This window comes from Oncorhynchus tshawytscha, linkage group LG11 (genome assembly GCF_018296145.1).
Source record: "Oncorhynchus tshawytscha isolate Ot180627B linkage group LG11, Otsh_v2.0, whole genome shotgun sequence".
NCBI lineage: Eukaryota > Metazoa > Chordata > Actinopteri > Salmoniformes > Salmonidae > Oncorhynchus > Oncorhynchus tshawytscha.
The window spans coordinates 41,615,441-41,687,529 of NC_056439.1; positions in this window are offsets into that span (position 1 = coordinate 41,615,441).

Consider the following 72,089-nt stretch of genomic DNA (forward strand, 5'->3'; position numbering starts at 1 on the left):
AAAAGCAATCAAATTAATCGTTTACCTTTGATTATCTTCGGATGTTTTCACTCACGAGACTCCCAGTTAGACAAAAAAATGTTCCTTTTGTTCCATAAAGATATTTTTATATCCAAATACCTCCGATAGTTTGGTGCGTTATGCCCAGGAATCCACCGGAAAGAGCGGTCACGACAACGCAGACAAAAATTCCAAATTATATCCATAATGTCCACAGAAAAATGTCAAACGGTTTTTATAATCAACCCTCAGGGTATTTTTCAAATATCTATTCGATAATATATCAACTGGGGCAGTTGGCTTTTCACTAGGACCGGGAGTAACAATGGCTGCCTTTCTCTTTTGCGCACAATTCACTCTGAGAGCCCCCACCTATCCACTTACGCAATGTGGTCGTTCACACTCATTCTTCAAAATAAAAGCCTGAAACTATGTCTAAAGGCTGTTGACACCTTAGGGAAGCCATGGAAAAAAGAATCTGGTTGATATCCCTTTAAATGGGCAATAGGGATGCTTAAAGAACAGAGAGGTTTAAAAAACAGGGGCACTTCCTGATTGGAATTTCATCAGGTTTTAGCCTGCAATATCAGTTCTGTTTAACTCAGATAACATTTTGACCGTTTTGGAAACTTTAGAGTGTTTTCTATCCTAATTTGTCAGTTATATGCATATTCTAGCATCTGGTCCTGAGAAATAGGCCATTTACTTTGGGAACGTTATTTTTCCAAACATAAAAATAGTGCCACCTAGCTTCAAGAGGTTTATCTACCCATCTTGTCCGATTTCAAAAATGCTTTACAGCTAAAGCACAGCATATGATTATTTTAGATCACCACCACCAACACAGCCATTTTCCAGGCAAAGATAGGAGCCACAAAAAGCAGAAATATAGATCAAATTAATCACAAACCTTTGATGATCTTCATCAGATGACACTCATAGGACATCATGTTACACAGTAGTGGTTAGAGCGGTGGACTATTAACTGGAAGGTTGCAAGTTCAAACCCCCGAGCTGACAAGGTACAAATCTGTCGTTCTGCCCCTGAACAGGCAGTTAACCCACTGTTCCTAGGCCGTCATTGAAAATAAGAATTTGTTCTTAACTGACTTGCCTAGTTAAAAATAAAGGTAAAAAATAAAAATATTGATATCCAAAAATCTCAGTTTACATTGGCGCCTTATGTGCAGTAATGTTTTGATTCGAAAACATCCGGTGATTTTAGCAGAAATACTCATAATAAACATTGATAAAATACGCTAGTGTTATTCACAGAATTAAAGATAGACTCCTCCTTAATGCAACCGCTGTGTCAGATTTCAAAAGAACTTTACGGAAAAAGCATAATCTGAGAACGGCGCTCAGAACCCAAAACAGCCAGAGGAATAGCTGTCATTTTGGAATCAACAAAGTTAGAAACAACTCCATAAATATACACTTATGATCTTCATCACTCCCAAGCATCCCAGTTCGACAATAAATGACCGATTTTTCCATAACGTTCCATCATTTATGTCCAAATATCCACTTGTTGTTAGCTTGTTCAACCTAGTAATCCATCTTCATGATGTGCAAGCATATCATCCAGACGAAAACTCAAAAAGTTCCGTTACAGTCCTTTAGAAACATGTCAAACGATGTACGGAATCAATCGTTAGGATGTTTTTAACATAAAACATCAATAATGTTCCAACCGGAGAATTCATTTGTCTTCAGAAAAGCACTGGAACGAGAGGTAACTCTGTCGGGAGCGCGCGTCATGAGACCGAGGCACTATGCCAGACCACTGACTCAAACAGGTCTCATGAGCCCCTCCTTTATAGTAGAATCCTCATTCAACTTTCAAACGACAGTTGACATCTAGTGGAAGCCGTAGGAAGTTTCTCCACGCATCGCGCCGACAGAAACAAACATCTCTCTGGTAAGAAGACGGGCGGGGGCGTATGCCTTATGGCCAACGTGACATGGTGTGATGAAGGAAACATACAGGAACTCAAATCCTTCTGTTCACCTGATTTAGAATTCCTCACAATCAAATGTAGACCGCATTATCTACCAAGAGAATTCTCTTCGATTATAATCACAGCTGTATATATCCCCCCCCAAGCAGACACATCGATGGCTCTGAACGAACTTTATTTAACTCTCTGCAAACTGGAAACGATTTATCCGGAGGCTGCATTCATTGTAGCTGGGGATTTTAACAAGGCTAATCTGAAAACAAGACTCCCTAAATTTTATCAGCATATTGATTGCGCAACCAGGGGTGGAAAGACCCTGGATCATTGTTACTCTAACTTCCGCGACGCATATAAGGCCCTGCCCCGCCCCCTTTCGGAAAAGCTGACCACGACTCCATTTTGTTGATCCCTGCCTACAGACAGAAACTAAAACAAGAAGCTCCCACGCTGAGGTCTGTCCAACGCTGGTCCGACCAAGCTGACTCCACACTCCAAGACTGCTTCCATCACGTGGACTGGGAGATGTTTCGTATTGCGTCAGACAACAACATTGACGAATACGCTGATTCGGTGTGCGAGTTCATTAGAACGTGCGTTGAAGATGTCGTTCCCATAGCAACGATTAAAACATTCCCTAACCAGAAACCATGGATTGATGGCAGCATTCGTGTGAAACTGAAGGCACGAACCACTGCTTTTAATCAGGGCAAGGTGTCTGGTAACATGACTGAATACAAACAGTGCAGCTATTCCCTCCGCAAGGCTATCAAACAAGCTAAGCGCCAGTACAGAGACAAAGTAGAATCTCAATTCAACGGCTCAGACACAAGAGGTATGTGGCAGGGTCTACAGTCAATCACGGACTACAGGAAGAAACCCAGCCCAGTCACGGACCAGGATGTCTTGCTCCCAGGCAGACTAAATAACTTTTTTGCCCGCTTTGAGGACAATACAGTGCCACTGACACGGCCTGCAACGGAATCATGCGGTCTCTCCTTCACTGCAGCCGAAGTGAGTAAGACATTTAAACGTGTTAACCCTCGCAAGGCTGCAGGCCCAGACGGCATCCCCAGCCGCGCCCTCAGAGCATGCGCAGACCAGCTGGCCGGTGTGTTTACGGACATATTCAACCAATCCCTATACCAGTCTGCTGTTCCCACATGCTTCAAGAGGGCCACCATTGTTCCTGTTCCCAAGAAAGCTAAGGTAACTGAGCTAAACGACTACCGCCCCGTAGCACTCACATCCGTCATCATGAAGTGCTTTGAGAGACTAGTCAAGGACCATATCACCTCCACCCTACCTGACACCCTTGACCCACTCCAATTTGCTTACCGCCCAAATAGGTCCACAGACGATGCAATCTCAACCACACTGCACACTGCCCTAACCCATCTGGACAAGAGGAATACCTATGTGAGAATGCTGTTCATCGACTACAGCTCGGCATTCAACACCATAGTACCCTCCAAGCTCGTCATCAAGCTCGAGACCCTGGGTCTCGACCCCGCCCTGTGCAACTGGGTACTGGACTTCCTGACGGGCCGCCCCCAGGTGGTGAGGGTAGGCAACAACATCTCCTCCCCGCTGATCCTCAACACTGGGGCCCCACAAGGGTGCGTTCTGAGCCCCCTCCTGTACTCCCTGTTCACCCACGACTGCGTGGCCATGCACGCCTCCAACTCAATCATCAAGTTTGCGGACGACACAACAGTGGTAGGCTTGATTACCAACAACGACGAGACGGCCTACAGGGAGGAGGTGAGGGCCCTCGGAGTGTGGTGTCAGGAAAATAACCTCACACTCAACGTCAACAAAACTAAGGAGATGATTGTGGACTTCAGGAAACAGCAGAGGGAACACCCCCATCCACATCGATGGAACAGTAGTGGAGAGGGTAGCAAGTTTTAAGTTCCTCGGCATACACATCACAGACAAACTGAATTGGTCCACTCACACAGACAGCATCGTGAGGAAGGCGCAGCAGCGCCTCTTCAACCTCAGGAGGCTGAAGAAATTCGGCTTGTCACCAAAAGCACTCACAAACTTCTACAGATGCACAATCGAGAGCATCCTGGCGGGCTGTATCACCGCCTGGTATGGCAACTGCACCGCCCTCAACCGTAAGGCTCTCCAGAGGGTAGTGAGGTCTGCACAACGCATCACCGGGGGCAAACTACCTGCCCTCCAGGACACCTACACCACCCGATGCTACAGGAAGGCCATAAAGATCATCAAGGACATCAACCACCCGAGCCACTGCCTGTTCACCCCGCTGTCATCCAGAAGGCGAGGTCAGTACAGGTGCATCAAAGCTGGGACCGAGAGACTGAAAAACAGCTTCTATCTCAAGGCCATCAGACTGTTAAACAGCCACCACTAACATTGAGTGGCTACTGCCAACACACTGTCAATGACACTGACTCTACTCCAGCCACTTTAATCATGGGAATTGATGGGAAATTATGTAAATATATCACTAGCCACTTTAAACAATGCTACCTTATATAATGTTACTTACCCTACATTGTTCATCTCATATGCATACGTTGATACTGTACTCTATATCATCGACTGCATCCTTATGTAATACATGTATCACTAGCCACTTTAACTATGCCACTTGGTTTACATACTTATCTCATATGTATATACTGTACTCGATATCATCTACTGTATCTTGCCTATGCTGCTCTGTACCATCACTCATTCATATATCCTTATGTACATATTCTTTATCCCCTTACACTGTGTATAAGACAGTAGTTTTTTTTTTGGAATTGTTAGTTAGATTACTTGCTCGTTATTACTGCATTGTCGGAACTAGAAGCACAAGCATTTCGCTACACTCGCATTAACATCTGCTAACCATGTGTATGTGACAAATAAAATTTGATTTGATTTGATTTGATTTGATTTGAAGTGCAACGTCATCCATATCTGAATGTGTACTCGGTAGGAAAAGCTTTGAAAAACTGTCCCACATCCTGGTTGGATTTTTCTCAGGTTTTTGCCTGCCATATGAGTTCTGTTATACTCACAGACATCATTCAAACAGTTTTAGAAAGTTTTTCTATCCAATACTAATAATAATATGCATATATTAGTATCTGGGACAGAGTAGAAGGCAGTTCACTCTGGCCATGCTATTCATCCAAAAGTGAAAATGCTAACTAGGCATGTCAGTTAAGAACAAACTTTTATTTTCAATGATGGCCTAGGAACAGTGGGTTAACTGCCTTGTTCAGTGGCAGAATGACAGATTTTTACCTTGTCAGCTCGGGGATTTGATTTTGCAACCTTTCGGTTACTAGGCCAACACGCTAACCACTAGGCTACCTGCAACTCCCAGGTAGCTGGGTTAACTTAGTTTATTTTTTATACTTTTTATTATACTTTTTTTTAATACTTTTTTTTTAATACTTTTTATACTAGTTTATTTTTTATACTTATTTTTTATTTTTAACTTTTTATGTTTTATACGTAGGACAAAGAAAGGTAAGCAAAGTTACGCCATTTGAGATACACATTACACAACGGTACTAGTACATATCCTGAATACATGATATATGTTGTTTTTTCATCTTTTTAATGAGTTTGTTTTTTTGGTCTTTAAAAAAGGTATGTACAGTATTCACTGGGGCATTTTTTAGGAATTAATTAGTTATGTCAAGTTAAAGGTCAGACTGAACATTGACACTCCCCCCACAGTGCTGAACTTGAAGAGTAGTGGTCAGCCAGCCAGCCAGTCAATCAGTCAGTTAGTCAGTCAGCCAGCCAGCCAGTCAATCAGTCAGTCAGTCAGTCAGCCAGCCAGTCAATCAGTCAGTTAGTCAGTCAGCCAGTCAGTCATCAGCCAGTCAGTCAGTCAGCCAGTCAGTCAGACAATCAGCCAGCCAGTCAATCAGTCAGTCATCAGCCAGTTAGTCAGTCAGCCAGTCAGTCATCAGCCAGTCAGTCAGTCAGCCAGTCAGTCAGACAATCAGCCAGCCAGTCAATCAGTCAGTTAGTCAGCCAGTCAGTCAGTCAGCCAGTCAGCCAGTCAGTCATCAGCCAGTCAGTCAGACAATCAGCCAGCCAGTCAATCAGTCAGTTAGTCAGTCAGCCAGTCAGTCATTCAGCCAGTCAGCCAGCCAGCCAGCCAACCAGCTAGCCAGCCAGCCAGCCAGTCAGTCAGTCAGAGGATGTAAGAGGAAGGGAAATCCACACGGAAAGTACTGTTCACCCATGGTCACAAACAGGCGCACACACACACAGACATATACACACCTATGCGCACACACACACACCTACACACACACACACACACACACACGCATTCACGCACACACACACTCACACACGCGCACACGCACACGCACACACACACACACGCACGCATGCACGCACACACACACACATACCTGCGCACCTACATGCACACACACACACACAAATACACACACACACACAAGCAAACATGCAATAGTCACATTTACTCTTTCTTTATGTGTCTAACAAAATGTTTTGTACTTATTATTTTTCTTCAAATAATTTTGTAATATGCTGCAAAATAGTGATTATTTAAAATAAATACTATTTTTATGACAATAACATTGTAACATATTTGATTGAATGCACTGAACAAAACATATTTATTGATTTGAAAGATAATTGCAAACTGATAATAAACATTAAGTGGAAATACATCTATATTTTCATAAATATAAATTAAAATGGACAGAGTAAATGTGTGTACCACAACATTAGAGTACAAAAGGATCAGTAGCTAGGTAATACATGGAGATACAGAGACAGAGAGAGAGAGAGAGAGAGAGAGAGAGAGAGAGAGACAGACAGACAGACAGACAGACAGACAGACAGACAGACAGACAGACAGACAGACAGACAGACAGACAGACAGACAGACAGACAGACAGACAGACAGACAGACAGACAGACAGACAGACAGACAGATCCTGCCTGCCTACCAACCTGGACCTTTACCCCCCGCTGGAGTTTACCCTGAGCCTGCCTACCATCCGGTACCGTTGCCTCACCTCTGGTTTACTGACCCCTGCCTGCCTTGACCTGTCTATTGCCTGCTCCTATCGGATCTTTAAAAATAATGTTATTTCTACGTGGTCTGCAGCTGGGTCTTACCTTCCTTCCTGGTTGTGTTGCAGCTGTGCTGCAACAGATTTGATGTAGTCTGTTTTTAAAGGTTTTCAACAAGTGAGGTATATTGTGTTTTACTGTGCCTCTTCTGTGTGGATTCATTTTGTTTAATAATACCTGATGTTTATCTTTCTGTGTGGATTCATTTTGTTTTATAATACCTGATATTTATCTTTCTGTGTGGATTCATTTTGTTTTATAATACCTGATATTTATCTTTCTGTGAGGATTTGTTTTGTTCTCATACCTGATGCTTATCTTTCTGTGTGGATTCATTTTGTTTAATAATACCTGATGTTTATCTTTCTGTGTGGATTCATTTTGTTTTATAATACCTGCTATTTATCTTTCTGTGTTTATTCATTTTGCTTTATAATACCTGATGTGTATCTTTCTGTGTGGATTAATTTTGTTTTATAATACCTGATATTTATCTTTCTGTGTTTATTCATTTTGTTTTATAATACCTGATGTTTATCTTTCTGTGTGGATTCGTTTTGTTTTATAATACCTGATGTTTATCTTTCTGTGTGGATTCGTTTTGTTTTATAATACCTGATATTTATCTTTCTGTGTGGATTCATTTTGTTTTATAATACCTGATATTTATCTTTCTGTGTGGATTTGTTTTGTTGTCATACATGATGTTTATATTTCTGTGTGGATTTGTTTTGTTGTCATACCTGATGTTTATCTTTCTCTTTCTGTGTGGATTCGTTTTGCTGTCATACCTGATGTTTATCTCTCTGTGTGGATTCATTTTGTTTTATAATACCTGATGTTTATATTTCTGTGTGGATTCGTTTTGCTGTCATACCTGATGTTTATCTTTCTGTGTGGATTAGTTTTGCTGTCATACCTAAAGTTTATCTCTCTGTGTGGATTAATTTTGTTTTATAATACCTGATGTTTATCTTTCTGTGTGGATTCGTTTTGCTGTCATACCTGATGTTTATCTCTCTGTGTGGATTCATTTTGTTTTATAATACCTGATGTTATCTTTCTGTGTGGATTCGTTTTGCTGTCATAACTGATGTTTATCTCTCTGTGTGGATTCATTTAGTTTTATAATACCTGATATTTATCTTTCTGTGCAGAAGCAAACAATGAAGCAATATGTCAGCAAGACAGAGATACCTGTGTGTGTTCCTCTGATGTTAAGCATCTGTATTTATAGCTCTCCCTTTGCTATAGCCTAACACACACACACACACTCCTCTGCTTCCTCCTATAATCCAGACGCGGTGCATTTTTCACCCGTAGATCAATCGTGCAGACTGCAGTTAATATTTACTCATGGATAAATCATATATCTGTTTTTACCACCCAGTGATAGATGGTCCTCTCTCTCTCTGTCTCTCTGTCTCTCTGTCTCTGTCTCTCTGTCTCTCTGTCTCTCTGTCTCTCTGTCTCTCTCTCTCTCTCTCTCTCTCTCTCTCTCTCTCTCAAAATGCGACCAAGTGAAATCAACTATGGTGAACCCAGCTAACTGAAATCACTTGGTTGCATTTTGAGAATGGTTTGTGAATTGAATAAAAGTACATTAGTCTACTCTCTCTCTCCCTCTGTCTTTGTTTCAGTAAACATCAGTAGACAGTGGGTAGTTGATAGTGAGTATAGTAGGTATAGTGAGTATAGTAGGTATAGTGAGTAGTAGTGTTTCTGTCTGGTGGCTTTAACTGAATGCTGTGAGTGGCCTCTACTGGCTAACTGGGGGCAACATGAGTCATTCAGAACACACGAGCTGCAGCACCGCTATATTAACCACACGCACACACACACACACACACACACACACACACACACACACACACACACACACACACACACACACACACACACACACACACACACACGCCCATAGTAAAAATATTTGATTTTAGAATAATTCACATCTAGACAAAATCATGTTCAATATCCCAGCATACTTACTTGAGGAAGTGTATACTTCAGATGTAGGCTGTCCCTCTGTATGCGCAGTATAGTATGTGAATAGCGCTAGCTAGCCTAGCGTCAGTGCTGGAGTTATGTAGAGACACAGCATGGATTTATAGATCTCTGCTAACAGAGGGAAGCAGACCCATGAGACACTGTCCTTACATCAATACAACCATGAGAAGCTTCGACCTATCACACAGCTCCATCTATCAGCGGGCCATACACCCATCAGTACAGCTCTGGAATCTTGTACAGAGGAGCAACATATCTATATACATCATGTGGATGGTAACCAGAGAAACAATGTGTCATTTGGTTGTGTTTTACTAGTGAGCTGGATTCACCATAGTTAGTTGGACATGGAATGAGTTGTTGGAGATATTACTGAGTTGATTTAATGTTTATGCTCAATATAATTTAATTTATTACAATGTGTCAGAGTCATTTTTTTATTTGAGTAATTCAGCAGACACAGTGACGTACAGTAAATGCACACATTTTCATACTGTTTTCATAGTAGTCCCCAGTGGGAATCAGCTGGTTGCTCTACCAGTTGAGCCACACGGGACCTATGACATATAATGTACAAGTTCCAAGTGTGACTGTTGTGTTCCAGCGATACACAAACAACGTTTTGACAAACATCGTCTTTCACATGTTCCATTTCTTTCTACAGTTGTTCTTCTTTTAGTTCAGACTGAAGGAATAAGCGCCGTTGAGATATGTACAGTTCTAATACAGTTCTATTTCTACGGTCTATTTCTACGGTCTATTTCTACGGTCTATTTCTACGGTCTATTTCTACGTTCTATTTCTACGGTCTATTTCTACGTTCTATTTCTACGGTCTATTTCTACGTTCTATTTCTACGGTCTATTTCTACGTTCTATTTCTACGTTCTATTTCTACGGTCTATTTCTACGGTCTATTTCTACGGTCTATTTCTAAGGTCTATTTCTACGGTCTATTTCTACGTTCTATTTCTACGTTCTATTTCTACGGTCTATTTCTACGGTCTATTTCTACGGTCAGCACACGCTTCTCCATAAGCCCCGATGAGCCCTGTGATATCCACCTCCATCCATACCAATGTAGTCAAGCTGTCCTCCGCTCCCAGAGTCCTCTATACAGCCAGCTCAACGACAAATAGACTTATTTCACCAAAATCTAACATTCACATTTAAATACATACAAGCTAATGCAAAGGTCAACATTGTAATCTGCCACTTTGATCTTTATAGAATTGCTGGAGCAGCGCCATGGTAAATCGAAAACAAGGCCATGTGTGCGTGTGTTGTGTGCGTGCTAATAGAAGCTCAACGATCACTCTTTACTCACTTAGGGAGCGTTTTATTATACATTTCATGGAGAAGCTATCCATGCACCCAGAAAACCCAGTATACTTAACATCTTCTGTAAACTTCTGTACATCTTCTGTAATGTACCAATTGTTATCAACACAATCACAGTATCACGAAAATAAAATAGAAAATATCTGTTAAAATAAATGAGGACTAAAACATGTCAAATGCAGAGTACAATAGCAAAGGCCAGTGAAAAGCTATATGTGTGGCGTGCTGAGAAAGATGGAAAGATTGAGAGCGCAAGGGAAAGAGAGGGGAAAGATGGAAAGATTGAGAGCGCAAGGGAAAGAGAGGGGAAAGATGGAAAGGAGAGAGAGAGAGGAAACGTAACATTGAAGGGAGAGTTTGTGCCATTGAGTGATGAAAAGTCCATATGTTATTGTGGCATCGTAAATGATGTCCAAACGTATGGACGGGCCAGCGAGGGGTGATCCTGAAACAGAGAGACCACAGAGAGAGACAGGCAGAGAGGAAACAAATAGGCCCAATATCAGCAGGAGGGACCCATTACTAAACACACCGTAGTCACACATGCACGCACATACACACAGACATATGCATGCATGCAAGCACACACTTTCGTGCACATTCCAAAGGCAGGGGGAGGTAAGGGGAGGTAGGGTGAGGATGGGGGAGGCAGGGGGAGGTAAGGGGAGGTAGGGTGAGGATGGGGGAGGCAGGGGGAGGTAAGGGGAGGTAGGGTGAGGATGGGGGAGGCAGGGGAGGTAGGGTGAGGATGGGGAGGCAGGGGAGGTAGGGTGAGGGGGGAGGCAGGGGAGGTAAGGGGAGGTAGGGTGAGGATGGGGAGGCAGGGGAGGAAGGGGAGGTAGGGTGAGGATGGGGAGGCAGGGGGAGGTAAGGGGAGGTAGGGATGGGATGGGGAGGCAGGGGGAGGTAAGGGGAGGTAGGGTGAGGATGGGGGAGGCAGGGGGAGGTAAGGGGAGGTAGGGTGAGGATGGGGGACGCAGGGGGAGGTAGGGGAGGTAGGGTGAGGATGGGGAGGGGGGAGGTAGGGTGAGGATGGGGGAGGCAGGGGGAGGTAAGGGGAGGTAGGGTGAGGATGGGGGAGGGGGGGAGGTAAGGGGAGGTAGGGTGAGGATGGGGGAGGCAGGGGGAGGAGGGGAGGTAGGGTGAGGATGGGGGCAGGGGGAGGTAGGGGGTAGGGTGAGGATGGGGAGGCAGGGGAGGTAAGGGGAGGTAGGGTGAGGATGGGGGAGGCAGGGGGGGGAGGTAAGGGGAGGTAGGGTGAGGATGGGGGGGAGGCAGGGGGAGGTAAGGGGAGGTAGGGTGAGGATGGGGGAGGCAGGGGGAGGTAAGGGGAGGTAGGGTGAGGATGGGGGAGGGGAGGTAAGGGGAGGTAGGGTGAGGATGGGGGAGGCAGGGGGAGGTAAGGGGAGGTAGGGTGAGGATGGGGAGGCAGGGGGTAGGTAAGGGGAGGGGGGAGGCAGGGTGAGGATGGGGGGCAGGGGGTAGGGAGGTAGGGGATGGGGGAGGCAGGGGGGAGGAGGATGGGGGAGGCAGGGGGAGGTAAGGGGAGGTAGGGTGAGGATGGGGAGGCAGGGGAGGTAAGGGGAGGTAGGGTGAGGATGGGGAGGCAGGGGGAGGTAAGGGGAGGTAGGGTGAGGAGGGGGGGAGGGGGGAGGGGGGGAGGTAAGGGGGGAGGTAGGGTGAGGATGGGGGGGGAGGCAGGGGAGGTAAGGGGAGGTAGGGTGAGGATGGGGGGGGAGGCAGGGGGAGGTAAGGGGAGGGGGTGAGGATGGGGGAGGCAGGGGGAGGTAAGGGAGGTAGGGTGAGGATGGGGGAGGCAGGGGGAGGTAAGGGGAGGTAGGGTGAGGATGGGGGAGGCAGGGGGAGGTAAGGGGAGGTAGGGTGAGGATGGGGAGGCAGGGGAGGTAAGGGGAGGTAGGGTGAGGATGGGGGAGGCAGGGGGAGGTAAGGGGAGGTAGGGTGAGGATGGGGAGGCAGGGGGAGGTGGGGAGGGTGAGGATGGGGAGGATGGGGTAGGCAGGGGGAGGTAAGGGGAGGTAGGGTGAGGATGGGGGAGGCAGGGGAGGTAAGGGGAGGTAGGGTGAGGATGGGGAGGCAGGGGGAGGTAAGGGGAGGTAGGGTGAGGATGGGGGAGGCAGGGGGAGGTAAGGGGAGGTAGGGTGAGGATGGGGGCAGGGGGAGGTAAGGGGAGGTAGGATGGGGAGGGGGGAGGTAGGGATGGTGAGGATGGGGGAGGCAGGGGGAGGTAAGGGGAGGTAGGGTGAGGATGGGGAGGCAGGGGGAGGTAAGGGGAGGTAGGGTGAGGATGGGGGAGGCAGGGGAGGTAAGGGGAGGTAGGGTGAGGATGGGGAGGCAGGGGGAGGTAAGGGGAGGTAGGGTGAGGATGGGGGAGGCAGGGGGAGGTAAGGGGAGGTAGGGTGAGGATGGGGAGGCAGGGGAGGTAAGGGAGGTAGGATGGGGGAGAGGATGGGGGGTAGGGTGAGGATGGGGGAGGTAAGGGGAGGTAGGGTGAGGATGGGGGAGGCAGGGGGAGGTAAGGGGAGGTGGGGGAGGGGGGAGGTGAGGATGGGGGAGGCAGGGGGGTAGGGGTAAGGCAGGGGAGGGGAGGGTGAGGATGGGGGGGGAGGCAGGGGGAGGTAAGGGGAGGTAGGGTGGTAGGGGGATGGGGGAGGCAGCAGGGGAGGTAAGGGGAGGTAGGGTGGGTGAGGATGGGGGAGGCAGGGGGAGGTAAGGGGAGGTAGGGTGAGGATGGGGGGGCAGGGGAGGGGGAGGTAGGGTGAGGATGGGGAGGCAGGGTGAGGATGGGGGTAGGCAGGGGGAGGTAGGGGAGGTAAGGGGAGGTAGGGTGAGGATGGGGGAGGCAGGGGGAGGTAAGGGGAGGTAGGGTGAGGATGGGGAGGCAGGGGAGGTAAGGGGAGGTAGGGTGAGGATGGGGAGGTAGGCAGGGGGTGAGGTAGGCAGGGGAGGTAGGGTGGGTGAGGATGGGGGAGGCAGGGGAGGTAAGGGGAGGTAGGGATGAGGATGGGGGAGGCAGGGGGAGGGGGGAGGTAGGGTAGGGTGAGGATGGGGGAGGCAGGGGGGGTAAGGGGGGAGGTAGGGTGAGGATGGGGAGGCAGGGGAGGTAAGGGGAGGTAGGGTGAGGATGGGGGAGGCAGGGGGAGGTAAGGGAGGTAGGTAGGGGAGGTAAGGAGTGGGAGGATGGGGAGGTAGGGTGAGGGGGGAGGCAGGGGGAGGTAAGGGAGGTAGGGTGAGGATGGGGGACGCAGGGGAGGTAAGGGGAGGTAGGGTGAGGATGGGGGAGGCAGGGGTAGGGGAGGTAGGTTGAGGATGGGGGAGGCAGGGGGAGGTAAGGGGAGGTAGGGTGAGGATGGGGGAGGCAGGGGGTAGGGGAGGTAGGGTGAGGATGGGGGGGAGGCAGGGGGAGGTAAGGGGAGGAGGTAGGGTGAGGATGGGGAGGCAGGGGAGGTAAGGGGGAGGTAGGGTGAGGATGGGGAGGCAGGGGGAGGTAAGGGGAGGTAGGGTGAGGATGGGGGAGGCAGGGGGAGGTAAGGGGAGGTAGGGGGGGGAGGATGGGGGAGGCAGGGGGGTAGGTAAGGGGAGGTAGGGTGAGGATGGGGGAGGCAGGGGGAGGTAAGGGGAGGTAGGGTGAGGATGGGGGAGGCAGGGGGAGGTAAGGGGAGGTAGGGTTAGGATGGGGATGGGGAGGCAGGGGGAGGTAAGGGGAGGTAGGGGGAGAGGATGGGATGGAGGGGGAGGGGGAGGTAAGAGGAGGTAGGGTGAGGATGGGTGATGCAGGGGGAGGTAAGGGGAGGTAGGGTGAGGATGGGGGAGGCAGGGGAGGTAAGGGGAGGTAGGGTGAGGATGGGGAGGCAGGGGGAGGTAAGGGGAGGTAGGGTGAGGATGGGGGATGCAGGGGAGGTAAGGGGAGGTAGGGTGAGGATGGGGAGGCAGGGGGAGGTAAGGGGAGGTAGGGTGAGGATGGGGGAGGCAGGGGGGAGGTAAGTGGAGGTAGGGTGAGGATGGGGGAGGCAGGGGGAGATAAGGGGAGGTAGGGTGAGGATGGGGGAGACAGGGGAGTTAAGAGGAGGTAGGTTGAGGACGGGGAGGCAGGGGGAGGTAAGGGGAGGTAGGGTGAGGATGGGGGAGGACGCAGGGGGTAAGGGAGTGGAGTGGAGAGAGGTTTCATGTCCAAATCTACAGGTCAGGAGGCTCTAGAGAACTGCTTTACATAACACCCTGATGCTGGCCATTTGTTTCAGGTTTTTAGGAAGATAACATCTATAGACCTCCATAAACTCATCTAAAGACCTCCCTACAGTCATCTATAGGCCTCCATAAACTCATCTAAATACCACCCTACAGTCATCTATAGGCCTCCGTACAGTCATCTACAGGCGACCCTACATTCATCTATAGGCGACCCTACAGTCATCTATAGGCCTCCATACAGTCATCTATAGTCCTCTGTACAGTCATCTATAGGCCTCCCTATATTCATCTATAGGCATCCCTACTGTCATCTATAGGCCTGCTGTAGCTACAGTCATCTATAGGCGACCCTACAATCATCTATAGGCCTCCGTGCAGTCATCTATAGGCCTCCAAACATTCGTCTATATGCCTTCATACAGACATCTATAGGCCTCCATACAGTCATCTATAGGCCTCCCTACAGTCATCTATAGACCTATCTACAATCATCTATAGGCATCCCAACTGTCATCTATAGGCCTGCTGTAGCTACAGTCATCTATAGGCCTCCCTACAGTCATCTATAGACCTCCCTAGAGTCAACTATAGGCCTTCATACAGTCATCTATAGGCCTCCCTACAGTCATCTATAGACCTATCTACAATCATCAATAGGCATCCCTACTGCCATCTCTAGGCCTCCCTACAGTCATGTATAGGCCTATCTACAATCATCTATAGGCCTCCCTACAATCATCTATAGGCCTCCCTACAGTCATCTGTAGTCCTCCCTACAATCATCTATAGGCCTCCCTGCTGTCATCTATAGGCCTGCTGTAGCTACAGTCATCTATTGGTCTCCCTACAGTTATCTATATGCCTCCATACAGTCATCTATAGGCATCCCTACTGTCATCTATAGGCCTCCATACAATCACCTATAGACCTCCCTACAATCATCTATAGGCCTCCATTCAGTCATCTATTGGTCTCCCTACAATCATCAATAGGCCTCCATACAGTCATCTATAGACCTCCCTACAGTCATCTATTGGTCTCCCTACAGTCATCTATAGGCCTCCATACAGTCATCTATAGACCTCCCTACAGTCATCTATAGGCCTCCATACATTCATCTATAGGCCTTCATACAGTCATCTATTGGTCTCCCTACAGTCATCTATAGGCCTCCATACAGTCATCTATAGGCCTCCATACAGTCATCTATAGGCCTCCCTACAGTCATCTATAGGCCTCCATACATTCATCTATAGGCCTTCATACAGTCATCTATTGGTCTCCCTACAGTCATCTATAGGCCTCCATACAGTCATCTATAGGCCTCCATACAGTCATCTATAGGCATCCCTACAGTCATCTATAGACCTACCTACAATCATTTATAGGCCTTCATACAATCATTTATAGGCCTCCATACAATCATTTATAGGCCTTCATACAGTCAACTATAGGCCTTTTGTCACTACAGTCATCTATAGTCCTCTGTACAGTCATCTATAGGCCTCCATACAATCATTTATAGGCCTCCATGCAATCATTTATAGGCCTCCATACAATCATTTATAGGCCTCCATACAATCATTTATAGGCCTCCATACAATCATTTATAGGCCTCCATACAATCATTTATAGGCCTCCATACAATCATTTATAGGCCTTCATACAGTCATCTATAGGCCTTTTGTCACTACAGTCATCTATAGGCCTCCCTACTGTCGGCATCTATAGGTCTACCTACTATAATCTGAAGTCACATGTCTACTGTTTGCTGTTGATCTGGTGCACCTGTCCCCAACCAAGGAAGGCCATCAGCAGCACCTTGATCTTCTGCACAGATTCTGTCAGATCTTGGCCCTGACAGTAAATCTCAGTAAGACAAAAATAAAGGTGTTCCAAAAAATGTCCAGTTGCCAGGACCACAAATACATATTCCATCCAGACACCTTTGCCCTAGAGCGCACAATGAAAAACTATGCATATATTGGACTAAAAATTAAATGATTTGAATTTTGGAGATCATTACAGCCTAAATTCCATTATTTTCATCACCGCTATGCAAACAAGGCTGATTTCCGTGACGCTGTTTAAGCAAGTTTTGTTTTGCTAACAACAACAAGAAATCCATGTCTTAAAACGCTGCTATGTGTAATCTACTTGACACATTGTTACTTACCTTATAGATAACAAAGTAAACTCATTTACACTCCATTCATATGCAAATATGTTTGATTCGTACACTGGCTTGTCTGGCAGGCATGTTTATACTGTAACCTGCCCTTCTCTTGTCTACACTGAAATAAAAATAATTTCACCCAGTCATCTATTATCATTCATTTTTTTTCTATCTCGCATAACTCTTTAGTACCCCCTTGTGGTTGAATATATATGTTGTAGGTCCTAGGATACAACAATGTATAATGTGGAACAAATAAATACCATCAAATGATACCTTACAACTTACAATAATGTGAAACAGCTGTGAAAACCAACCTGGCAATATTTACGGTTTTAATCCATAAACGTTGATATTTTGTTGGTACAGTTGAGTTATGTATTTCTTTTCACAGATTTGTCCTACACTCACATGGCAATCAGACTAAAATACTGAATTCTTGTGTGTGGAATAGAGAAGGTGGATGCTGTCTGGGTGGGAGGTTCTGCCTGTCACTTGTTCTCAACAGGCAGCCAGTCTTGGAAGGGGGACTTGTAGAGGGAGACTGCAATGTCTCCGCACTGCTGCTCTCTTTGTTCTGAGTGTTTGCAGTGAATCTGTGTAGGTGCCCAGTATGACAGAGCAATAACACTTTCTGAGCAGATAATTACAACATGACAATAACAGTAGCTGTAGATGATGTAATGAAAAGTTGGAGGGTGGTTGGTAATGGAGGACTTCAGGTGGATCTATGACTGGGTGTTGGGCAGAACCGCTAGGTCCTGGAGAACAGGAGCAGAGTTAAAGGGAGACAGAGACGTAAACAAGCAAACACACAGGTTACACTTTCCTGGGAGAACATTTGATGGATTAGTGTAGTGTTATAGATATGTACTTTTCAACACTGATCAGAACTCACTGGTTCTGGTGGATGGGATAACGCCTGGGGGGCTCGGACGGTCGATGGTCCTAAAGTCATTTGGAGAGGTAAATTGAAGAGGTACATTTATATATAAATATATATTTATATATTTTTTTTACCTTTATTTCACTATGCAAGTCAGCTAAGAACAAATCCTTATTTACAATGACGACCTACCAAAAGGCCGTCATTGTAAAAAAAAATACACATACATATATATATATATATATATGTATGTGTATATTTTTTAGCACAGCCCCCATCCCCGCTTGAGGCCTTCTGGTAGGCCGTCATTGTAAATATATATATATATATATATATGTATAAAACACACATCACAACAAGAGAGACAACATATCCTTCTCAGTCTGTGTCTAAAGGTGGTCCTTGAAGGCGTTCTGATCTGGTTCGACAACTTCCATCACATCAGTTGGGGTTTCAGTGATCTGAAAGTATGTTTTACAAAAATAGTAATAGACAAACAACAACACTAAGTCAATCACAACTTTGAAAGACTACAGTATAAGCAATAACTGTATATACAATTGCATTGTTTACCTCAGTCCACAGCTGCGGCTCCCGTCCCTACTCGGTGGACATCTGGATGCTGCTGTTGTGTTCGCCCACCCTTCCCGGTACCATTTAAGGGACTTGACCATGGCGGTCTTGAGGTTCTGGTTGGTCCATTCACCAAACCTGGAGGAGGGGGTAGGAAAGCGATATCTATTGACATTGTAAGATATTGAAATATATCTTATCTGTCTTATTTACCATGGAGAAACAAAATCAAATTGTAAAAAATGAATAAAATGAACCATTGGTGACAGAATATAACCTATAACATCCGTACCTTGTTCCAGCGTTCATGACCTCGGTCACTCAAGATGACCTCAGGAGAACCGTGGGCGTTGAAGATATCCATCATCGCCTTGGAGGTGGCCTCACCAGTCTCGTCCTTGATGGTATCATACAAAACTACATCTATTTTTGGTACCAAGGACCCCTTTTAATGTTAAACGAAACAGTACCGAGTTAAACACGTTCTCTTCCTTTACTGACCTTAATGGGTATTGCCACCACCCACTTGGTAAAGTGATTGGTCACCGGGCAGACACTAGCGGTTGCCATTCCTGGATGTCATGAAGGGTCCGATCAGGTCCAGCCATAACATTTAGTGTTAGAGAGAAGATTACTTTATTCTTACCTATATCTGTCATACAGTATGCAGATGTTCATATTTGTAAGGATAATGGCACATACACACACATTCTGTAATATTGAACTCTGGTGTGGTCAAATAAAGCAACCATTACAAAACAACTTATCAGGGCAAAATTTGAATTGGGACACTTACTGATCATGTGCCATGGTGACACAACTTTGACGGGCTTCAACTCCAGTGCCACAGTCTTCACACTCTCAAACTTCTGGCAGGCTAGACAGGGTACTGACCTTTAAGCAAAAAGTGACAAATGTAAACATTGTGTGCTCTCTGATATGACATTCATTGAAATCCTAATAATTTCAGATATAATAGAATGTGAATGATAAACACAAGGTTATTTCACTTGCCCAGCTGTCCACCTCTTTGGCAATTCCCCGTCAGATGAAGCGTAGGTTGATTTTGGCAATCATATGCTTCACTCCGAAATGGCCTGCATGAATCTCGTTCAGCACGACCTCCTCCTTAGTAAAAATCACCGTCCTGTGTGTCTGGCCATCCTTCCTAACAAGTTAGAAGAGAAGAGTTATGGAAATACTCAAGTCTAAGTACATTTGCAATGCTGTCTTTCTCTCTCTGTCTGTCTCCCCTCTCTCTCTCTGTCTGTCTCCCCCCTCTCTCTCTCTGTCTGTCTCCCCCTCTCTCTCTGTCTGTCTCCCCCTCTCTCTGTGTCTGTCTCCCCCTCTCTCTGTGTCTGTCTCCCCCTCTCTCTGTGTCTGTCTCCCCCTCTCTCTCTGTCTGTCTCCCCCTCTCTCTCTGTCTGTCTCCCCCTCTCTCTCTGTCTGTCTCCCCCTCTCTCTCTGTCTGTCTCCCCCTCTCACTGTGTCTGTCTCCCCCTCTCTCTGTGTCTGTCTCCCACCTCTCTGTGTCTGTCTCCTCCCTCTCTCTGTGTCTGTCTCCTCCCTCTCTCTGTGTCTGTCTCCCCCTCTCTCTGTTCCTCTCTCCATCTCTCTCTCTGTCTGTCTCCCCCCTCTCTCTGTGTCTAGCGAAGACACCTAGTTAAGGTTATTTTGAATTACCATAATTGCTTGCACCTATCCATTTGATTGATCAGGTTTAACTTATAGTTAAATACACGTATCAAACACACGCACGTTAGATACGGAACCATTCCATTTACTCCATTCCAGACATTATTATGAGCCCTCCTCCCCTCAGCAGCCTCCACTGAACTGCATGTATACCAAGCAACATGTAGATGACCAACTAGCTCGATGGAAAATGGCTGTTGAGAAATGGTTGTAAACAGACTAAATCCATCCAGTTATCAAACAGAACTTAACTGCTTAACATTACCCTAAATTGTGAATTTCTCTGAATGTTGCGCCTTTTGTCGAGATTAGTGGTGCAGTCATAGTACTTCGCCTCGTTGGAAAGACAAAAGAAAGTCTCCTCGAATACCACGGTGTGACATCACAGCAGCAAGATTTGTGACCTGTTGCCACAAGAAAAGGGCAACCAGTGAAGAACACACATCGTTGTAAATACAACCAATATTTATGTTTATTTATTTTCCCTGTTTGTTTCTGTGTGTGTGTGTGTGTGTGTGTGTGTGTGCGCACGTGTGTGTGTGTGTGTGTGTGTTTGTGTAGGGCTACCTGTCTGCAGTGACAGACAGCAGCAGTCAGGAACAGTGGGAGGGAGGAGAGTCATAACCATTTACACTCAACCAGATGGGACCGGCAGGACATACTACACCAATATAGAGGACATACCACACTACACTACACCAATATGCAGGACATACCACACTACACTACACCAATATAGAGGACATACCACACCAATATACATGACATACCACACTACACTACACCAATATAGAGGACATACCACACTACACCAATATACAGGACATACCCCACTACACTACACCAATATACAGGACATACCACACCACACTGCACTACACCATTATACAGGACATACTACACCACACCAATATACAAGACATACTGCACTACATTACACTTCACTACACCAATATACAGGACATACTACACCACACCGCACTACACCATTATACAGGACATACTACACCACACTACACCAATATACAAGACATACTGCACTACATTACACTTCACTACACCAATATACAGGACATACTACACCACACCAATATACAAGACATACTGCACTACATTACACTTCACTACACCAATATACAGGACATATATACAGGACATACTACACCACACTACACCAATATACAAGACATACTGCACTACATTACACTTCACTACACCAATATACAGGACATACTACACCACACCGCACTACACCATTATACAGGACATACTACACTACACAACACCAATATACAGGACATACCCCACTACACTACACCAATATACAGGACATACCACACCACACTGCACTACACCATTATACAGGACATACTACACCAATATACAAGACATACTGCACTACATTACACTTCACTACACCAATATACAGGACATACTACACCACACCGCACTACACCATTATACAGGACATACTACACTACACTACACCAATATACAGGACATCAGTCTCCGGACCACTAGACATGATCATGCTACCTACCAGCACCACCAGAGGGAGAGTAGAGTAGAGTAGAATAGAACAGAATAGATTATAGTAGAGTAGAATATAGTAGAGTAGAGTATAACAGAATAGATTATAGTAGAGTAGAGTATAATAGAATAGAACAGAATAGATTATAGTAGAGTAGAATAGAACAGAATAGATTATAGTAGAGTAGAGTAGAGTGGAATAGAGCAGAACAGATTATAGTAGAGTAGAACAGAATAGATTATAGTAGAGTATAGTAGAATAGAATAGAATAGAACAGATTATAGTAGAGTAGGACAGAATAGATTATAGTAGAGTAGAATAGAACAGAATAGATTATAGTTGTCACGTTCTGACCCTAGTTCCTTTATTTTGTCTTTGTGTTAGTTGGTCAGGGCGTGAGTTGGGGTGGGCAGTCTATGTTCGTTTTTCTAGGTTGTGTTTATGTGTTTGGCCTGGTATGGTTCTCAACCAGAGGCAGGTGTTGTTCGTTGTCTCTGAGAATCATACTTTCCCACCCGTAACCATTGTTCCTGGAAACCCCTGCCCAGTGGTTGAACCCTCAGGAGGCGTCTCACCATGTACGCTGGCTGGGGGAGGGACGGGCCTAGAATCAGAAGACAAAGGACTGTGTGACAAGGGCTTAATCTTGGATGCATGAAAACTAGGGTGAACACGGAGGGTACGGGGTAACAGCAGGCGTACAGCAGTGGGACTGAAGACTCTAGAAATGGGGAAAGGACCAGTGAAACGGGGGAAAGTTTGTGGGATTCCACCCAGAGGAGAAGGTCCCGTGTGGACAAACATACCCTGTGCCTGACCCGATAGCGGGAAGCCAGAGTCCGGTGGCGGACGAACATCTGGGTGGAGGGTATGTTGACCTCAACTGCTTGATTTGGGAAGAGTGGAGGCTGATACCCTCAGTGCATTCAAAGGGGGAGAGTCCAGTAGCTGAGCAGGGAAGAGTGTTCCCAGCATATTCCACACAGACCAGTTGATGGCTCCAGGTGGTGGGGTTACAAGCAACGAGACACCAAAGTGTCATCTCCATGTCTTGATTGGCTCGCTCTGACTGGCCGTTGGATTAGGGATGAAACCTGGAGGACAGATTGGCCGACAACCCGAAAAGGATTCAGAACGCCATCCAGAATCGGGACGAAAACTGAGGACCCCGAACCGATACCATGTCGACCGGGAGTCCATGGATTCGGAACACATGCTGTACCATGACCTGGGCCATCTCCTTAGCCGAAGGTAACTTAGGAAGAGGGATGAAATGAGCAGCTTTGGAAAACTATCCACCACTGTCAGAACGGTGGTGATACCATCTGACGGGGTGGTGTTACCATCTGACGGGGTGGTGATACCATCTGACGGGGTGGTGTTACCATCTGACGGGGTGGTGATACCATCTGACGGGGTGGTGTTACCATCTGACGGGGTGGTGATACCATCTGACGGGGTGGTGTTACCATCTGACGGGGGTGTTACCATCTGACGGGGGTGTTACCATCTGACGGTGTTACCATCTGACGGGGGGTGTTACCATCTGACGGGGGTGTTACCATCTGACGGGGGGTGTTACCATCTGACGGGGTGGTGTTACCATCTGACGGGGTGGTGTTACCATCTGACGGGGTGGTGTTACCATCTGATGGGGTGGTGTTACCATCTGATGGTGTTACCATCTGACAGGGTGGTGTTACCATCTGACCATCTGACGGGGTGGTGTTACCATCTGACGGGGTGGTGTTACCATCTGACGGGGTGTGTTACCATCTGACGGGGTGGTGTTACCATCTGACGGGGGTGTTACCATCTGGTGGTGTTACCATCTGACGGGGTGGTGATACCATCTGACTGGGTTACCATCTGATGGTGTTACCATCTGACGGGGTGGTGTTACCATCTGACGGGGTGGTGTTACCATCTGACGGGGGGTTACCATCTGACGGGGTGTTACCATCTGACGGGGGGTGTTACCATCTGACGGGGGTGTTACCATCTCCATCTGACGGGGTGGAATACCATCTGACGGGGTGGTGTTACCATCTGACGGGGTGGTGATACCATCTGACTGGGTGGTGATACCATCTGATGGTGTTACCATCTGACGGGGGTGGTCTGTTACCATCTGACTGGTGATACCATCTGGGGGGTGGTGATACCATCTGACGGGGTGGTGTTACCATCTGACGGGGGGGTGTTACCATCTGACGGGGGGTGTTACCATCTGACGGGGTGGTGTTACCATCTGACGGGGGGGGGTGGTGTTACCATCTGACGGGGACGGGGTGTTACCATCTGACGGGGGGTGGTGTTACCATCTGACGGGGTGGTGTTACCATCTGACGGGGTGGTGTTACCATCTGACGGGGTGGTGTTACCATCTGACGGGGTGGTGTTACCATCTGATGGGGTGGTGTTACCATCTGATCTGGGGTGGTTACCATCTGACAGGGTGGTGTTACCATCTGACGGGGACGGTGTTACCATCTGACGGGGTGGTGTTACCATCTGACGGGGTGGTGTTACCATCTGACGGGGTGGTGATACCATCTGACGGGGTGGTGTTACCATCTGACGGGGTGGTGTTACCATCTGACGGGGTGGTGATACCATCTGATGGTGTGTTACCATCTGACGGGGTGGTGTTACCATCTGACGGGGTGGTGTTACCATCTGACGGGGTGGTGTTACCATCTGACGGGGGGTGTTACCATCTGACGGGGTGGTGTTACCATCTGACGGGGGGTGTTACCATCTGACGGGGGGTTACCATCTGACGGGGGGTGTTACCATCTGACGGGGGGTGTTGTTACCATCTGACGGGGTGGTGTTACCATCTGACGGGGTGGTGTTACCATCTGACGGGGTGGTGTTAATACCATCTGACGGGGTGGTGTTACCATCTGACGGGGTGGTGATACCATCTGACTGGGTGGTGATACCATCTGATGGTGTTACCATCTGACGGGGTGGTGTGGTACCATCTGACGGGGTGGTGATACCATCTGACGGGGTGGTGATACCATCTGACCATCTGACGGGATGGTGTTACCATCTGACGGGGTGGTGTTACCATCTGACGGGGTGGTGATACCATCTGACGGGATCTGGTGTTACCATCTGACGGGGTGGTGTTACCATCTGACGGGGTGGTGATACCATCTGTCAGGGGTGGTGATACCATCTGTCAGGGGGTGGTGATACCATCTGACGGGGTGGTGATACCATCTGACGGGGTGGTGTTACCATCTGACGGGGTGGTGTTGCCATCTGACGGGGTCCATCTGACGGGATGTTACCATCTTACCATCTGACGGGGTGGTGATACCATCTGACTGGGTGGTGTTACCATCTGACGGGGTGGTGTTACCATCTGACAGGGGTGGTGATACCATCTGACAGGGGTGGTGATACCATCTGACAGGGGGTGGTGATACCATCTGACGGGGTGGTGATACCATCTGACGGGGTGGTGTTACCATCTGACGGGGTGGTGTTACCATCTGACGGGGTGGTGTTACCATCTGACGGGGTGGTGATACCATCTGACGGGGTGGTGGTGATACCATCTGACGGGGTGGTGATACCATCTGACGGGGTGGTGTGATACCATCTGACGGGGTGGTGTTACCATCTGACGGGGTGGTGTTACCATCTGACGGGGTGGTGTTACCATCTGACTGTGGTGATACCATCTGACGGGGTGGTGATACCATCTGACGGGGTTTTGATACCATCTGACGGGGTGGTGTTACCATCTGACGGGGTGGTGATACCATCTGACAGGGGTGGTGATACCATCTGACGGGGTGGTGATACCATCTGACGGGGTGGTGTTACCATCTGGCGGGGTGGTGTTACCATCTGACTGGGTGGTGAATACCATCTGACGGGGTGGTGATACCATCTGACAGGGTGGTGATACCATCTGACGGGGTGGTGTTACCATCTGACGGGGTGGTGTTGCCATCTGACGGGGTGGTGTTGCCATCTGACGGGGTGGTGTTACCATCTTACCATCTGACGGGGTGGTGATACCATCTGACTGGGTGGTGTTACCATCTGACGGGGTGGTGTACCATCTGATGGTGATACCATCTGACGGGGTGGTGTGATACCATCTGACGGGGTGGTGATACCATCTGACGGGGTGGTGATACCATCTGACGGGGTGGTGATACCATCTGACAGGGGTGGTGATACCATCTGACAGGGGTGGTGATACCATCTGACAGGGGTGGTGATACCATCTGACGGGGTGGTGATACCATCTTACCATCTGACGGGGTGGTGATACCATCTGACGGGGTGGTGATACCATCTGACGGGGTGGTGATACCATCTGACGGGGTGGTGATACCATCTGACGGGGTGGTGATACCATCTGACGGGGTGGTGATACCATCTGACGGGGTGGTGATACCATCTGACGGGGTGGTGATACCATCTGACGGGGTGGTGATACCATCTGACGGGGTGGTGTTACCATCTGACGGGGTGGTGTTACCATCTGACGGGGTGGTGATACCATCTGACGGGGTGGTGTTACCATCTGACGGGGTGGTGTTACCATCTGACGAGGTGGTGTTACCATCTGACGAGGTGGTGTTACCATCTGACGGGGTGGTGTTACCATCTGACGGGGTGGTGTTACCATCTGACGGGGTGGTGTTACCATCGGACGGGTGGTGTTACCATCTGACGGGGTGGTGTTACCATCTGACGGGGTGGTGTTACCATCTGACGGGGTGGTGATACCATCTGACAGGGTGGTGATACCATCTGACGGGGTGGTGATACCATCTGATGGGGTGGTGATACCATCTGACGGGGGAAGCCCAGTGCCAAAATTGAGGGAAATATGAGGGACAGGGAGTGACTGAAAAAGGCCAGATGGAGCTTGCCGCGGAGACATCAGGAGCCATTGTGGGCCACAAGAAGCGTTGTCAGAGGAAAGCCAGGGCACAACGATCACCAGGATGACAAGTAAGCCTGGAGGAGTGAGCCCATTCCAGGACCTGACGCGGGCCGAATCAGGAACGAACATCCGGTTAGCCGGGCCCCCATCAGGGTCCGTTAGGCCTTGCGGACCAGAGCCTCAGTACCCCAAACAACCGAAGCCATCAAGCATGAGGCAGGGAGGATGGTCTCAGATTCAGAGGGAGTGGCAGTGGAACTGTACAGAGGGGAGAGAGCGCCCGGCTTCACGTTTTTGGACCCTGGGCGGTAGGAGATGGTGAAATTGAACCTGGTAAATAACAGAGCCCAACGAGCTTGCCTTGGGTTGAGGCGCTTGGCAGTGCGGAGGTATTCTAAATTGTTATGGTTCGTCCATACCAAAAATGGATGTTCCGCCCCTTCCAGCCAGTGTCTCCACTTCTACAGAGCCATATTAACAACTAGGAGTTCCCGCTACCCAACGTCATAGTTCCTCTCCACAGGGTTGAGACGATGGGACATGAAGGCACAGGGATGAAGCTTTTGGTCCTGGACAGATCACTGGGAAAGGACGGCCCCTACTCCCACGTCGAAAGCATCAACCTCCACCACAAACTGACGAGGCGGGTCTGGATGGATGAGGATGGGGGCAGTAGGGAATCGCTTCTTTAGATCCCCAAAACCCTTGCCCGCTGCTGGAGACCATGTGAACGGTTCCTTAGGAGAGGTGAGTGCAGAGAGGGGTTGCTGCAGCCCCGAATGAAACGGCGGTGGAAATGAGCAAACCCCAGAAACCGTTGTAGCTGCACCCTGGACTTGGGCTGGGGCCAATCCACCACCACTTTCACCTATTCCGGATCCATCTGAACATTCCCTTCAGCGATGATGTATCCCATAAAGGAGATAGTGGAGGGGTGGAACTCACACTTCTCAGCTTTTACAAACAACTGATTCTCCAGGAGGCGCTGAAGGACCTGTCGAACATGAAGAATGTGTTCCTGGGCAGAACGAGAGAGAACCAGGATGTCGTCAAGGTAGACAAAGCAAAACGATTCAACATGTCCCGGCTTACATAGTTGACCAGAGCCTGGAAGACAGCGGGCGCATTGGTGAGTTACCGCCGCTCTGATATCCAATAGTTCTTCCCGGCTGTACTGTATGTAATGACACAAAACATTTCCTGAGCTATTAATGTATAAAATATTGCATAAAAGCTGCTGCCATCTCCGATGACTTTCCATCTTTTTACTTCAAAAACAACAAGAACATCACTTCTGAACTTCTGCAGTGAAGTTTGTTTACCTCTATGTTATTATTGTCTTCTTGGCGAAGTAAAATGAAGAGGGCCAGTTCAGGACAGCTTCTTAGGAACCTCACCATACAACAAACACACACAAGTTGTCAAGATCAAAACAACATCCTCTGGTTTAATCATGACAACTTGTGTGTGTGTGTGTGTGTGTGTGTGTGCGTGTTGTATGGTGAGGTTCCTAAGAAGCTGTACTGAGCATGTGTCACGTTCTGACCTTTATTTCCTTTGTTTTTGTCTTTATTTAGTGTTACGAATCCCTTTTGGCCCGACAGTCTAGGGGGGGATGGTAATGAGACCTGTAACATAACTCATGCAAATTATAATTGTGACAAAGTAAAAGTGTGAACGAAATAACCACGACAACAGAAATCTACCATCAAACTCCAGGTTTATTTATAAAACACACGGTAATGGGGGGGAAGCAGGAAAAGTGGCTGAGCTGGACCCAAGGAAAGAAACAATAAATATACAAAAACACCCCTAAGCTAGACTAGCCTACTTTAACAACAGCTAACTAACTAACCAAAAATACAGTGGGTGGTCCGCCCAGTTCTAACTAGTGTATTTAACAAAGTTCACCTACAGGTAGTGTATGCCCATGGACAACTTGTCTTGGTTTCCCCCTTTTCCCACCAGCAACAAACAAACACCATATCCAAAAACAATACTCACAGGTGATGACAAAGTGCTATGGAGGTGCTCAAACAAAAGAGAGGTTAAGACACAAAGCGAGAGTGAAACACAGAGACCTACAGACATGGCATTTACAGAGAGATTGAGCTCTAGAGCAAACAAATGATGGGGTTTTTAAACCAAGGGAAAGGAACTGTGTTAGGGTAGGAAATAGGAGGAGGTGTGTCTTCTGATTGATGGTTGACTGATTGGGGAGTGATGATTTTCACCTGTGAGGGGAGAAGGAGAGAAAAGAACACAGGATACACACACACAGGATACCTGTAACACTCCCACCCTTAAAAGAGCAACCCTAGGGGGGATTGCGATCACAGTATTACAATGAATACTCACAACAATAACAAGGTCAACCAAAACATTTAAAAAATAATTTACACACAAGATAAAGCATCCGCAAACACATTATCAGCGGTGTAGGTGCTCATGAAAGCGACTAACGTAGTCCAACACATTCTCGTCTCCTGTACAGAACTCTTGGGACAAGAACTGTTCTTTAAGGACTTTCATTGGTCCTCTCACTGTATGACCAAACACTAGTTCAGCCGGGCTGAAACCTAGGGACTCGCACAGTTTCACGAGCAGCACACAAAACTAGAGGAACTCCCTCATCCCAATCTTTCTCAGATTCCAAACAATATTTACGTAGCATAGACTTGAGTGTCTGGTGCCATCTTTCAAGCGCACCCTGAGACTCTCGGTGATAGGCGCTTGACACACGGTGCGTAATTGAGGAGATTGAGGAGATTACCATCAATGAAGTAAGCCACGTTCTTCTTCTTCACATCTTCCAATGAGACAACACTAGAAAAACATGTAGCAAGCTTGTTGTCAACCTTTTGGTTAGCAATCAGCTGCTCACGAGTGACTGGTAACTGTATTGCCTCAGCAATAAGTTCAACGTTCTTTGATTCTTTCCTGGGCTGTTTGTCAGAGGTGATCAGCTTCTCAGAGGTATCACACAATCCATCTTCTTGATCAACCTCTTTGAACAGAACAGTGTTCGACAAATCTATCACGTCACCCTCTTGTAGTGCCTGAGCACGAGTGACAGCACAAGCGGGGAACACATGTGGATAACTCTGTGCCAGCTCATTCGAGAGAGAGTGGTCACTTTTATCCAATACTTCCAATACGGGTACTACCTTTCCTCCGGCAATATCGTTACCCATTATAAAGGTCACACCTTTCACTGGCAACATAGGACGTACCCCCACTCTGAATATTCCACTGATTAACTCAGAGTGTACTTTCACAAAGTGCAATGGCACTGGGACAAAACCCATTTCAATACCCTGCACTAACACACTGGAACCACAGTATGTATCGTCAGATAAGGGCAACACATCAGACAATATAAACGACTGCGCCGCACCAGTATCTCTAAGGATTTTAACCGGTCGCTGAGACGCTTCGTCATTCGTTAGGGACACAAACCCCTCGAAACTGAATGGTTCATAACTGCGGTCGGGGACTGAGACTTTCAAACTACAGTTACCCTGAGGCACCTGTTTTGTTGCAGACCTCACAACCGTACGAATTAGAGCAACACCTGTTGGTGGCTTGGCACGAAGAGGCATCCCTTGTTTGCGTTTAAGCAGGAAACAATCATTAATCATATGTCCTACATTATGACAATAGAAACAGGGACGCTCATTCTTCTGGCGTGCTTGATATACTACTGCTGGCCGACTAGGGCTAAAGGTAGGAAACTCAGTGGCTCTACTCTCAGTTTGAGCCGAAAACACACTCTTGTGCGTCAACACAAACTCGTCTGCCAACACAGACGCTTCTGCCAGGGAGGATACTTTCTGTTCGTTTAGGTAAACTACAATGCGTTCGGGTAAGCAATTTTTAAACTCTTCCAACAAGATTAACTCCCGGAGAGAGTTGAAATCAGTTACCTTACTAGCAGCATGCCATTTATCAAACAGATTTCCCTTGTCTCTAGCAAATTCCACATAAGTCTTACTAGAAGACTTTCTATGAGACCTAAATCTCTGTCGGTATGCCTCAGGCACAAGCTCATAGGCACGAAGAACAGTAGCTTTGACCGCTTCATAATTCAAACTGTCCTCTAGAGGTAGCGCTGACAAAACCTCTTGGGCTTTACCAGTTAATTTACACTGAAGTAATAGACACCATACCTCTTCAGGCCATTTCAATGCTACGGCTATACGCTCAAATACACAAAAATAGGAGTCAACCTCTGACTCTCTGAACAAAGGTACTAAGGCAATCTGCCTACTAATGTCAAACGTGTTTGAGGACACAGCAGGTGAGGACGGCTCACAAACAGGCACAGTAGGAACGAAGGCTAGCCTTGCTGTCTCTGCCTCCAGTTCCATCTGGCGCATTTTGAACTCCAACTGCCTTTGTTCTCGTTCTTTTTCTGCCTCAATTTTACACATCTCCAACTGCCGTTGTTCTCGTTCTTTTTCTGCCTCAATTTTACACATCTCCAACTGGAGAGTCTCTCGCCTAATTTGGGCTCTCTCTTCCACCTCCAGTTGGAACTGTGCTAAACGGACATCCCTCCTGGCATCAGTGGGGAGAGTGGATCAAAACGGGACAATGTGGCTGGTGTTTTAGCCTCTCCCTCATTGTCAGACACCAATGGGCTTACAGGAGCAGCAACATCCCCTACAGGGGTAGTAGACTCAGGCAGCGGTAACACAAGCACCTGCTCTTCCAACAATACATTTAATACTAGCTGTTTAACCGCCGCCTTAACTAAACTCTGCGGAATCGATACTGAATAATGGTCAGCCAAGGTCATTAAATCAACTCTACGACATTTGTCAAAAACCTCCCACGAAGGGTTATCCAGTAAGGACTTCAACTCAAAAGTAGTCATTTTACACTACTTCACAAGAGCCAACAAAAATAGCAAACACTAATGCTACTTCAGCTATGACGCTCAACACTGAACTATACCACTGTCAACAATCTACATGAGCGGCATGGGTGTCAGTTATGACAGATCCCGGATGAGCCCCCACTTATGTTACGAATCCCTTTTGGCCCGACAGTCTAGGGGGGATGGTAATGAGACCCGTAACATAACTCATGCAAATTATAATTGTGACAAAGTAAAAGTGTGAACGAAATAACCACGACAACAGAAATCTACCATCAAACTCCAGGTTTATTTATAAAACACACGGTAATGGGGGGGAAGCAGGAAAAGGGGCTGAGCTGGACCCAAGGAAAGAAACAATAAATATACAAAAACACCCCTAAGCTAGACTAGCCTACTTTAACAACAGCTAACTAACTAACCAAAAATATAGTGGGTGGTCCGCCCAGTTCTAACTAGTGTATTTAACAAAGTTCACCTACGGGTAGTGTATGCCCATGGGCGACTTGTCTTGGTTTCCCCCTTTTCCCACCAGCAACAAACAAACACCATATCCAAAAACAATACTCACAGGTGATGACAAAGTGCTATGGAGGTGCTCAAACAAAAGAGAGGTTAAGACACAAAGCGAGAGTGAAACACAGAGACCTACAGACATGGCATTTACAGAGAGATTGAGCTCTAGAGCAAACAAATGATGGGTTTTTTAAACCAAGGGAAAGGAACTGTGTTAGGGTAGGAAATAGGAGGAGGTGTGTCTTCTGATTGATGGTTGACTGATTGGGGAGTGATGATTTTCACCTGTGAGGGGAGAAGGAGAGAAAAGAACACAGGATACACACACACAGGATACCTGTATCTGTAACATTTAGTATGGTCAGGGCGTGAGTTGGGGTGGGCAGTCTATGTTTGTGTTTCTATGTTTTTTCTATTTCTGTGTTTGGCCTGATGTGGTTCTCAATCAGAGGCAGCTGTTTATCGTTGTCCCTGATTGAGAACCATATTTAGGTAGCCTGGGTTTCACTGTTGGTTTGTGATTGTTTGTTTCCTGTGTCAGTGTTTGTCGCCACACGGTACTGTTTCGGTTTGGTTATTTCACGTATTTGTTTATTGTTTTTGTATTTCATAGTGTTCAGTGCTTTTCTTATTAAAATCGTCATCGTCAACACTTACCACGTCACATCTTGGTCCGATCCTTACTCCTCTTCAGACGAAGAGGAGGAAATCTGCCGTTACAGCATGTGTATTTAATTTATTTCGTCCATAAATCATCACATTACACAACATAAGTAGGCAATCATAATTAATTGGTCAAAAGAGAGTCTCACTGACAAGAAGCCTCCAGCAGCAACACACACACTCTCACACACAAAATCACACAAATATGAAAACACACACAAGAACAAACACACATGCACGCACGCACACACACACACACACACACACACACACACACACACACACACACACACACACACACACAAGCACTAAAACACATCACACTCAATCATGCAAATACACCACATCCACTAAACATCCTTCATCTTGTAGCTATGTTACCACTGCTGTGTGCTGCTGTGTGCTGCTGCTGTGCGTTGCTGCTGTGTGTTACTGTGTGCTGCTGCTGTGTGCTGCTGCTGTGTGCTGCTGCTGCTGTGTGTTGCTGCTGTGTATTGCTGTGTTGCTGCTGTGTGCTGCTGCTGTGTGTTGCTGTGTTGCTGCTGTGTGCTGCTGCTGTGTGCTGCTGTGTGCTGCTGTGTGTTGCTGTGTGTGTTGCTGTGTGTTACTGTATGCTGCTGTATGTTGCTATGTGCTGCTGTGTGCTGCTGCTGTGTGCTGCTGTGTGTTGTTGTGTGCTGCTGCTGTGTGCTGTGTGCTGCTGTGTGCTGCTGCTGTGTGTTGCTGTGTTGCTGCTGTGTGCTGCTGCTGTGTGCTGTTGTGTGTGTTGCTGTGTGTTGCTGCTGTGTGCTGCTGCTGTGTGCTGTGTGTGTGTGTGTTGCTGTGTGTGTTACTGTATGCTGCTGTATGTTGCCATGTGCTGCTGTGTGCTGCTGCTGTGTGTTACTGTGTGCTGTGTGTGTGTTGCTGTGTGCTGCTGTGTCTTGCTGCTGTGTGTGCTGCTGTGTTGCTGCTGTGTGCTGCTGTGTGCTGCTGCTGTGTGCTGCTGCTGTGTGTGCTGCTGTGTGCTGCTGCTGTGTGCTGCTGCTGTGTTGCTGCTGCTGTGTGCTGCTGCTGTGTGCTGCTGTGTGTTGCTGTGTGTGTTACTGTATGCTGCTGTATGTTGCCATGTGCTGCTGTGTGCTGCTGCTGTGTGTTGCTGTGTGCTGCTGCTGTGTGTTGCTGTGTGTGTTGCTGTGTGTGTTACTGTATGCTGCTGTGTGTTGCCAAGTGCTGCAGTGTGCTGCTGCTGTGTGTTGCTGTGTGCTGCTGTGTGCTGCTGTGTGTGATGCTGTGTGCTGCTGTGTGTTGCTGTGTGCTGCTGTGTGTGCTGCTGTGTTTCTGTGTGTTGCTGTGTGCTGCTGCTGTGTGTTCCTGTGTGTTGCTGTGTGCTGCTGTGTGTGATGCTGTGTGTTGCTGTGTTGCTGCTGTGTGCTGCTGTGTGTGTTTCTGTGTGATGCTGTGAGTTGCTGCTGTGGCTGCTGTGTGCTGCTGTGTGCAGCTGCTGTGTGTTGCTGTGTGTGTTGCTGTGTGTGTTCCTGTATACTGCGGTGTGTTGCCATGTGCTGCTGTGTGCTGCTGCTGTGTTTTGCTGTGTGCTGCTGTTTGTGTTGCTGTGTGATGCTGTGTGTTGCTGCTGGGTGTTGCTGTGTGTTACTGTCTGTTTGCTGTGTGTGTTTCTGTGTGCTGCTGTGTGTGTTTCTGTGTGATGCTGTGTGTTGCTGCTGGGTGTTGCTGTGTGTTACTGTCTGTTTGCTGTGTGTGTTTCTGTGTGCTGCTGTGTGTGTTTCTGTGTGATGCTGTGAGTGGCTGCTGTGTGCTGCTTTGTGCTGCTGCTGTGTGTTGCTGTGTGTGTTGCTGTGTGTGTTCCTGTATGCTGCTGTGTGTTGCCATGTGCTGCTGTGGGCTGCTGCTGTGTTTTGCTGTGTGTTGCAGTGTGCTGCTGTGTGTTGCTGTGTGCTGCTGTGTGTTGCTGTGTGCTGCGGTGTGTGCTGCTCTGTTTCTGTGTGTTGCTGTGTGCTGCTGTGTGTGTTTCTGTGTGATGCTGTGTGTTGCTGTGTGTTGCTGTTTGTTGCTGCTGTGTGTTGCTGTGTTGCTGCTGTGTGTTGCTGCTGTGTGTTGCTGTGTGTTGCTGCTGTGTGTTTCTGTGTGTTGCTGCTGTGTGTTGCTGTGTGTTGCTGCTGTGTGTTGCTGTGTGCTGCTGCTGTGCACAATAGTAATGGCAGAAACAAAATATATTAAAAACTATATAAAAAAATTATAAACTGGGTGGTTCGAGCCCTGAGTGCTGATTGGCTGACAGCCGTGGTATATCAGACCGTACACAACGGGTCTGACAAAACATTTATTTTTACTGCTCTAATTATGTTGGTAACCAGTTTATAATAACAATTTGGAACCTGTCACGCCCTGACCATAGAGAGCTTTTATTCTCTATGTTGGTTAGGTCGGGGTGTGATTTTAGTGTGGGTTATCTATATGAATTATATTTCTATGTTGGCCTAGTATGTTCTTTAAAGTTTTCTATTCCAAAATGAAGGATGGAAACATACCACGCTGCATCTTGGTCCACTCCTTATAACGACCGTGACAGAAGATCCCACCACAAACGGACCAGGCAGCGTGACCAGGAGGAGAAGACATCCTGGACTTTGGAGAAGATAATGGCAGGAGACGAAAGCCTTCCATGGAAGCAGACGCAGGAGGATCAACGGCGACTCCAAAGTTCACGGCCACGACGGAAGCCGGAGACGCAGCCCCACAAATTTTCTTTTGGGGGTACACGGGTTGGTCGGCGAAGCCGAGAGGTGAGTCTGAGAGCGAAGAGGAATATTGGGATAGACTGAGCGAGGAATATTGTGAGATAGTTGATGGGAGGGATGAGGTATGTTTTGGTGTCTGGAGCAAGACAGTCGCCGTGAGGAGCGTGGGACCAGTCAGGCACCATGTTTTGCGGAGATACGCAATGTGTCTCCAGTGCGCATCCACAGCCCGGAGCGTTCTGTGCCAGCTCCTGGCATTTGCCGTGCGAAAGTGAGCATCCAGCCAGGACTGGTTGTGCCAGCTCTTACGCTCCACACCTCCAGTGTGCCTCCACAGACCAGTATATCCTGCGCCGGCTATATATACTGTGTCTCCAGTGCGCCTCCACAGTCCAGTACGTCCTGTGCTTCCTCCCCGCACTCGCCCTGAGGTGCGTTGTCATCAGCCCGGTGCCACCTGTACCGGTCCCACGCTTCCACAGTCCAGAGCTTCCGGCGACGGTCTGCGGTCCGAAGCCTCCAGCGAGGGTTCCTGGCCCGGAGCATCCAGCGATGATTCCTGGCCCGGAGCATCCAGCGATGATTCACGGTCGGAGCATCCGGCGATGATTCACGGTCGGAGCATCCGGCGATGATTCACGGTCGGAGCATCCGCCGATGATTCACGGTCCAGAGCATCCGCCGATGATTCACGGTCCGGAGCATCCGCCGATGATTCACGGTCCGGAGCATCCGCCGATGATTCACGGTCCGGAGCATCCGCCGATGAATCACGGTCCGGAGCATCCGCCGATGATTCACGGTCCGGAGCATCCGCCGATGATTCACGGTCCGGAGCATCCGGCGACGATTCACGGTCCGGAGCATCCGGCGACGATTCACGGTCCGGTTCCTCTGGCGACGACCCACGGACCGGTTGTTCCGGCAACGAGCCACGGTCCGGTTCCTCATATGACGTATCCACGAGCGGAGCGGGTACTTCGCCCCGCACCAGAGTCCGCACCTTTGGGGAGGGGGGTACTGTCACACCCTGACCATAGAGAGCTGTTATTCTCTATGTTGGTTAGGTCGGGGTGTGATTTTAGGGTGGGTTATCTAGGTGAATTGTATTTTTATGTTGGCCTAGTATGGTTCATAATCAGAGGCAGCTGTTCATCGTTGTCTCTGATTGGGGATCATGTTTAGGTAGCCATTTTCCCACTGTGCTTTGTGGGATCTTGTCTATGTATAGTTGCCTGTGAGCATTATATTAGCGTCACGTTTCGTTTGTTCGTTTTTATGTTTGGTTCTCTTTATTGAAGTTTTCTATTCCAAAATAAAGGATGGAAGCATACCACACTGCATCTTGGTCCACTCCTTATAACGATTGTGACAGAACCTTGGGGGTTTGTGCTATATGGCCAATATTCCACGGCTAAGGGCTGTATCCGGGCACTCCACATTGTGTCGTGCAGGGAAACATCCCTTAGCTGTTGTATATTGGCCATATACCACACCGCCTCGTGACTTATTGCTTAAATTTACACCTGCTCTTTCCTTGACATACACTGACCAGGTGAATCCAGGTTAAAGCTATGATCCCTTATTGATGTCACTTGTTAAATCCACTTCAATCAGTGTATATGAAGTGGAGGAGATCAGTTAAAGAAGGATGTTTAAGCCTTGAGACAATTGAGACATGGTAGTCATTCAAAAAGTATGTTAAACACTGTTATTGCACAAAGACTGAGTCCATGCAACTTATTATGTGACTTGTTAAGCACATTTTTACTCCTGAACCTATTTAGGCTTTCAATAACAAAGGGGTTGAATACTTATTGACTCAAGACATTTAAGCTTTTAATTTTTAATTAAAAACATCAAAAACAGTTTCATTTTGACATTATGGGGTATTATGTGTAGAACAGTGACACACAATCTAAATGTATTCCATTTAAAATCCAGGCTGTATCAACGGAATGTGGAAAAAGTCAAGGGGTGTGAATACTTTCTGAAGACAAGCAGTTTTGAAATTGAAAATGTATCTATTGAAGGTCCTTACATGAGCATTATTTAGTACAAAGCACAGACAAACCCTAAACCTTAATGTTCAGATTTAATATTCGATATACACTATTATCATTCAAATACTATTTGACTTACACCAAGTCATCACAGGTCTTTTGAAACTTGAAAACTACAGATTTTCAATGTTATGTTGATGATTGAATTACTGCCTTCTTTTCATTTACTGCAGTGGGCTAAATCAGGGCTAGGCAGAGTGATTATTCAAGGTCTTCAACTACTTTAAAACAAAAGTACACACCTCACACATATGGTTATGGGCTTAAAACACCTGTACAATGTCAGAAATAAAGTTGAAATGTAATCAATTTTAAGTTTGCATACCAATATTACACGTTATATACATCACAGAAGACTGAAATATAACAAAACTGTTTGACAGAAAGATTTTATGACTTTTTGAAAAATATGAATAACATTCCACCCATGAGGCCAAAGAGGGCGCTTTTGGTCATTGACTGCAGGAAAGGCCTACTCTCTGCTGTCCACATCTCACATCTGTCCGTATCCCCAAGATGTCCTCTCTGCCTCTTGTTCAATGATTTCCCTCACTCCTTCCTTCACTTCCCTCACTCCATCCATTTGAGTGGATATGACTAGTGCCTATACCCTAAACATTCTTCCACCTCTTCCTTCTGTCCTTTTCTTCCCCCTCTTGTCCTCTTAACATCACAGATCCCATTGTTATCTCTAAACCAAAGAAAGTCACATTTAAAGCAATACATTCATCAGAAGGTCTCTATCAGTGGTCAACATAAAGCATAATGAACAAACTGCCCCAACAAACAAACACCAAGCCTGAAGAGCTGTGTGTGTGTGTGTGTGTGTGTGTGTGTGTGTGTGTGTGTGTGTGTGTGTGTACTTGCCAGCTTGTGCTTGGGTGTGTGTATGTCAGTCTTGAGCGATCTGGCTGGTATATGTCTTTGTGGGTCTGACCAAACACGACTGAAAGAGAAAGAGTGAGGGAAGGCGACACCTGTGAAAGAGAGAGGTAAGGTGACCCTGAGCAGGAAGAATTGATGACCCCTGATGTCTATCTGGTGATCCGGAGAGAGCAGATGTGATTGCGTTTGAATAATGAAATGACCATTCAACAACAATCAGAAGCTCGTAGGATCCACCCGAACACACACCTAAACAAATGCACATCACAGTCCTTTTCACATGAATAGCTGAGATGCTGTTCCCTAAACGATGGATGCTATTGTGTATTTGCCTGAAAGATTTCTCATCTCATATCTGCATGAAATAGAGGATCTATAGTATTATTATTAACTAGGAAAATATTCATTAGGGTGGTACAGTAGGCTTTGTAATCAGTAGAAATATGAAATGAAGTGTTCTTCTTTTCTGTCTAAGATTTGAGTCTTCAGAGGTCACAACCCTATAATTATATTGATGGATATATGATTATATGTCTACAGTCACAACATTGCATGGTCAAAAAAATAACAAATAAAAATAAAACCCCAACAAAAGCCATGTATGTCTTTCAGAGACTGTGCAGTGGGCAGATATCTGATGTTGATTGGAATGAAGGGGTAATGTAATGCACAGATGCTCTCCCTGACTCTGATGCAAACAGGTCCCTGAGCCTCACACACACATTTATTGGCTTCATTTTCTCACCTCTTGCTCACGCTAGCGTACACACACACACACACACACACACACACACACACTGATCACCGACTTCACGGCATCCAAGGTGGGAGGAGGAGGTGTGTGTGTGTTTTGGATAGGGGTCAAGATCAGCCAGTTGTAGCTGTGTCAAGTTCACTCTGCCTCCACCACGGCTGCTCCCTTATGCATTCAATTACCCAGCAGCCACCTGACGCCACATGACCATGACAACCTGATTTACCTCTTCACCGCTACCCCTACCTAGTACCTACCCCCATTCACACAGACCTATCTATCTATCTATCTATCTATCTATCTAGCTAGCTAGCTATCTATCAATTTTTTCCCCCTACTGTATTATTGACTGTATGTTTGTTTTACTCCATGTGTAACTCTGTGTTGTTGTATGTGTCCAACTGCTTTGCTTTATCTTGGCCAGGTCACAGTTGTAAATGTGAACTTCTTCTCAACTTGCCTACCTGGTTAAATAAAGGTGAAAAAATAAATAATATCTATCTATGTCACGTTCTGACCATCGTTCATGTGTGTTTTCCTTGTTTTAGTGTTGGTCAGGACGTGAGCTGGGTGGGCATTCCATGTTGTGTGTCTGGTTTGTCTATGTCTATGTTTGGCCTGATATGGTTCTCAATCAGAGGCAGGTGTTAGTCATTGTCTCTGATTGGGAACCATATTTAGGTAGCCTGTTTTGTGTTGGGTTTTGTGGGTGATTGTTCCTGTCTTTGTGTTTGTGGCACCAGATAGGACTGTTTTGGTTTTTTCACGGTTCTTGTTTTGTAGATTGTTGTATTTTCATCTTTATTAAAGATGTACAAAACTAATGTTACGTTCCCCAGATTATGTGTTGTAGTTTGTGTATTTGCATGTGTTTATTTCAGGAAATGGCTTCCTGAAATCCCTCAAGCAGCTGATTGGTCGACTCCAGGGCTAATTGGAGAGCTGACCCCGCCCCCTCGTCAAGACGCAGCTGTCTCCAATTACCCATTCCTTCAGAAGCTATATAAAAGCCAGTGTTCTGCTGGGAGGTCATTGTAGAGATTGTGATAGAGGTTGATTTTGCTGGGAGTACATTGCTGGAAAGTGGTATGTTCTGTGAGTTTGTTGCTCAGAAAGAGCTTATTTGATGTCCTTTGTTTCTTAGTTTGTTGTGAAATAGTTTAATATTCTGTTTCATTTGTTCCCAGGGGGGGAAGGGGAAGGCACCTAGGGAGTGCTTAGGCAAGAGGCCCGTGGGCATACATATACCCGTAGCATATTCGCTGTCTAGACACACTAGGTAAGACCTGGGCGGACCACCCCTTGTATTTTGGTTAGGGCACCAGGTGGTGCTAAATTAGGTAAGTAGTGGGTAGGCAGGTAAGATAGGAGAGGGGGGCTTTGAGATTTACTTTCTTTGCTTTGGTTCCGTCCAGCCCCTTTTCCCCATATTACCGTGTAAAGGAATAAAGTCCTTGTAAACGGTACCACATTCTGCCTGTTGTCATTCTTACTTGCACCTACAGTCCATACCTTTTTCGCTTCACGGAGAGTTTAGTTGTAGCAGGGTGTTGCGTTCCCTCTTCATAGAGGCGTGCGTAACAACTAACCACGCTGCATTTTGGTCCGCCTCTCTTTCACCAGAAGAAAACCGTTACAATCTACCTGGCTGTCCGTCCGCACGCCGAACCTTAATACCTTGAAACTTAAACATAGAGGAATTTATTTGGAATGTGGCGCTAACTTAAACCTCCTCACCTCAAGGCTCCTCTATTTAACCGGTTGGGTGTAAGGCTGCACCAACCCCAGTCTCAGCCCTGATAAGTACTTTCTGTCTCTTTGTTGGAGGCTGAAGTTAGCAGGGAGTACGACTCGTCCTATCCCATTGATTAGAAATTCAATTCAAAGTCTATAAATATAAGTAAATAAGCTTCAGATCGGGGGCCCTCCCTACACACACACACACACACACACACACACCCTTCAGGTGCCAAACCGGGTGGAAATCAGATCTATAATCCTTCCGCGGAGACAGCAGTCTCCAATAAGGGACTTTTACACACAGTGAATCATTCACATGCAAAACTGGGACAGCAGGATGGGAAAGCAGAATTGGGACAGCAGAATGAAATGAATTCACCAGTAATGGAATGAATGTCGCTAACTTGAATCACTTGCACTTGCTCATACATATCATACATGACTACGGTCTGAGGAGAGGGAGAGATTGAGAGTGGTAGAGAGAGAGAGAGAGAGAGTGGTAGAGAGAGAGAGAGAGAGTGGTAGAGAGAGAGAGAGAGAGTGGTAGAGAGAGAGAGAGAGTGGTAGAGAGAGAGAGAGAGTGGTAGAGAGAGAGAGAGAGAGTGGTAGAGAGAGAGAGAGAGAGAGGTAGAGAGAGAGAGAGAGTGGTAGAGAGAGAGAGAGAGAGTGGTAGAGAGAGAGAGAGTGGTAGAGAGAGAGAGAGAGAGTGGTAGAGAGAGAGAGAGAGAGAGAGAGAGTAGAGAGAGAGAGAGAGAGTGGTAGAGAGAGAGAGAGTGGTAGAGAGAGAGAGAGAGTGGTAGAGAGAGAGAGAGAGAGTGGTAGAGAGAGAGAGAGAGTGGTAGAGAGAGAGAGAGAGTGGTAGAGAGAGAGAGTGGTAGAGAGAGAGAGAGTGGTAGAGAGAGAGAGAGAGTGGTAGAGAGAGAGAGAGAGAGTGGTAGAGAGAGAGAGAGAGAGAGAGAGAGAGGTAGAAAATGAAAGAGTGGGAAAGAGAGAGAGAGAGAGAGAGAGAGTGGTAGAGAGAGAGAGTGAGTGGTAGAGAGAGAGAGAGAGTGGTAGAGAGAGAGAGAGAGTGGTAGAGAGAGAGAGAGTGAGTGGTAGAGAGAGAGTGGTAGAGAGAGAGAGAGAGAGAGTGGTAGAGAGAGAGAGGGAGAGAGTGGTAGAGAGAGAGAGAGAGAGTGGTAGAGAGAGAGAGAGTGGTAGAGAGAGAGAGAGAGAGAGTGGTAGAGAGAGAGAGTGAGTGGTAGAGAGAGAGAGAGAGAGTGGTAGAGAGAGAGAGAGAGAGTGGTAGAGAGAGAGAGAGAGAGTGGTAGAGAGAGAGAGAGAGAGTGGTAGAGAGAGAGAGAGAGAGAGAGTGGTAGAGAGAGAGAGAGAGAGAGAGAGAGTGGTAGAGAGAGAGCGAGAGAGAGTGGTAGAGAGAGAGAGAGTGGTAGAGAGAGAGAGAGAGAGAGACAGTGGTAGAGAGAGAGAGAGAGAGAGAGTGGTAGAGAGAGAGAGAGAGTGGTAGAGAGAGAGAGAGAGAGAGAGAGAGAGAGAGTGGTAGAGAGAGAGAGAGAGAGAGTGGTAGAGAGAGAGAGAGTGAGTGGTAGAGAGAGAGAGAGAGTGGTAGAGAGAGAGAGAGAGAGTGGTAGAGAGAGAGAGAGTGGTAGAGAGAGAGAGAGAGAGAGAGAGAGAGTGGTAGAGAGAGAGAGAGAGAGAGAGAGTGGTAGAGAGAGAGAGAGAGAGAGTGGTAGAGAGAGAGAGAGTGGTAGAGAGAGAGTGGTAGAGAGAGAGAGAGTGGTAGAGAGAGAGAGAGAGAGTGGTAGAGAGAGAGAGAGAGAGAGAGAGAGAGAGAGAGAGGTAGAAAATGAAAGAGTGGGAAAGAGAGAGAGAGCAGGTGGAAAAAAATGAGTTGGCTAAGTCTAAAGTAAGATGTTAGATGTGAGGTATCCAATAGGACCTTGACATAACTGTTGACCCACTCATGACAGGATCACAGTGGAGCGGATTTGGAATTCTATTAGTATTACCTCTGGAGGGAGGGAGAAAGTCTGGGAGTCATCAGGAAAGCAAATCCATAGCTTCTATCCATCAGCCAATTACAGCTGTTAAAGTGCTATTAGATGGGTATTGACAATGAGAGGGGTTGGTGGAGGAGAGGAGAGAGGGAGGGAGAGGAGAGAGGGAAGGAGTGAAGATGGAAGGAAGGAGAGAAGGGTTAGGAGAGGAGATGAGAAGAGAAGAGGAAAGAGAGCTGAAGGAGAGGAGAGGAGTGGAGCGAGGGGTAGGGTGAATGAGAGATAGAAAGATAGAGGTGGGGGTGAAAAATAGAGGGACAAATTAAGAGAGGAGGGAAATAGAGGAGTGAAAGAGGGAGATGGAGAATTAAAGAGGGGACAAAAGAGAGAGGAAGTGTGGGGAGAAGGCCAAATAAGATGAGCGAGTGACAGATGAGATGAGTGAGAAGAAGAGAGATATGGAAATAAAATGTGATTATGAGATAAGCATTACTACCTTTGTGATTGTCAGATTTTAAATAAATGTATAATAGATTTTGAGGTATTTACAGTCATGTACACATCATACAGAAACACATCACACAGAAACACATCACACAGAAACACGGAAACACATCAAAATCAAATCAAATCAAATGTACATCAGCTGATATCTTAAAGTGCTGTACAGAAACCCAGCCTAAAACCCCAAACAGCAAGCAATGCAGGAGTAGAAGAACGGTGGCTAGGAAAAACTCCATAGAAAGGACAGAACCTAGGAAGAAACCTATAGAGGAACCAGGCTATGAGGGGTGGCCAGTCCTCTTCTGTCTGTGACGGGTGGAGATTATAACAGAACATGGCCAAGATGTTCAGATGTTCATACAGAAACACAGAAACACAGAAACACATCACACATAAACACAGAAACACAGAAACACATCACACAGAAACACATCACACAGAAACACAGAAACACAGAAACACAGAAACACAGAAACACATCACACAGAAACACATCACACAGAAACACAGAAACACATCACACAGAAACACATCACACATAAACACATCACACATCACACAGAAACACAGAAACACAGAAACACAGAAACACATCAACACATCACACAGAAACACAGAAACACAGAAACACATCACACAGAAACACAGAAACACAGAAACACATCACACAGAAACACAGAAACACAGAAACACATCACACAGAAACACAGAAACACAGCACACACAAACACATCACACAGAAACACAGAAACACAGAAACACAGAAACACAGAAACACATCACACAGAAACACAGAAACACATCACACATAAACACATAAACACATCACACATCACACATAAACACATCACACATCACACAGAAACACATAAACACATCACACATCACACAGAAACACATCACACATAAACACATCACACATAAACACATCACACATAAACACATCACACATAAACACATCACACATAAACACATCACACATCACACAGAAACACATAAACACATCACACATCACACAGAAACACATCACACATCACACATAAACACATCACACATAAACACATCACACATCACACATAAACACATCACACATAAACACATCACACATAAACACATCACACATCACACAGAAACACATCACACATAAACACATCACACATCACACAGAAACACATCACACATCACACATAAACACATCACACATAAACACATCACACATAAACACATCACACATCACACAGAAACACATAAACACATCACACATCACACAGAAACACATCACACATAAACACATCACACAGAAACACAGAAACACAGAAACACAGAAACACAGAAACACAGAAAAAATATATGTATAAAATATGGAAAGATGGAATATGGAAGGAAGGAGAGAGAGAGAGAGAGAGAGAGAGAGAGACAGAGAGAGAGAGAGAGGGAGAGAGAGAGTGAAAGAGAGACAGAGAGAGAGAGAGAGAGAGAGAGAGCAAGGGAAAGAGAGACAGAGAGAGAGAGAGAGAGAGAGAGAGAGAGAGAGAGAGAGAGAGAGAGAGAGAGAGAGAGAGAGTGAAAGAGAGACAGAGAGAGAGAGAGAGAGAGAGCAAGGGAAAGAGAGAGAGAGAGAGAGTGAAAGAGAGAGAAAGAGTGAAAAAGAGAGAGAAGAGAGAGTAAACTCAAAGATGTAATGAATTTATGCCTGGCTGGCAGATCTTTATACGTTATTGGAAAAATAGCTGGGCTCCTTATTGACACAGCTGGGTAAGAATCAATACATTGAGAAGGAGCAATACATTTTAATTTAAAAATTCTCAAACTTCAGCAGCAAATCCATGCAGCTCAGCCCTGCCCCCCACACACACACACACACACACACACACACGCGCACATACACACACACACACATACACACACACACACGTGGACTTGCCTGCGCGACTACTAGATCAGAATCCCATCTGGCCCTGCACACAGATAGACATGCCTATATAGACATGCCCTGTCGCTTTGTATGGACTCTATATGAACTGTGGGGCAGAGGAGTAGAGTGTGGGGGGACTACAGAACTACTGTAATATCATTTAAGGCTGACAGAGAAGAGGAAATGTCAAATTACCTGTGTTGACTAATCAGTCTCTCACTGGGACAATCAGTGGTCTGTCATTGACAGACAACATTTAGCAGTGTTCAACAGCACATGAATGCAGCTCAGCCCCTGCTCCACATGTACACAAACAGACAGGAGTACATGTACACACATACCCAAACACACCCAAACATACACACACACACACACACACATAAACAAACACTAAGACAAACATACACACGCAGACACGCAAGCACACTCACACACATACACACACACAAACATGTCTGTCATTGTGAGTGAATGACTTTGAGGTAGTGAACACACACTCACACACAACCCCAAGCACAACCACAATCACACACAATACCTATGCCACTCAGAAGTGCACAGAGACATGAGGTAAAACAGACGCTGCTATGATCTATTTTTCATCCTGGCTATCAATAACAGTTTAACTGCTTCATAGAGGACAGTTCTCGTCTCTGTATGGGGAATGCTCCCTCCCTCACCTCTTCCTCCCTCCCTCACCTCTTCCTCCCTCCCTCACCTCTTCCTCCCTCCCTCACCCCCTACTTTCTGCCTCGGAAGCCTGTGATTCCAAATAAACACATTTCCAGGAAGAGAAGAGGGATTAAGTTAACCTCTTCCTGCTGACTGGGAAATGGGGTTCATGTAATGTACTGGATGATATGCATGATGAGCACTGTGTGTGTGTCTGTGTGTTGTGTGTGCCTGTGTGCTGTGTGTGCCTGTGTGCTGTGTGTGCCTGTGTGTTGTGTGTGCCTGTGTGCTGTGTGTGCCTGTGTGTTGTGTGTGCCTGTGTGCTGTGTGTGCTGTGTGTGCCTGTGTGCTGTGTGTGCCTGTGTGCTGTGTGTGCCTGTGTGCTGTGTGTGCCTGTGTGTTGTGTGTGCCTGTGTGCTGTGTGTGCCTGTGTGCTGTGTGTGCCTGTGTGCTGTGTGTGCTGTGTGTGCCTGTGTGCTGTGTGTGCCTGTGTGCTGTGTGTGCCTGTGTGCTGTGTGTGCCTGTGTGTTGTGTGTGCCTGTGTGCTGTGTATGCCTGTGTGCTGTGTGTGCCTGTGTGCTGTGTGTGCTGTGTGTGCCTGTGTGCTGTGTGTGCCTGTGTGCTGTGTGTGCCTGTGTGCTGTGTGTGCCTGTGTGCTGTGTGTGCCTGTGTGCTGTGTGTGCCTGTGTGCTGTGTGTGCCTGTGTGTTGTGTGTGCCTGTGTGCTGTGTGTGTGCCTGTGTGCTGTGTGTGCCTGTGTGCTGTGTGTGCCTGTGTGTTGTGTGTGCCTGTGTGTGCTGGGTGTGCCTGTGTGCTATGATGTGCCATCCATCCCTGACCAGTGCCTCAGGAGAGAGAGAGACAGAGAGGGAGAGGAGGGAGAGAGAGAGAGAGAGAGAGAGGGAGAGAGAGGGAGAGAGGGAGAGAGAGACAGAGACAGAGAGGGAGAGGAGCGAGGGAGAGAGAGAGGGGGAGAGAGTATTAATACTAGTAAGACCCATGCATTACTCACATTTCAACTATCTACTAACCCTAGTCTGTCCTCCATATCAATTCCATTACACAGGTAGTCTGTCCTCTGCTGTTGATTCGTCTCAATAAATTAATTTTCCTGATCAATAATGTGTGTTAATTCCCTCCCATCTCCTCCATCAACACTCATAACTCACTTTGGTCAGCCCCCGTCAACTCCTTATAAAAGATTAGGTTAGGCTGATCATAGTCGTTGATTTAAAGCCAGGTTGTATTTTCCTCCTGTTAGTTAAGGGTAGGATTTGGGGAGATTAAGCTGATCCTGGATATTGTGTCTTGTAGCCCTTTCCTACAGTCAATGAGCAAAAGTGTCCTCTTTGGCCTCATAGGTGAAAAGTTATTCATATTTTTCACAATATCAAAAACAATAAAGATAAAAATAAATTTTAAAAATGCAAACATCTGGTGTTTCTATGTCAAACATTTTTGTTATATTTCAGCCGTCTGTGATGTATATAAAGTGTAATGTAATACATTTCAACTCTATGTCTGACATGGTACAGGTGTCTTCTTTTTAAAACCATGTGTGTTTACCATGTGTGTTTACCATGTGTGTTTACCATGTGTGTTTACCATGTGTGTTTACCATGTGTGTTTAACATGTGTGTTTACCATGTGTGTTTACCATGTGTGTTTACCATGTGTGTTTACCATGTGTGTTTAACATGTGTGTTTACCATGTGTGTTTACCATGTGTGTTTACCATGTGTGTTTACCATGTGTGTTTACCATGTGTGTTTACCATGTGTGTTTACCATGTGTGTTTACCATGTGTGTTTAACATGTGTGTTTACCATGTGTGTTTACCATGTGTGTTTACCATGTGTGTTTACCATGTGTGTTTACCATGTGTGTTTAACATGTGTGTAAGGTATTTACCTTTGCTTCATCTAGATTTGTTTAAGAAGACCAAGACACACTGTGTGACCCTGATTTTGCCCAATGCAGTAAAAGGTTCACTTTTACCTGGAGCTTTTGGGGTAAGCTGATATTAGAACTGGGTTTGCAGGGTAGCCTAGTGGTTAGAGTGGTGGGCTAGCAAGCAGAATGTTGCAAGTTCAAATCCCCGAGCTGACAAAGTACAAATCTGTTGTTCTGCCCCTGAACAGGCTGTCATTGAAAATAAGAATTGACTTGCCTAGTAAAATAAAACTGTTTTTTAGCATTATGAGAATTGTGAATATGAAGGTTTTTAGAGGTTAACTCTTAGTATTAGTAGTGTTATTTATATGTAATTTAACTGGTAGTACTAGTAGTGTTATTTATATGTAGTTTAACTCTTAGTATTAGTAGTGTTATTTATATGTAGTTTAACTGGTAGTACTAATAGTATTATTTATTTGTAGAAAAAATATGTTATCTAGATCCTGAAAGGGTTGTCCGGCTATCCTAATTGGTGAACCCTATGAAGAACCCTTTTAGATTCCAGGTAGAGCCCTTTTGATTCCAAGTAGAACGCAGTTTCTCTGGACCCCAGCAAGGTCGGAGTTCAGGCTCCCCTCTCCTCCCTAAAATACAACAGCCACTCACAAAGTACAGGCTACCGATCGCTGTCCTTGGGCTGAAATTACAACATGTCTATGCGGCTGCCTGTGGAATCGCTGATGGGCTTTCTGTGGTGCCAGGGCATGTAACCCATAGCTTTGCTTTAGCGAATGGATACATGTTTATTGGATGTCATTTTCACATGTTAAGCCTAACATTTCAGGAAGCTATACACGGCTGGCTGGCGGCATTAATGTAATTGCTTGTTCAGTAATTTAACATGGAATTTCAAACATTGCAGATTGTAAAATACATTTTTGACAACAGCATACTAATCAGCTTCCAATAGCTTTTTTTGAATATAAAACTATCCTGTATAGCTTACCTGAAACAGCACGACATGGGCCATCTTCAGCGCTCTCTCCCAGCTTGGATAACAAGTTGCTGAGTGTAAAACCAGTTTATTAATGTCAAATAATACAGCCAGTCCCCCCTTGAAACACTAGTTTACTAGAGACTGTTTCATTATCCAGTATACTATCTATGGCTTTATACAGTATTTAGTTGGTATTTAGATGCCATTTATAAACTTTTAATAAAACATGTAATATCAAATAGCCTAACATAAGGAAGAGAAGGAGTCGGCTTGACAGTAAAACAGCCAGGATTTATTGTTGAACTCAGCACGTATTGTCTGGCTAATAGCCTACACAAATGGACTGCAATGTTCAAGGTAAATTAATTTAAATCCAACTTGAGAGACTCCCCTGGTCTCCTGAAGTCCTCACTGCTGCTTTTCTCTCTCTGTCTCTTAGAAAAATAGTCTCTCTGTGTCTGTGCTTGTGTCTGTCTTTTGTTTCTACGTAGATGCCTATAGTAGCCACAGTATTTGATACTTCAGGATTTGGGCAATGAGGCCCTTTATCTACTTCCTATGGGTATATGCTAGCACATACACAAAGCACAACCAGCCATTACGCTAACGCTAGTTAGCATATGCTCTCAAAACGATCTCTAACTTTGTCACGTTCTGACCTTTATTTCCTTTGTTTTGTATTTATTTAGTATGGTCAGGGCGTGAGTTGGGTGGGCAGTCTATGTTTGTTTTTCTAGGTTTTGGGTATTTCTATGTTTCGGCCTAGTATGGTTCTCAATCAGAGGCAGGTGTCATTAGTTGTCTCTGATTGAGAATCATACTTAGGTAGCCTGGGTTTCACTGTGTGTTTGTGGGTGATTGTTCCTGTCTCTGTGTTTGCACCAGATAGGACTGTTTTTGGTTTTCCACATTTATTGTTTTGTTAGTTATTTCATGTCTAGTTCCTTTATTAAAGAACATGAATAACCACCACGCTGCATTTTGGTCTGCTTCTCCTTCACTACAGGAAAACCCTTACAAACTTCCTTCATACTGGACACAGAGACATACAAATGGTATCCATGAGTTCATCTGACTCTGTGGAAGTAGATAACTGGTCTCATTACTCAAATCCCCAAATCCAGAAGTATTTCTTTCAGGAGAATGAGAGGCTCACTTAAAGATGCTACAAAAGTGCTGTTTTTGAGCCACCACTCCCTTCTGCCTAGTTTCCCTGATGTCACTATGGAATTCAAGCTGTTTTCACCATCCCTGTAACTGTTGCTTCTGCAGAAAGATCATTTCTAAACTAAAACTCATAAAGAACTATAGAAGCATTAGGCTCTCGTCCTGATTTACGCTCTTCAACACCAGAGTAAGTTCCACTCATTGCATTGGCGCCGTCATAGCCTCGACCATGACACGTGTCCACCAATGGTTTGAATCCAGGCTGTATCACAACTGGCCGTGATCGGGAGTCCCATAGGGCGGTGCACAATTGGCCCAGCGTTGCCTGGGTTTGGCCGGTGCAGGCTGTCATTGTAAATAAGAATTTGTTGTTAACTGACTTGCCTAGTTAAATAAAGGTTACATTTAAAATATGGAATCGAAAAAGGTTTATGAATGACTTTTTGGAGGGTTACTGTCAAAATGATGTATACAACATTTTTTTTACATCGATTACAGGCATATGGGCCCCCAGAGCCTTTCCACAGAGGGCTCTAAATGGAACCAAAAAAGGGTTCTACCAGGAAGCAAAAAGGCTTGTACCTAGAACCAAAAAGGGTTCTCCTATGGTGACAGCCGAACAACTCTTTTGGAACCCTTTTTTCTAAGAATGTAGTGGTGTTATTTATTTGTAGGTAAACTGTTAGTACGCCGTAGGGGCGGTAGGTAGCCTAGCGGTTTAGAGTGTAGGGGCGGTAGGTAGCCTAGCGGTTTAGAGTGTAGGGGCGGTAGGTAGCCTAGCGGTTTAGAGTGTAGGGGCGGTAGGTAGCCTAGCGGTTTAGAGTGTAGGGCGGTTTAGGTAGCCTAGCGGTTTAGAGTGTAGGGGCGGTAGGTAGCCTAGCGGTTTAGAGTGTAGGGGCGGTAGGTAGCCTAGCGGTTTAGAGTGTAGGGGCGGAGGTAGCCTAGCGGTTTAGAGTGTAGGGGCGGTAGGTAGCCTAGCGGTTTAGGTTTAGGTAGCCTGCGGTTTAGAGTGTAGGGCGGAAGGTAGCCTAGCGGTTTAGAGTGTAGGGGCGGTAGGTAGCCTAGCGGTTTAGAGTGTAGGGGCGGTAGGTAGCCTAGCGGTTTAGAGTGTAGGGGAAGGTAGCGGGTTTAGGTAGCCTAGCGGTTTAGAGTGTAGGGGCGGTAGGTAGCCTAGCGGTTTAGAGTAGTGTAGGGGTTTGTAGGGGCGGTAGGTAGCCGGTAGGTAGCCTAGCGGTTTAGAGTGTAGGGGCGGTAGGTAGCCTAGCGGTTTAGAGTGTAGGGGCGGTAGGTAGCCTAGCGGTTTAGAGTGTAGGGGCGGTAGGTAGCCTAGTGGTTTAGAGTGTAGGGGCGGTTTAGGTAGCCTAGCGGTTTACAGTGTTGGGCCAGTAACTGAAAGGTCGCTGGTTGGATTCCCCAGAAGTGTCCTAGAGCAAGGCACTTCACCCTAATTGTTCCTGTCGTCTGATAAATTACTAAAATGTAAAAAAAAAAAAAAAAAAGTTGTAGTGGTGTAATTTATTTGTAGGTAAACTGGTAGCATCTGTAATTAAGGACTTAGAGGGAGCAGGCCAACATCTGTTTTCTTCCTGCACAATTAGCATACTTAATTAACGTTAATCAATGCAAACAAATTATTATTTAACACCTAGGATAAATCACGGGTCATCTCTCTCTCTCACCACTGGCCCAGTCTGCTGAAAACAGGCTCATTGATCAACAGCAAATGAGACAACACACCGCAATGAGACATATTGTATTCCTGCATCTGAAGCACACCCCGATCATTAGTCAGATAAAACAGAGGGATAGAGTGAGAACTCCTCTCCTCCTTTTCCACTCTTCTCTTCTCCGTCTGTCCCTCGCCGAGTCACAAACACAGTTTTAAGTGATAGAACTGCTAAATATGCTAATGCTAAGAGAGGGGAGAAAAGTTGAAAAAACAAACATTTTCCCTGCTAAAAATAAATACACGCGCACACACACACACACACACACACACACACACACACACACACACACACACACACACACACACACACACACACACACACACACACACACACACACACACACATGACCACAAGCACAGTCATACCTAGAAACGTAGATTCCAATGTATGGTGATGGGTTCATGAAGAGACAAGGAGAGGCTCGTGGAGATTCTAGCCCCACACAGGTAGCTATATTGCTGTCAGCCTTCTGCTAGTCAGACAGGTAAATCACAGAGGCAAGGGGAAAAGTGCTAGCAGCAGAGACAAGGAAAACAGAGCAGCAGAGCCAGGGAAACAATAGAGCTGCAGAGACAGGGAAAACATTAGAGCAGCAGAGACAGGGAAAACATTAGAACAGCAGACAGGGAAAACATTAGAGCAGCAGAGCCAGGGAAACATTAGAGCAGCAGAGACAGGGAAAACATTAGAGCAGCAGAGACAGGGAAAACATTAGAACAAGACAGGGAAAACATTAGAGCAGCAGAGACAGGGAAAACATTACAGCAGCAGAACAAGGAAACATTAGAGCAGCAGAGACAGGGGAAACAGGGAAAACATTAAATCAGCAGAGACAGGGAAAACAGGGAAAACATTAAATCAGCAGAGACAGGGAAAACATTAGAGCAGCAGAGACAAGGAAAACATTAGAGCAGCAGAGACAGGGAAAACATTAGAGCAGCAGAGACAGGGAAAACATTAGAGCAGCAGAGACAGGGAAAACATTAGAGCAGCAGAGACAAGGAAAACATTAGAGCAGCAGAGACAGGGAAAACAGGGAAAAGATTAGAGCAGCAGAGACAGGGAAATCAGGGAAAAGATTAGAGCAGAACAGAAGAGATATAAATGTATCAACATAAACTGATGAACAAACATTGTGGAAGATTTATTACCGGCATTTTTGAATAAATGGGAGAAGGATGAATAGGTTTTGGTTGGAGGAATAAGGAACAATTTATTGAGTGGGAAGAAGCATTATTTTCTGATTGTTATCAAGCTACAGTAAAACAGATTTGTGTCCTATTGAGTTTTATGAAACGGGAGAGTAACTTCTGATGATCTAGATGGAATGAGAGTCATACTTCTAAACCATTTATCTAAAACATTAATCTAAACAATTTATCTAAACCATTTATCTAAACTATTCATCTAAACCATATATCTAAACCATACTTCTAAACCATTAATCTAAACCATTTATCTAAACCATTCATCTAAACCATACATCTAAACCATACTTCTAAACCATTCATCTAAACCATACATCTAAACCATACTTCTAAACCATTCATCTAAACCATACTTCTAAACCATTAATCTAAACCATTTATCTAAACCATTTATTTAAACCATTCATCTAAACCATTCATCTAAACCATACTTCTAAACCATTTATCTAAACCATACTTCTAAACCACACATCTAAACCATTCATCTAAACCATACTTCTAAACCATTCATCGAAACCATACTTCTAAACCATTTATCTAAACCATTCATCTAAACCATTCATCTAAACCATACTTCTAAACCATTCATCTAAACCAGACATCTAAACCATACTTCTAAACCATATATCTAAACCATTCATCTAAACCATACATCTAAACCATACTTCTAAACCATTCATCTAAACCATACTTCTAAACATTTATCTAAACCATACTTCTAAACCATACATCTAAACCATACATCTAAACCATACTTCTAAACCATTAATCTAAACTATACTTCTAAACAATTTATCTAAACCATACATCTAAACCATACTTCTAAACCATACATCTAAACCATACTTCTAAACCATTCATCTAAACCATACATCTAAACCATTTATCTAAACCATACATCTAAACCATACTTCTAAATCATACATCTAAACCATACATCTAAACCATACTTCTAAACCATACATCTAAACCATACTTCTAAACCATACATCTAAACCATACTTCTAAACCATACATCTAAACCATTCATCTAAACCATACTTCTAAATCATACATCTAAACCATACATCTAAACCATACTTCTAAACCATACATCTAAACCATACTTCTAAACCATACATCTAAACCATACTTCTAAACCATTTATCTAAACCATTAATCTAAACCATACTTCTAAACCATTAATCTAAACCATACGTCTAAACCATACTTCTAAACCATTTATCTAAACCATATATCTAAACCATACTTCTAAACCATTCATCTAAACCATACTTCTAAACCATTCATCTAAACCATACATCTAAACCATACTTCTAAACCATTCATCTAAACCATACTTCAGTGCTAAACCATTTATCTAAACCATACATCTAAACCATACTTCTTAACCATTCATCTACACCATACTTCTAAACCATACATCTAAACCATTAATCTAAACTATACTTCTAAACCATTTATCTAAACCGTTCATCTAAACCATTAATCTAAACCATACATCTAAACCATACATCTAAACCATACTTCTAAACCATTCATCTAAACCATACTTCTAAACATTTATCTAAACCATACTTCTAAACCATACATCTAAACCATACATCTAAACCATACTTCTAAACCATTAATCTAAACTATACTTCTAAACCATTTATCTAAACCATACATCTAAACCATACTTCTAAACCATACATCTAAACCATACTTCTAAACCATACATCTAAACCATTTATCTAAACCATACTTCTAAACCATACATCTAAACCATACTTCTAAACCATTAATCTAAACTATACTTCTAAACCATTTATCTAAACCATACATCTAAACCATACTTCTAAACCATACATCTAAACCATACTTCTAAACCATTCATCTAAACCATACATCTAAACCATTTATCTAAACCATACATCTAAACCATACTTCTAAATCATACATCTAAACCATACATCTAAACCATAGCTTCTAAACCATACATCTAAACCATACTTCTAAACCATACATCTAAACCATACTTCTAAACCATACATCTAAACCATTCATCTAAACCATACTTCTAAATCATACATCTAAACCATACATCTAAACCATACTTCTAAACCATACATCTAAACCATACTTCTAAACCATACATCTAAACCATACTTCTAAACCATTTATCTAAACCATTAATCTAAACCATACTTCTAAACCATTAATCTAAACCAGTCTAAACCATACTTCTAAACCATTTATCTAAACCATATATCTAAACCATACTTCTAAACCATTCATCTAAACCATACTTCTAAACCATTCATCTAAACCATACATCTAAACCATACTTCAGTCTAAACCATTCATCTAAACCAGCTTCTAAACCATTTATCTAAACCATACATCTAAACCATACTTCTTAACCATTCATCTACACCATACTTCTAAACCATACATCTAAACCATTAATCTAAACTATACTTCTAAACCATTTATCTAAACCGTTCATCTAAACCATTAATCTAAACCATACATCTAAACCATACATCTAAACCATACTTCTAAACCATTCATCTAAACCATACTTCTAAACCATACATCTAAACCATACTTCTAAACCATACATCTAAACCATTCATCTAAACCATACTTCTAAATCATACATCTAAACCATACATCTAAACCATACTTCTAAACCATACATCTAAACCATACTTCTAAACCATACATCTAAACCATACTTCTAAACCATACATCTAAACCATTCATCTAAATCATACATCTAAACCATACATCTAAACCATACTTCTAAACCATACATCTAAACCGTACTTCTAAACCATACATCGAAACCATACTTCTAAACCATTCATCGAAACCATACTTCTAAACCATTTATCTAAACCATTCATCTAAACCATTCATCTAAACCATACTTCTAAACCATTCATCTAAACCATACTTCTAAACCATTCATCTAAACCATTTATCTAAACCATACTTCTAAACCATTCATCGAAACCATACTTCTAAACCATTTATCTAAACCATACTTCTAAACCATTCATCTAAACCATACTTCTAAACCATTCATCTAAACCATACATCTAAACCATACTTCTAAACCATTCATCTAAACCAGCAAACCATTTATCTAAACCATACATCTAAACCATACTTCTTAACCATTCATCTACACCATACTTCTAAACCATACATCTAAACCATTAATCTAAACTATACTTCTAAACCATACATCTAAACCATTCATCTAAACCATACTTCTAAATCATACATCTAAACCATACATCTAAACCATACTTCTAAACCATACATCTAAACCATACTTCTAAACCATACATCTAAACCATACTTCTAAACCATTTATCTAAACCATTAATCTAAACCATACTTCTAAACCATTAATCTAAACCATACGTCTAAACCATACTTCTAAACCATTTATCTAAACCATATATCTAAACCATACATCTAAACCATACTTCTAAACCATACATCTAAACCATACTTCTAAACCATACATCTAAACCATACTTCTAAACCATACATCTAAACCATTCATCTAAACCATACATCTAAACCATACATCTAAACCATACTTCTAAACCATACATCTAAACCGTACTTCTAAACCATACATCGAAACCATACTTCTAAACCATTCATCTGAAACCATACTTCTAAACCATTTATCTAAACCATTCATCTAAACCATTCATCTAAACCATACTTCTAAACCATTCATCTAAACCATACTTCTAAACCATTCATCTAAACCATTTATCTAAACCATACTTCTAAACCATTCATCGAAACCATACTTCTAAACCATTTATCTAAACCATACTTCTAAACCATTTATCTAAACCAAACTTCTAAACCATTTATCTAAACCATTCATCTAAACCATACATCTAAACCATACTTCTAAACCATTAATCTAAACCATACCGTCTAAACCATACTTCTAAACCATTTATCTAAACCATATATCTAAACCATACTTCTAAACCATTCATCTAAACCATACTTCTAAACCATTCATCTAAACCATACATCTAAACCATACTTCTAAACCATTCATCTAAACCATACTTCTAAACCATTTATCTAAACCATACATCTAAACCATACTTCTAAACCATACATCTAAACCATACTTCTAAACCATTCATCTAAACCATACATCTAAACCATTTATCTAAACCATACATCTAAACCATACTTCTAAATCATACATCTAAACCATACATCTAAACCATACTTCTAAACCATACATCTAAACCATACTTCTAAACCATACATCTAAACCATACTTCTAAACCATACATCTAAACCATTCATCTAAACCATACTTCTAAATCATACATCTAAACAATACATCTAAACCATACTTCTAAACCATACATCTAAACCATACTTCTAAACCATACATCTAAACCATACTTCTAAACCATTTATCTAAACCATTAATCTAAACCATACTTCTAAACCATTAATCTAAACCATACGTCTAAACCATACTTCTAAACCATTTATCTAAACCATATATCTAAACCATACTTCTAAACCATTCATCTAAACCATACTTCTAAACCATTCATCTAAACCATACATCTAAACCATACTTCTAAACCATTCATCTAAACCATACTTCTAAACCATTTATCTAAACCATACATCTAAACCATACTTCTTAACCATTCATCTACACCATACTTCTAAACCATACATCTAAACCATTAATCTAAACTATACTTCTAAACCATTTATCTAAACCGTTCATCTAAACCATTAATCTAAACCATACATCTAAACCATACATCTAAACCATACTTCTAAACCATTCATCTAAACCATACTTCTAAACATTTATCTAAACCATACTTCTAAACCATACATCTAAACCATACATCTAAACCATACTTCTAAACCATTAATCTAAACTATACTTCTAAACCATTTATCTAAACCATACATCTAAACCATACTTCTAAACCATACATCTAAACCATACTTCTAAACCATACATCTAAACCATTTATCTAAACCATACTTCTAAACCATACATCTAAACCATACTTCTAAACCATTAATCTAAACTATACTTCTAAACCATTTATCTAAACCATACATCTAAACCATACTTCTAAACCATACATCTAAACCATACTTCTAAACCATTCATCTAAACCATACATCTAAACCATTTATCTAAACCATACATCTAAACCATACTTCTAAATCATACATCTAAACCATACATCTAAACCATACTTCTAAACCATACATCTAAACCATACTTCTAAACCATACATCTAAACCATACTTCTAAACCATACATCTAAACCATTCATCTAAACCATACTTCTAAATCATACATCTAAACCATACATCTAAACCATACTTCTAAACCATACATCTAAACCATACTTCTAAACCATACATCTAAACCATACTTCTAAACCATTTATCTAAACCATTAATCTAAACCATACTTCTAAACCATTAATCTAAACCATACGTCTAAACCATACTTCTAAACCATTTATCTAAACCATATATCTAAACCATACTTCTAAACCATTCATCTAAACCATACTTTTAAACCATTCATCTAAACCATACATCTAAACCATACTTCCAAACCATTCATCTAAACCATACTTCTAAACCATTTATCTAAACCATACATCTAAACCATACTTCTTAACCATTCATCTACACCATACTTCTAAACCATACATCTAAACCATTAATCTAAACTATACTTCTAAACCATTTATCTAAACCGTTCATCTAAACCATTAATCTAAACCATACATCTAAACCATACATCTAAACCATACTTCTAAACCATTCATCTAAACCATACTTCTAAACCATACATCTAAACCATACTTCTAAACCATACATCTAAACCATTCATCTAAACCATACTTCTAAATCATACATCTAAACCATACATCTAAACCATACTTCTAAACCATACATCTAAACCATACTTCTAAACCATACATCTAAACCATACTTCTAAACCATACATCTAAACCATTCATCTAAACCATACATCTAAACCATACATCTAAACCATACTTCTAAACCATACATCTAAACCGTACTTCTAAACCATACATCTAAACCATACTTCTAAACCATTCATCGAAACCATACTTCTAAACCATTTATCTAAACCATTCATCTAAACCATTCATCTAAACCATACTTCTAAACCATTCATCTAAACCATACTTCTAAACCATTCATCTAAACCATTTATCTAAACCATACTTCTAAACCATTCATCGAAACCATACTTCTAAACCATTTATCTAAACCATACTTCTAAACCATTCATCTAAACCATACTTCTAAACCATTCATCTAAACCATACATCTAAACCATACTTCTAAACCATTCATCTAAACCATACTTCTAAACCATTTATCTAAACCATACATCTAAACCATACTTCTTAACCATTCATCTACACCATACTTCTAAACCATACATCTAAACCATTAATCTAAACTATACTTCTAAACCATACATCTAAACCATTCATCTAAACCATACTTCTAAATCATACATCTAAACCATACATCTAAACCATACTTCTAAACCATACATCTAAACCATACTTCTAAACCATACATCTAAACCATACTTCTAAACCATTTATCTAAACCATTAATCTAAACCATACTTCTAAACCATTAATCTAAACCATACGTCTAAACCATACTTCTAAACCATTTATCTAAACCATATATCTAAACCATACATCTAAACCATACATCTAAACCATACATCTAAACCATACTTCTAAACCATACATCTAAACCATACTTCTAAACCATACATCTAAACCATTCATCTAAACCATACATCTAAACCATACATCTAAACCATACTTCTAAACCATTCATCTAAACCATACATCTAAACCATACTTCTAAACCATACATCTAAACCATTCATCTAAACCATACTTCTAAACCATATATCTAAACCATTCATCTAAACCATACTTCTAAACCATACATCTAAACCATACTTCTAAACCATACATCTAAACCATTCATCTAAACCATTTATCTAAACCATACTTCTAAACCATTCATCGAAACCATACTTCTAAACCATTTATCTAAACCATACTTCTAAACCATTTATCTAAACCAAACTTCTAAACCATTTATCTAAACCATTCATCTAAACCATACATCTAAACCATACTTCTAAACCATTAATCTAAACCATACGTCTAAACCATACTTCTAAACCATTTATCTAAACCATATATCTAAACCATACTTCTAAACCATTCATCTAAACCATACTTCTAAACCATTCATCTAAACCATACATCTAAACCATACTTCTAAACCATTCATCTAAACCATACTTCTAAACCATTTATCTAAACCATACATCTAAACCATACTTCTAAACCATACATCTAAACCATACTTCTAAACCATTCATCTAAACCATACATCTAAACCATTTATCTAAACCATACATCTAAACCATACTTCTAAATCATACATCTAAACCATACATCTAAACCATACTTCTAAACCATACATCTAAACCATACTTCTAAACCATACATCTAAACCATACTTCTAAACCATATATCTAAACCATTCATCTAAACCATACTTCTAAATCATACATCTAAACCATACATCTAAACCATACTTCTAAACCATACATCTAAACCATACTTCTAAACCATACATCTAAACCATACTTCTAAACCATTTATCTAAACCATTAATCTAAACCATACTTCTAAACCATTAATCTAAACCATACTTCTAAACCATACTTCTAAACCATTTATCTAAACCATATATCTAAACCATACTTCTAAACCATTCATCTAAACCATACTTCTAAACCATTCATCTAAACCATACATCTAAACCATACTTCTAAACCATTCATCTAAACCATACTTCTAAACCATTTATCTAAACCATACATCTAAACCATACTTCTAAACCATTCATCTAACCATACTTCTAAACCATACATCTAAACCATTAATCTAAACTATACTTCTAAACCATTTATCTAAACCGTTCATCTAAACCATTAATCTAAACCATACATCTAAACCATACATCTAAACCATACTTCTAAACCATTCATCTAAACCATACTTCTAAACATTTATCTAAACCATACTTCTAAACCATACATCTAAACCATACATCTAAACCATACTTCTAAACCAAATCTAAACTATACTTCTAAACCATTTATCTAAACCATACATCTAAACCATACTTCTAAACCATACATCTAAACCATACTTCTAAACCATACATCTAAACCATTTATCTAAACCATACTTCTAAACCATACATCTAAACCATACTTCTAAACCATTAATCTAAACTATACTTCTAAACCATTTATCTAAACCATACATCTAAACCATACTTCTAAACCATACATCTAAACCATACTTCTAAACCATTCATCTAAACCATACATCTAAACCATTTATCTAAACCATACATCTAAACCATACTTCTAAATCATACATCTAAACCATACATCTAAACCATACTTCTAAACCATACATCTAAACCATACTTCTAAACCATACATCTAAACCATACTTCTAAACCATACATCTAAACCATTCATCTAAACCATACTTCTAAATCATACATCTAAACCATACATCTAAACCATACTTCTAAACCATACATCTAAACCATACTTCTAAACCATACATCTAAACCATACTTCTAAACCATTTATCTAAACCATTAATCTAAACCATACTTCTAAACCATTAATCTAAACCATACTTCTAAACCATACTTCTAAACCATTTATCTAAACCATATATCTAAACCATACTTCTAAACCATTCATCTAAACCATACTTCTAAACCATTCATCTAAACCATACATCTAAACCATACTTCTAAACCATTCATCTAAACCATACTTCTAAACCATTTATCTAAACCATACATCTAAACCATACTTCTTAACCATTCATCTACACCATACTTCTAAACCATACATCTAAACCATTAATCTAAACTATACTTCTAAACCATTTATCTAAACCGTTCATCTAAACCATTAATCTAAACCATACATCTAAACCATACATCTAAACCATACTTCTAAACCATTCATCTAAACCATACTTCTAAACCATACATCTAAACCATACTTCTAAACCATACATCTAAACCATTCATCTAAACCATACTTCTAAACCATACATCTAAACCATACATCTAAACCATACTTCTAAACCATACATCTAAACCATACTTCTAAACCATACATCTAAACCATACTTCTAAACCATACATCTAAACCATACATCTAAACCATACATCTAAACCATACTTCTAAACCATACATCTAAACCGTACTTCTAAACCATACATCGAAACCATACTTCTAAACCATTCATCGAAACCATACTTCTAAACCATTTATCTAAACCATTCATCTAAACCATTCATCTAAACCATACTTCTAAACCATTCATCTAAACCATACTTCTAAACCATTCATCTAAACCATTTATCTAAACCATACTTCTAAACCATTCATCGAAACCATCTTCTAAACCATTTATCTAAACCATACTTCTAAACCATTTATCTAAACCAAACTTCTAAACCATTTATCTAAACCATTCATCTAAACCATACATCTAAACCATACTTCTAAACCATTAATCTAAACCATACGTCTAAACCATTTTCTAAACCATTTATCTAAACCATCTAAACCATACTTCTAAACCATTCATCTAAACCATACTTCTAAACCATTCATCTAAACCATACATCTAAACCATACTTCTAAACCATTCATCTAAACCATACTTCTAAACCATTTATCTAAACCATACATCTAAACCATACTTCTTAACCATTCATCTACACCATACTTCTAAACCATACATCTAAACCATTAATCTAAACTATACTTCTAAACCATTTATCTAAACCGTTCATCTAAACCATTAATCTAAACCATACATCTAAACCATACATCTAAACCATACTTCTAAACCATTCATCTAAACCATACTTCTAAACATTTATCTAAACCATACTTCTAAACCATACATCTAAACCATACATCTAAACCATACTTCTAAACCATACTTCTAAACCATTTATCTAAACCATACATCTAAACCATACTTCTAAACCATACATCTAAACCATACTTCTAAACCATTCATCTAAACCATACATCTAAACCATTTATCTAAACCATCTAAACCATACATCTAAACCATACTTCTAAACCATTAATCTAAACCATACATCTAAACCATTTATCTAAACCATACATCTAAACCATACTTCTAAACCATACATCTAAACCATACTTCTAAACCATTCATCTAAACCATACATCTAAACCATTTATCTAAACCATACATCTAAACCATACTTCTAAACCATTTATCTAAACCATACTTCTAAACCATTCATCTAAACCATACTTCTAAACCATTTATCATCTAAACCATACTTCTAAACCATTCATCTAATACTTCTAAACCATACATCTAAACCATTAATCTAAACTATACTTCTAAACCATTTATCTAAACCGTTCATCTAAACCATTAATCTAAACCATACATCTAAACCATACATCTAAACCATACTTCTAAACCATTCATCTAAACCATACTTCTAAACATTTATCTAAACCATACTTCTAAACCATACATCTAAACCATACATCTAAACCATACTTCTAAACCATTAATCTAAACTATACTTCTAAACCATTTATCTAAACCATACATCTAAACCATACTTCTAAACCATACATCTAAACCATACTTCTAAACCATACATCTAAACCATTTATCTAAACCATACTTCTAAACCATACATCTAAACCATACTTCTAAACCATTAATCTAAACTATACTTCTAAACCATTTATCTAAACCATACATCTAAACCATACTTCTAAACCATCATCTAAACCATACTTCTAAACCATTCATCTAAACCATACATCTAAACCATTTATCTAAACCATCATCTAAACCATACTTCTAAATCATACATCTAAACCATACATCTAAACCATACTTCTAAACCATACATCTAAACCATACTTCTAAACCATACATCTAAACCATACTTCTAAACCATACATCTAAACCATTCATCTAAACCATACTTCTAAATCATACATCTAAACCATACATCTAAACCATACTTCTAAACCATACATCTAAACCATACTTCTAAACCATACATCTAAACCATACTTCTAAACCATTTATCTAAACCATTAATCTAAACCATACTTCTAAACCATTAATCTAAACCATCTAAACCATACTTCTAAACCATTTATCTAAACCATCTAAACCATACTTCTAAACCATTCATCTAAACCATACTTCTAAACCATTCATCTAAACCATACATCTAAACCATACTTCTAAACCATTCATCTAAACCATACTTCTAAACCATTTATCTAAACCATACATCTAAACCATACTTCTAAACCATTCATCTAACCATACTTCTAAACCATACATCTAAACCATTAATCTAAACTATACTTCTAAACCATTTATCTAAACCATTCATCTAAACCATTATCTAAACCATTCATCTAAACCATTCATCTAAACCATACTTCTAAACCATTCATCTAAACCATACTTCTAAACCATTCATCTAAACCATTTATCTAAACCATACTTCTAAACCATTCATCTAAACCATACTTCTAAACCATTTATCTAAACCATACTTCTAAACCATTTATCTAAACCAAACTTCTAAACCATTTATCTAAACCATTCATCTAAACCATACATCTAAACCATACTTCTAAACCATTAATCTAAACCATACGTCTAAACCATAAACCATTTATCTAAACCATATATCTAAACCATACTTCTAAACCATTCATCTAAACCATACTTCTAAACCATTCATCTAAACCATACATCTAAACCATACTTCTAAACCATTCATCTAAACCATACTTCTAAACCATTTATCTAAACCATACATCTAAACCATACTTCTAAACCATACATCTAAACCATACTTCTAAACCATTCATCTAAACCATACATCTAAACCATTTATCTAAACCATACATCTAAACCATACTTCTAAATCATACATCTAAACCATACATCTAAACCATACTTCTAAACCATACATCTAAACCATACTTCTAAACCATACATCTAAACCATACTTCTAAACCATACATCTAAACCATTCATCTAAACCATACTTCTAAATCATACATCTAAACCATACATCTAAACCATACTTCTAAACCATACATCTAAACCATACTTCTAAACCATACATCTAAACCATACTTCTAAACCATTTATCTAAACCATTAATCTAAACCATACTTCTAAACCATTAATCTAAACCATACTTCTAAACCATACTTCTAAACCATTTATCTAAACCATATATCTAAACCATACTTCTAAACCATTCATCTAAACCATACTTCTAAACCATTCATCTAAACCATACATCTAAACCATACTTCTAAACCATTCATCTAAACCATACTTCTAAACCATTTATCTAAACCATACATCTAAACCATACTTCTAAACCATTCATCTACACCATACTTCTAAACCATACATCTAAACCATTAATCTAAACTATACTTCTAAACCATTTATCTAAACCGTTCATCTAAACCATTAATCTAAACCATACATCTAAACCATACATCTAAACCATACTTCTAAACCATTCATCTAAACCATACTTCTAAACCATTTATCTAAACCATACTTCTAAACCATACATCTAAACCATACATCTAAACCATACTTCTAAACCATTAATCTAAACTATACTTCTAAACCATTTATCTAAACCATACATCTAAACCATACATCTAAACCATACATCTAAACCATACTTCTAAACCATACATCTAAACCATTTATCTAAACCATACTTCTAAACCATACATCTAAACCATACTTCTAAACCATTCATCTAAACTCTAAACCATTTATCTAAACCATACATCTAAACCATTCATCTAAACCATACATCTAAACCATACATCTAAACCATTCATCTAAACCATAAACCATTTATCTAAACCATCTAAACCATACTTCTAAACCATCTAAACCATACATCTAAACCATACTTCTAAACCATACATCTAAACCATACTTCTAAACCATACATCTAAACCATACTTCTAAACCATACATCTAAACCATTCATCTAAACCATACTTCTAAATCAAAACCATACATCTAAACCATACCCATACATCTAAACCATACTTCTAAACCATCATCTAAACCATACTTCTAAACCATTTATCTAAACCATTAATCTAAACCATACTTCTAAACCATTAATCTAAACCATTTATCTAAACCATACTTCTAAACCATTTATCTAAACCATACTTCTAAACCATTCTTCTAAACCATTCATCTAAACCATACTTCTAAACCATTCATCTAAACCATACATCTAAACCATACTTCTAAACCATTCATCTAAACCATACTTCTAAACCATTTATCTAAACCATACATCTAAACCATACTTCTTAACCATTCATCTACACCATACTTCTAAACCATACATCTAAACCATTAATCTAAACTATACTTCTAAACCATTTATCTAAACCGTTCATCTAAACCATTAATCTAAACCATACATCTAAACCATACATCTAAACCATACTATTCATCTAAACCATACTTCTAAACCATACATCTAAACCATACTTCTAAACCATACATCTAAACCATTCATCTAAACCAAATCACATCTAAACCATACATCTAAACCATACTTCTAAACCATACATCTAAACCATTCATTCTAAACCATACATCTAAACCATCTAAACCATACATCTAAACCATTCATCTAAACCATACATCTAAACCATACATCTAAACCATACTTCTAAACCATACTTCTAAACCACACATCTAAACCATTCATCTAAACCATACTTCTAAACCATTCATCGAAACCATACTTCTAAACCATTTATCTAAACCATTCATCTAAACCATTCATCTAAACCATACTTCTAAACCATTCATCTAAACCATACTTCTAAACCATTCATCTAAACCATTTATCTAAACCATACTTCTAAACCATTCATCGAAACCATACTTCTAAACCATTTATCTAAACCATACTTCTAAACCATTTATCTAAACCAAACTTCTAAACCATTTATCTAAACCATTCATCTAAACCATACATCTAAACCATACTTCTAAACCATTCATCTAAACCATACTTCTAAACCATACTTCTAAACCATTTATCTAAACCATATATCTAAACCATACTTCTAAACCATTCATCTAAACCATACTTCTAAACCATTCATCTAAACCATACATCTAAACCATACTTCTAAACCATTCATCTAAACCATACTTCTAAACCATTTATCTAAACCATACATCTAAACCATACTTCTTAACCATTCATCTACACCATACTTCTAAACCATACATCTAAACCATTAATCTAAACTATACTTCTAAACCATTTATCTAAACCGTTCATCTAAACCATTAATCTAAACCATACATCTAAACCATACATCTAAACCATACTTCTAAACCATTCATCTAAACCATACTTCTAAACATTTATCTAAACCATACTTCTAAACCATACATCTAAACCATACATCTAAACCATACTTCTAAACCATTAATCTAAACTATACTTCTAAACCATTTATCTAAACCATACATCTAAACCATACTTCTAAACCATACATCTAAACCATACTTCTAAACCATTCATCTAAACCATACATCTAAACCATTTATCTAAACCATACTTCTAAACCATACATCTAAACCATACTTCTAAACCATTAATCTAAACTATACTTCTAAACCATTTATCTAAACCATACATCTAAACCATACTTCTAAACCATACATCTAAACCATACTTCTAAACCATTCATCTAAACCATACATCTAAACCATTTATCTAAACCATACATCTAAACCATACTTCTAAACCATACATCTAAACCATACTTCTAAACCATTCATCTAAACCATACTTCTAAACCATTTATCTAAACCATACATCTAAACCATAAACCATTCATCTACACCATACTTCTAAACCATACATCTAAACCATTAATCTAAACTATACTTCTAAACCATTTATCTAAACCGTTCATCTAAACCATTAATCTAAACCATACATCTAAACCATACATCTAAACCATACTTCTAAACCATTCATCTAAACCATACTTCTAAACATTTATCTAAACCATACATCTAAACCATACATCTAAACCATACATCTAAACCATAACCATTAATCTAAACTATCTTCTAAACCATTTATCTAAACCATACATCTAAACCATACTTCTAAACCATACATCTAAACCATAAACTTCTCTAAACCATACATCTAAACCATTTATCTAAACCATACTTCTAAACCATACATCTAAACCATACTTCTAAACCATTAATCTAAACTATACTTCTAAACCATTTATCTAAACCATACATCTAAACCATACTTCTAAACCATTCTAAACCATACTTCTAAACCATTCATCTAAACCATACATCTAAACCATTTATCTAAACCATACATCTAAACCATACTTCTAAAACATACATCTAAACCATCATCTAAACCATACTTCTAAACCATACATCTAAACCATACTTCTAAACCATACATCTAAACCATACTTCTAAACCATACATCTAAACCATTCATCTAAACCATACTTCTAAATCATACATCTAAACCATACATCTAAACCATACTTCTAAACCATACATCTAAACCATACTTCTAAACCATACATCTAAACCATAAAACCATTTATCTAAACCATTAATCTAAACCATCTAAACCATTAATCTAAACCATACGTCTAAACCATACTTCTAAACCATTTATCTAAACCATCTAAACCATACTTCTAAACCATTCATCTAAACCATACTTCTAAACCATTCATCTAAACCATACATCTAAACCATACTTCTAAACCATTCATCTAAACCATACTTCTAAACCATTTATCTAAACCATACATCTAAACCATACTTCTAACCATTCATCTACACCATACTTCTAAACCATACATCTAAACCATTAATCTAAACTATACTTCTAAACCATTTATCTAAACCGTTCATCTAAACCATCTAAACCATACATCTAAACCATACTCTAAACCATACTTCTAAACCATTCATCTAAACCATACTTCTAAACCATACATCTAAACCATACTTCTAAACCATACATCTAAACCATTCATCTAAACCATACTTCTAAACCATTCATCTAAACCATACATCTAAACCATTTATCTAAACCATACATCTAAACCATACTTCTAAATCATACATCTAAAGCATACTTCTAAACCATACATCTAAACCATACTTCTAAACCATACATCTAAACCATACTTCTAAACCATACATCTAAACCGTACTTCTAAACCATACATCTAAACCATACTTCTAAACCATTCATCGAAACCATACTTCTAAACCATTTATCTAAACCATTCATCTAAACCATTCATCTAAACCATACTTCTAAACCATTCATCTAAACCATACTTCTAAACCATTCATCTAAACCATATATCTAAACCATACTTCCAAACCATTCATCGAAACCATACTTCTATACCATTTATCTAAACCATACTTCTAAACCATTTATCTAAACCAAACTTCTAAACCATTTATCTAAACCATTCATCTAAACCATACATCTAAACCATACTTCTAAACCATTAATCTAAACCATACTTCTAAACCATACTTCTAAACCATTTATCTAAACCATACATCTAAACCATACTTCTAAACCATTCATCTAAACCATACTTCTAAACCATTCATCTAAACCATACATCTAAACCATACTTCTAAACCATTCATCTAAACCATACTTCTAAACCATTTATCTAAACCATACATCTAAACCATACTTCTAAACCATTCATCTACACCATACTTCTAAACCATACATCTAAACCATTAATCTAAACTATACTTCTAAACCATTTATCTAAACCATTCATCTAAACCATTCATCTAAACCATACATCTAAACCATACTTCTAAACCATTAATCTAAACCATACTTCTAAACATTTATCTAAACCATACTTCTAAACCATACATCTAAACCATACATCTAAACCATACTTCTAAACCATTAATCTAAACTATACTTCAAAACCATTTATCTAAACCATACATCTAAACCATACTTCTAAACCATACATCTAAACCATACTTCTAAACCATTCATCTAAACCATACATCTAAACCATTTATCTAAACCATACTTCTAAACCATACATCTAAACCATACTTCTAAACCATTAATCTAAACTATACTTCTAAACCATTTATCTAAACCATACATCTAAACCATACTTCTAAACCATACATCTAAACCATACTTCTAAACCATTCATCTAAACCATACATCTAAACCATTTATCTAAACCATACATCTAAACCATACTTCTAAATCATACATCTAAACCATACATCTAAACCATACTTCTAAACCATACATCTAAACCATACTTCTAAACCATACATCTAAACCATACTTCTAAACCATACATCTAAACCATTCATCTAAACCATACTTCTAAATCATACATCTAAACCATACATCTAAACCATACTTCTAAACCATACATCTAAACCATACTTCTAAACCATACATCTAAACCATACTTCTAAACCATTTATCTAAACCATTAATCTAAACCATACTTCTAAACCATTAATCTAAACCATACGTCTAAACCATACTTCTAAACCATTTATCTAAACCATATATCTAAACCATACTTCTAAACCATTCATCTAAACCATACTTCTAAACCATTCATCTAAACCATACATCTAAACCATACTTCTAAACCATTCATCTAAACCATACTTCTAAACCATTTATCTAAACCATACATCTAAACCATACTTCTTAACCATTCATCTACACCATACTTCTAAACCATACATCTAAACCATTAATCTAAACTATACTTCTAAACCATTTATCTAAACCGTACATCTAAACCATTAATCTAAACCATACATCTAAACCATACATCTAAACCATACTTCTAAACCATTCATCTAAACCATACTTCTAAACATTTATCTAAACCATACTTCTAAACCATACATCTAAACCATACATCTAAACCATACTTCTAAACCATTAATCTAAACTATACTAAACCATTTATCTAAACCATCTAAACCATACATCTAAAGCATAAAACCATACATCTAAACCATACTTCTAAACCATACATCTAAACCATTCATCTAAACCATACTTCTAAATCATACATCTAAACCATACATCTAAACCATACTTCTAAACCATACATCTAAACCATACTTCTAAACCATACATCTAAACCATACTTCTAAACCATACATCTAAACCATTCATCTAAACCATACATCTAAACCATACATCTAAACCATACTTCTAAACCATACATCTAAACCATACTTCTAAACCATACATCGAAACCATACTTCTAAACCATTCATCGAAACCATACTTCTAAACCATTTATCTAAACCATTCATCTAAACCATTCATCTAAACCATACTTCTAAACCATTCATCTAAACCATACTTCTAAACCATTCATCTAAACCATTTATCTAAACCATACTTCTAAACCATTCATCGAAACCATACTTCTAAACCATTTATCTAAACCATACTTCTAAACCATTTATCTAAACCAAACTTCTAAACCATTTATCTAAACCATTCATCTAAACCATACATCTAAACCATACTTCTAAACCATTCATCTAAACCATACTTCTAAACCATACTTCTAAACCATACATCTAAACCATACTTCTAAACCATTTATCTAAACCATTAATCTAAACCATACTTCTAAACCATTAATCTAAACCATACTTCTAAACCATACTTCTAAACCATTTATCTAAACCATACATCTAAACCATACTTCTAAACCATTCATCTACACCATACTTCTAAACCATACATCTAAACCATTAATCTAAACTATACTTCTAAACCATTTATCTAAACCGTTCATCTAAACCGTTAATCTAAACCATACTTCTAAACCATTAATCTAAACTATACTTCTAAACCATTTATCTAAACCATTCATCTAAACCATTCATCTAAACCATACATCTAAACCATACTTCTAAACCATTCATCTAAACCATACTTCTAAACATTTATCTAAACCATAC